Source organism: Eurosta solidaginis, chromosome 5, assembly GCF_040869045.1.
Source record: "Eurosta solidaginis isolate ZX-2024a chromosome 5, ASM4086904v1, whole genome shotgun sequence".
NCBI lineage: Eukaryota > Metazoa > Arthropoda > Insecta > Diptera > Tephritidae > Eurosta > Eurosta solidaginis.
Window position 1 is genome coordinate 153,550,856 of NC_090323.1, and position 72,089 is coordinate 153,622,944.

Below are 72,089 nucleotides of genomic sequence, written 5' to 3' on the forward strand. Positions count from 1 at the left end.
AGAATGAGAAATAATAGGCAATTAAACAAAGATTAAAAACTTGAAAATAAGATAATTAAGAAAACATTTTTAGTTAAACGGTTTTATTGAAAACTATACTTACATGAAGTAATAAAAATACGAAAAGCTAGAAAATAATTAGATAGGTCCTAGGTACCAATAATCACACTCCTTATCAATCTAGGGCGTTGATCAGACAATTAAATAAAAGCGTTGGACGCGTCATATTTCTATTGATAGTCATAAGTAAAACCAACGGAACAGGTTATGCTACGCCTCAAATTTTTAGAAATTTCACGCGCCCAACGCTTTTACTTAATTGTCTGATCAACGCCATAGATTGATAAGGAGTGTGATGACAAGTACCTAGGACCTACCTAATTATTTTCTAGCTTTTCGTATTATTATTACTTCATGTAAGTATTGTTTTCAATAAAACCGTTTAACTAAAAAAATTTGTTTAATTATTTTATTTTTACATCTGTATACGTTTACCCTTAAACTTTATATGGACTGCTAAGCGTTAAACTTTATCCACTCTTCTGAAATTGCTGCGCAGAAAATTAGTACTCATAAATTTCAATATGCATTATACTCAGACGCAAGTGAAATATGTGTCTATATTTAACCTCTACAAATGGTGTTTGCCCACTATTCACCGCAACCGATTCAGTTATAGGTTTATACACTATGACCACCAGAGGTGTGTGCCTCCACTTTTCGGTACAACATTTTATGTAGCTAGTTGCCGTCAGATGGGTTTCCTTTACATTATATAAGTGAGTATAAGCGTTTTTTTTTACCCGCAAACCTAGACGTATATATGTATATATATATATATATGTATATAAACCACTGCTATTGTTGGCCGAAAAATCGTTAAGATCGGTAAAAAACTTGTATAATATATGTTCCTCACAGCTGATTGTTCAGATTTTATGAATTTTCCATTCACGAAAGGTGGTGTTCTTCGGCACAGACAGTCCCGTTCTTACTTGTTTTATTTTTTTATATAGTTTTCTCCATTTTTAAGAAAATTATTACTAAAATTAAGAAAAATTATTTTTAACTTTTAAGAAAATGGCTTTCTCAGATTTAGGGAAGGACTTCAATGGTAAAATGTCATGCACCATTTTTCTTATTGCAACAAATCTTAAGGAATTCTTGATAATTATGACCTTCGTTCGAATCTTTAAACTGTTGAATGAATATCTCAAATAGCTAAATATTCTTTATCCCCAACACTCCTATGGTAGTAGCGCTTCACAATTAAAATACTCGCGTACTTCACTTATAAAGTATGTGTAATATGCACTCTTTATTCCTATGTACATGTACGAGTGGCTGTTTTTTATTTCAACTGCTTGCTTTGCTGTTGTTGTTGGTGTCCATGTTTATTACTAGCGGCAAAGTGACGTATCGAGACTGCTTATATTCGCCAAATTATTTTAATAGCTATTTTTTTTGTTTTTAGGAAATTTTGTTTTTGATTGTGGTAGTAGTCTTAATTTCGTATAAATAGGACTTCAGCAGAATAGAGCATACTTTTCTTCTTCTCTTCGTGCTATTTATTGCACAGAATAAAGCGAATAAAGCGAATTAAACTAATATAGGCTTTAATTGGGCGTTAAAGGCTTGCAGAATTTATTCCTTGAGTCTTCGAAAATAAATCAAAGTTTTGATCATTGTGAGATACCCTTTAATCGTCTTCAATCGGGACTAAAATTTATAAGTGATGTTTTGGACATAAGTATTACCGCCTGAAGGGGCGGAACTAGAAGAAAGCATTTGTTTGATTTATAAGGACCACTCTAATGTATAAAGTAAACTTCCAAAAACTTCGAAGAAAAATACATAATTCCACTCATTTGCTTTAAAAATTATTGAAGTTGATGTTGAAAATTGTAATTTTCAACCGCGAAACTTGTGCAAGTAAATTGACTGTCATATTTTTGTGCTTAAAGGTACAAAACACATACCTAGATATGTATACATATGTCCCAACAAATATATGCATTTTACTTTACTTCAAATTTGCGAATGCATTAATATTTATTTGTGGTTTGCTTGGGGAAAGTTGCACGCCGGGACAGTTTTGAATACAAACGCAACTTTTTTTTTGTAAGTATTTACATGGAGGATGATTGAGAACTCACGCATGAGATATTTAGAATCTCTGTCGCGGCGCTCACAAGACATGTAGGTTTTTTCCCAAGCTCTACGTAGCTTTTGAGGGCACCACTGACTAAAGGCTCGAACACATTCGAATTTTTGATTTGTTTTCATTGAATAACTTTTAAAATAAAACCAAAAAAATTTGTTGTTTGTATGAATGTGGATATATTCTTCACATAAACAAAAGAGAAATAAGAATCAATTGATTTCGTGTACAATATAGGAGATTGGAACACAGGATTGACAGCGCATGGAAAAACCTAAGTTTTTCTTTTGCTGTTGTTTTAGAGTTCCCGTTGCGTTGCCTGAGCTTTATGAACATAGCAGTAAAAACGTGTGTGTTCAAAGTCAGCTGTTGATGCAACGTATACGCCATAACGACGCAAAAGTCTAATGTTTTTGGGCCTTTTTCTTACATTGGAAATGTCAGATTCTTTATTTATTTAAAAAATGGCAATTCGATTTTTGAATCAACGTTCACATTATTAAAAACAAACTAAAACAGCAACAAATAAGGACGAGACTGTCTTTGGCTGTGCAGATGTCCTCATACTTTTGATGAATGGAGCTGAAAGCTAATCTGATAAAATTTTGAACAAATGCGCTATACAGAGATTTTGATATAGAATATAAAAAGAGCAGATAAAGCCGATACCTTCCATATACCTCAAATACATAATTTACTGAAAATACACACCATGACGCATCTCTTGCATGCAAAATCTGTTGTATTGGATATACGTTATACATATATACGACCTATCTTTATGATTTCTCCAGAAAACTGTGTATGACATATATGTATCGATTGTAAGATATTTCGCCATAGATATGCTTCCCTAAATCTGGACAAGTAATTTTGATGTATATTAGAACGATTTTCATGTCAAATTTGGTTTTTGGTGCAAACCGTTTTTAACGTTGAGCTATCTTCAGTGTCATTTTTCATTCTGATCTCGTGAAAAATAACACTGACGATGGCACAACGCAGAAAACGGCTTGTCTCCAAAACTAATTTGACAAGCGAGGACGAAAATTATATCAATATATATACCTACCCTGTCGGAAAATTAACATAACGAAATGAATCACAAGTAATTTTCTCAAAAATTAAGCCTTTTTTCTTGGTTTTAGAAATAATTTTCTCAAAACTGAAGAGAGTTGTAAACAACAGAAATTAAAAATTAATTTTTGTTATTTTCACCGCCGTTGATTTCAGGCCGTAGGGCTCAACTTAACAGTCCAGTGATCTTATTCACTGAGCTAATTCTTGCATATAAATATTATCAGAAAAATTTTATTAAGTAATTTTTTTTAAAAAGTTGAAGAAACATTTTTTCTCATATTGTTGAAAAGTTTTATACAAAAATTTGAAATTCTTAGGCCCATTGGGGACTGAAAGTTATCTTTTAAGCTTAGAGCAAATTTTAAAAATTAGTTCAAAATATATGAGTTTACCCCTCATGTCAGGTTAGATAACTCAGAGTTAGAAAGTAAATTTTTCATTCCTTAATTTAAAGATTTTTTTTTTGAAATTTTTTTCTCATTTTAGGTAGGTATGTTTTCAGAAAAGTTATCTAAAACAAAATAAATAATTTAAAACCATTATTTACCGAAACAAAATTTTCGATATGTTATCGAAAAGATATCAATTATATATCGCAAAGTTGTCGATATATTTTCAAAACATTAAATTATAGATAAATTATCAAAAAATAATTAGCGAGTATTTTTCGGAAAATTAACGGCACGCTTTCAAAAAGATATCGGTTTGTTGTACAAAATTTATCGATTTGCTATCAAAAAGTAATCAGATAAAATGTATCGGTATGTTATCGACAAGTTGTCAATTTACTATCTTTTGGAAAATTATCGATTTGTTAGCAAAAATTAATCGATAAGTTATCGAAACAATTTCAATCAACTATCGAAAAGAGCGATTATCTTTTTAAAAGTTATCGATATGTTGCTACAAAGTTATTGATCTGTTAACGAAAAATGTTCGATTTGTCATTAATAAGTTATCGATTTGATATCAAAAAGTTATCTGTTTCATTTAATTCGTCATCTACGACTCAACAGCTTGTTATGAAACAGAACATAAAATCGATGACTCATCTTCTACCGGTCCTTTAGCTACCCGATAAGAAACCAATAAGCGATAAACTTCTATATACATAAAATCGATGACTCATCTTCTACCGGTCCTTTAACTACCCGATAAGAAACCAATACAAACACGACAACTTTAAGTTCTGATAAAGCCACCTCTTAAAAACATAACATAACTTTTCTAGACGTACACCTGTACGAGTATGTTCATACATTGGACTGCAAGAGTACTTGATACTCGTACCTTTTTTTATTTTATTCAAGGCCTGCCTTATTTTGTAGGACTTAAGCGCAGTTCTAATATAACTTAATCCTTCATAATTGGAAGATATTATTTAAATTATAGCCCTTAAAAGAGCTTACCCAATTTGTGAATAGTCCGTGATGGACTTTTAACTCGATATTTATGCCCTTCGCCAGCAACCTTTCGCTTACGTCTTGAACATTCATGCAATTATTGCTTGCTGTCCTTTTTATTGTGTTGCCCCATAATGCCAATGACAATCTGGAGCCCGTTTCACAGATATATGAAATCAGGTATCATCAGAAGGCACCTTGAAATAAGTTTTCTCCTGTACAATTTATAGCTCTACTTACAATTTTAGTGACAATATCTGCCCTAATTGGAAACTGTTTATGCGGTAAAGTTTAAAGAGTACGTAGAGATAAAAAAAAACAAATTTAAGCAAAGTGGGCTGCCAAATACGGAAAAAAACTGTGCAAAATAATTAGGTCAGGAAAAGATTATTGAAACAAGTAAGGAAGTCTAAGTTCGGGTGAAACCGAATATTACATACCCGTCTGTACACTTGAAATGCTGTTGTTGTTTGTTTTGTGTGCTTAATAGTGTTACAAGGCTGCGCAATAATACATATACATATGGTTCTATTCTGAACTAATTTTTCTCGAGTTATGGCTCCCGAAACAGAAAATTGATTAGTCATAAAAGGGGCGGTCCCACGCCCATTTTTTAAAATTTGAAGTTTTTCCTATTTAATGTTATAAATCCACTTGGGAAATTAAATACAATTGATATAAAGCTCTTTCTTGCAAATATATAGCTTATTTTATTCGTCCACGACCCTTTTAAAAATCTTTTATATAAAAGGCGGATTGGTCCTCAACCGATTTCGCAAATTTTTCTTTAAAGCATTCCTTATAGTAAAGGTAACCTCTCTGCCGAATTTTGTTACGATAGTTGAACGATTTTTTTAATTTATGATTAATAATATTTGTAAAATTGATTTTATCACAAGTGGGCGGTGCCACCTCTATTTAAAAAATTGTTTTCAAATTTTTATCAAGAGTCTAAATATCAGTTCACACGTCAAATTTTAACATTCTAGGTGTATTATATACTAAATAATTAGGTTTTTTGTGTTTTCCAAAATGTTATATATATAAAAAGTTGGCGTGGTTATCATGCGATTTCGCTCATTGTCAATACCAATCTATTCTGGGTCCAGGTAAGCCTGTGTACCAAATTTGGTGAAGATATCTCAATATTTACTAAAGTTATCGTGCTAACGGACAGACGGACGGACGGACGTGGCTCAACCAAATTTTTTTTTCGATGCTGATGATTTTGGTATATGGAAGTCTATATCTATCTCGATTCCCTTATACCTGTACAACCAACCGTTATCCAATCAAAGTTATAATACCCTGTGTACAATTACAGCTGGGTATAAAAATGTAATAATGTTGCAACATTCAGGTGAGCAACAACAGACATACATGCATATATACATAAGGAAAACATGTAATATTTATATGTTTGCAAAATAATTACATGAACATATTTAATATACATACATTCAATGCATATAAACGTGTCAAAGAAAGGCAAAAGTCAAGAGGAAACCTTTTGTTATTGCTATTTGAGAATGTGACGTCAGGCCTCAGTCCGCCCAGGGTTCTTAAAATAAAACTCCCTACCGGTTCTTCAAATGAATAACGCTCTTAATTTCATAAAAATGTTATAATTATTTATTAGAATTAATTCAACTTCCTACCCCTAACTTGTCCCTTGCTTTGTAAGAGGTGACTTAGGTAATAAAACCCCCAGCCCAACCTCTCCAGTCAAATGGAGTAAAAAATCCTCCAGGCGAATATACTTTAAGCACAAATGAAGTCAAAACCTTCAGCTGTGCTCTTGGTCGGTAGTCATAAAACCTACCGACTCGTATGTTTCAATGTAAATTAGTCGCCCTTATATACTAGTTTTGCACGCAGGCAAACGGTTATTTTAAATAACAATTTCCATTTAATAATATTAAAAATATATTACAACAGTTATTCCGGTGAATATTTCTTTCCATAAATTTCCATGCACCATAATACTCCTCGTTGAATACAATGTATTTGCATTTGCCCGAACGCCGTGTTTTCCAGTCATCGCTTTACCTATTGTATTTGACTTTTGTATGTTTGTACGTATAATCGTTGTCACTTGATTCTAATGCTGCGTTGGCTTTACTCAGTGCTTCTGACTTCTGCTTTACTGCGTGTGTTGGTATGTCGTATACTAGTGCGTAAATATGTATACCAAATTTCCAATCAGTAGCGGCGCTTATTTTTGGCGACTTGCTGCTGATCTCCGTTCACTCAAATTATTATGTTGTATTTGTAGCTGGGTGCATTGGATTGCGCGTGCACAAAGGGTTGGTTGACCGATACATTTTTATGTTTTGTGCGTGTCCGCTACTTCTCCAAATGTTCGTGTACATTAGGGTGACCCTATATTTAAAGTTTATGTGAGCGAAAATGTAAATACTTTACTTACGTGTAAAAGTGCGCAAGTCTTATTTGTGATTCAATTCAGCAATTAATAATTCAATATACGGCAGAATATATGTATATATTTTGGCGTAGAATTCATAAAGATATATGTACATTTCGGGTACTTCATAAAAATGTATAAATAATAAATTCAAAGCTATAAATTCAAATATTGCATTACAAAATGTATGTTAAGAAAAATGTATATGTATGTATATGTTGAGAGGGTACAAATCCCCGGTTTTGGGGTCCTCACAAGAAAAAAATTTACACACGACGTGGGTTACTAGGACATGTTTCTGAATTTCACTTCTTCATCAGCAAACTTTTCGGGAGCTGAGTTTTGAATTATGTAAATACATATAAATAATAGTGATATAATAAAAACAACGGAAGTGTTATCAAAAAAAGCTCTTTTAAAAACTACAATGTCACGCATAAAAGTTCTGTTGAACGCTCCGAAATATATTCCCCACAATTAGGATAAAAACAGAGTATATATGTACGTATGTGTGTATAACAAGGATCAGCAACAAAAAGGCAATACTTAGATACTAATTACAAAGCGTACAGCGAGGCATTCATATGGCTGAGTGGATAGAGTCATCTGCCTTTACAGCAGTATGAAGTATGAGTGTTATAGATTTCGAGTTCAAAACTCAGCTCCCGAAAAGCAAGCTGATGAAGAAATTCAGAAATGTTTTAATTTCCGTGTAAAAAATTCAACCCTAGATTTACGGCCTATAAAAGCCGAATGATCCTGGCTATGTCCAAACAACTTTTGTTTTTATGATATTAAACCGATAAATCATACAAATTTTATTTTTAAGTTAAGGCGATTATATTTTTTAAAGAAAGTTCTAGTAACTTTGAAAAAGTCATTTGGATTTCCGGAAAATTTTTAATGTTGTTTAGTATAAAAGAGTTACTTACACACAAATTATATCCTCATAGGATACTCACAAATATCTGATTATTAAGGAACAATGATAGAGAAGAAGGCCATCCTTGGTGCAATAAAATTATCTGAGCTAAAGCACGCAAGTGACAGGTCATATGAAGACAAGTGGCAAATACAAAGATAGTATAACATTGCTTGATGAAATAACCATAAGCTCAGAATATAATGGAACTTTGACGTGTGTTTTATGGACGAAGTGCTTTGGGAACTTGACTCAAAAGTTTGCCATCTGGATGTAACAAAATGTGCTAATGGTACAACTTTAGCTATATCTATTGGTCAAACTTCGAAAAAATGATACCAACCCGATGATATCGCACTATTTTTTGTTCAGATATCTACGCAAAGGAAGTTTGTCGGATAGATTACCTAATAAGAGGTTTATACTCAAGTTTTATGTGCATTATGTTAGACAAACGGGCATCCTTACGAGCTTTGGAATCTTACTCACCAAATGACTACATTCCAGTTTTCTATGATCTAAATAAGAAAAACAAGATTTTGTAAGTTTGAGGTCCCACACATGACAGGCATGAAGATAATTAGCACGACAGGGTGTTAGATAGAAACTGCATGATTCAAAGCGTTGATACGGGCTCGTCAAAGCACTTAAATCCCCTAGGGACTGAGACACTCACCCGATCTCGCAATACTGGATTATCTAAAATATGAAAAGAGTTGTACATGGTCGACCAAGTAGGAAAGGTGTGGAAGATCCAATGCAGGTATTACAATCTAAAACTAACTCTTGCGGGTTGCAGGAGGAATCCATCGCGCACGTACTTGTACCCTGTGCTAGCCAGGCTAAGACTCAGCTGAAAAGAGTGACACAGCAATCTGATCAAGAAGCAGCAAGCATCATACATATGTCCTGGAAGCTTCTAGTATTTGCCAAAATGTAGGAGCTCCTTTATAACAAAGCTACTGGTTTTCGATTGAGTTTTTTCAGTCTATGTGGCTTCAAGGACTTCAACAACATTATTTTTCAAAAAGAGCCGAATATGCCGCTCCCTGGCTTTTGCCACTGACTGCATTTGTTAAAGTAGTTATGCGTGTAAAAGGAAAGCAGTTAGCGCTATTGTAAATGTCATCTTTCGTCAGCATAATCCCAGTGATTAGCATAAAAATTACCTTAAAGTCCGCGAAGCAACCATTGGCACACAAAAGTGGAATTGTCACAGCAATAACAACAAAAGAAACATTGGGCTTATAGGGTTAAGATATGTACATACATACTTACAAATTTCCTTTGTGGCAGGTTGCACAAACATTTGTTGGTAGTTACTGTTTTCTTCAACCTGCCTTTGCTTTTTGCAACCACTTTATTATTACGACATTTGCCTTGCAAATTAGCATAGTGGATTTTGGAATATAATTTTTGTCAATTCTCCCTTTCTCTTAAAATTTATGTCGATATATGTATGTGTATGTGTGTTGAATTCGAATAACGAGTAAGGAGGTTGCACCGTCCACCCTCCTTGCTTCAAGCGTTTTTTGCATATTTAACGCATAAAAACGATGCTACAAAATATGCTAACGCATTACAGTTTTTATGCATTAAGGAAGAACAAAAAAAAAAAAAAATAAACAAGAAAAAATTTAAACATAAAGCTCCCATTATAAGAAATGTTCACACACAAACACACGCACACATTAATTTAGTTGTATAAATTTCCTTTGGCACTTTGCACACGAAACAAATAGATTTAAGTATGAATTTCGTTCACAAAAGGGTAGCGCTTTTATATTAACTCACTTTGTTGTTGTTTGTTATTACTGTATTTTTTGTTGTTGGCATATGAATGTTGCTCAAAAAATCGTCATATAAACTTTGTGAGTTATTGCCTCGAAAATTTAGTGTACCAGCTTAAAATTGATGAAGTTGTTAAGCCTGCAGATGTGTTGTTGTTTTTTAAAGAAATTCCCCGATCGTGCAGTGTGAAATGAAAATATAGTAAAAGTTGAGTGGAGTTTAACCTTGCCACTTTCACTGTAGAATACATAAAACTTTACTGCTTCTCCATTTAAACTCGCACCCAGAAACCGGGCCTAAATTTTTCAAAAAGTATTATGATAAATGAAAAAAATCCTTTCCGATACGGTAAGAGTTAGAATTATTTTTGAACGATTTTTTGTCATCAATTATAGGTTTTGAAACAAAGCGTTTTCGGCCTTGTGCCATCTTCAGCATTTGATTTCGTTCTTTCGTGATCTTGTTTAGTTGCAATCTTTAATAACATTTCATTATACAGAATTGTAATTTTAAATATGTCGTGTGCTTAAGACGCGTAGTCAGTTCGTGTGTATTCGTGGAACGTTCTCATTAAGTGAGTGTTTGTTTTACGGCTGTATGCGATTTGTTGGCTGGTAGAAGTCATTGATTCTAATTTATTTGCCTTTTCAGGGTTTATTTCGTGTTTTTGTACTCGTGTCAACTTCCTGTGTTTGCTTTAGCTTAAATTTTTATTTTCGCACTTAAATCTGGTATAAATTCCCGGAATTAAGTTCTAATTTTGCGACTCGTTTTCCTATGTAGCTCTGCTGGCATTCACATTTTAATATATATATCCTATGTTTGTCAAATAGGTTCTCCACATTTGTGCCATTATTTAATAAATTATCCCTACGTTGTTAGTTTTTCTGTATTTCAGCCGACACTGCAGTGTGGACGTAGAGGAAGCAGGAGACCTCCACTGAGTTGGGTGAGGAAGGTGGGGGAATACTTGACCTTTCTGAAGCCCTCAATTGGCATCAGTTATTGCGTAACAAGGATAGCTGGTGTGACTTGTTACGAAACGGCCAAAATAGCTAAGGCGCCAATTCATGATGATAATGTTTCTCGCTCTGAATGCAGTGCGGATTTTATGATTTTTATTTATCTTAGCTAAATTATATGTTACTTTCTCGGTATATGTTAACACTTTTTCTTCTTTTTTTGACTTTCTATAACTTATTTTTTTACATTCCTTCTAATTTTATCCACCACTTGTTTTCCGTATTATAGAAAATAATAATTTTCTATTTAATTTTGATTAATATATTTAAATTTTTTTTTAAATATTTTTGATGACTTCAAATATTTTTATTTTTTGATAATAAAAAATAAATAATATAATAAGAATAAATTTAAAATATAACAAGTATATTTGTTACAAGTAAATAACTCTACACAAACTCCCCCTCCAGTGAAACGAAAAATTTTTTAACGGTTTCATTTTTTTAATGTCAATTTACAGTGTATATTGATTACTGTGAGAATTTTGTGTTGTAGTTTGAAAAATGTTTGAATTTTGTGTTGTAAATATATTGTAATTTTGTTGTTTTTAATTGTCAGAAAGTGTTTATATAATTGTGTGAAGTTTATGTTGGTATTGATGTAAGTACTCAATCTTTTGATGATTCGATATACTTAATAGCTCATTTTATTTTTTAAATTTTTGGTAAGTGTTGTTATTATTTATTTATTGTATTGATATGTATATGTATATTAATATTTGGTTGTATTATTGCAATATTGTTAAAGGTTTAAAATATCTTAATAGCTGTTATTGAAATATTGTCAATTATAATGATACGTTTGAAGAACCTAGAATGAGGTTGAATGATAGTAGATGGCAAATTTGTGTGCACAATCATTCAAAATTAAAAACTTGTATTATGCAGAGTATATGTTCAATATATAATTCTACTCTGCATAATGTATGTCCAAGTTGTTGGTAAGGAATGAAAAGTTGACTCCTTTATTTGTTTGAGGGTGATATGAAATTGTTATTGATTCCTGTCATGTTAATAAGTATATTCTTGAGTGTTGCTGTTAAAATTTATCTTAAGAAATATTTAGAGATTTTTTAAAATTGTAGGAATATGTTTGATTTCTAAAGTTTAAAATTATTTGTTTGTTCTGTAGTGGTTTGTGGTTATTGTTTTAATATATATTTTTTCCGGCTCGAGGTCAATTAAAAAATAAACACAAGTTTTCTTTAAAAATCCGATATATTTCGGTTACTCCGCGGTAACCGTCCTCAGGGATATAAACTGCAAAATCTATACAAATAAATAACATTATATAAACAAAATATTGATGAAACAGTAACAACAAATGACATACATTAATTTACACGTCCTCTTGCTTATGCGTGGAGTTTGTTACTACTTTATTTGTAATTAAATGTCTGTAAATATGCGCGACGTTGTCCGTGTCAGTCTTGTAGTTCAGTCGTATATTTGGCGGAGTGTTTATAATGTGTAACATTTCAAGTGAGAAACGCTTGGAATAATTTGCTTCTTGCTGTAAGATTGATGCTTTAGCGAAATTGGGAGAGTGTCCGCTCGATGCACAGTGTGCCATTAGCGCAGTTTTATGTGTAAAAGAATTTTGGCATTGTTTGGTGTCTGATTTGTGCTGTGCCAATCGCGTTTTTAATTTTGACCTTGTTGCACAGCTCTTTCTGGTTTCCATTACATAGGATTTTATAAATGACATTACTTTTATCCATTTCCGGTATTTTTGACTTAGTTCTGTTAAATATGTTTTTAAGGGTACTTGTAGGCTTGTGAGATATTTTTATTTTCTCTTTGTCGTAGCAATCTGACATCATTAAGCGTTCAGATAAATGGGGTACGTAAGTTACCGATTTGAATAGTTTGGGTTTGTCTTGAATTTGATGCTGAATATTGTATTTTGATCTTTTAATTAGGGAGTTTATAATGTTGTGTGGGAAGTCATTTTGTTTTAATAAATATTTTATTTCGTCCGTAATCTCCTTGTGGTAAGTTTTGTCAGATATTTTAACATGCGTCGTATACAGCCCATTTCTGTATTCATGATCATCGTTTTAGGATGTTTAGAGTTAAAATTGATGATTCGTCCAGACGCTGTTTGTTTCTCATACCACCGTAATTTTAGCTGGTTACCTTCTTTTATTATAATGGAGTCCAGATAAGGTAATTTGCCCCCGTCTTCTAAATCTACAGTAAACTTGATATTCTTGTGAAAGGAATTAAGCGTATTCAGCGTATTTTGAATCTCGTTTTCTTGTATGATTGCAAAAAAGTCATCAACATATTTTGTAAGTACTCTCGGTTTCTGTTTTAGTTTTGTCATTGTTTTTTCCAAAAGTTCTTCCATAATTATGTCAGCAATGACTGGCGATGCAGGTGATCCCATGGGCATTCCTTTTAATTGTGTGTAGATTGTGTCGTTAAATTTGAAGTACCTATTTTCTTCGATGCAAAATTTAAGTATATCCATAAACGTTTTCTTTGGTATCCTGGTGTGTTCTTTTATAATCGTCCATTTATCTTGTATAATGTCAAGTGCTAATTGTGTAGGTATGCTAGGAAACAAACAAACCACGTCGAAGGAGATAAGTTTTTCATCATCACAAATCAAGGTATTATTAATCCTCTCTTTAAATTCAAGTGCGTTCTTTATGTTATATGGAGAGTTGGCTGTTATGTTCCTTAAAATATTAATTATGAACTTACACAGACCGTAAGATGGGGAATTAATCGCTGAGCAAATTGGTCTGAGTGGTACTCCTTCTTTGTGTATTTTTGGAAGTCCATATATTCTAGGGGGAAGGGCGGTGGTTGTGGTGAGTTTATGTTTTTTAGACTTCGAAATATATCCCATTTTAAATAGTTTATCGACTATAGTATTATTTTTGTTTTGTAATTTGGAGGTTGGGTCAAGTCTCAAAATTCTATATGTAGTCAAGTCATTTAAAATATCACTCATTCTGTTATTATAGTCATCTATCTCCATTGCGACGGTTTTGTTTCCCTTGTCCGAAGTTAAAATTCTAATATTTTCATTTTTTCTTAGAAAATCCCGCGTCCGAAATAATGTGTCTAATATTGCACGGTCTATTGCACTTTGTTTATTAGTTGTCGTGTGATGTTTCACAAGTAATGAGAACTTTGTGCGCGCTTGCTCTTGTTCCTCTTTCACGCTGAGAGTTTGTATGAGATCCTCTCCGTTATTGTTTTATTTCGAATTTGTGTGCCCGATTTTTAATTTTTTTGAATTTCTTATATGTATAAACTATAGATATTCAAAACTGAAGAAGGGGTGTACAAAATTAAAATATATTTAATGTTATTATAATTAAGAATAATTAGTAAGTAAACTATTTTAATCTATTTACTCTTATAACGATTTCACGAAAGATTTAGGAATTTTTTAGGATTCATAGGATTTTTTTTTTACAATTAAATTTCCTTTTTATTTTTATCAAATACATAGATCTCTTTGTTTTTGTAAAGAAATAAATTGTTTAAAGAATAAAAATATTTTTGAAAATTAAATCTTTAAAAATAAATTATTTAATTTGAAATTATAAAAGATATAATCTGAAAAATCAATGAATATAAATAAATAAACAATTTAATAATTTGGGAAAAATTTAAACAACGTGGCATCAGGACGGACAAGGCGACCAGCTGTTTCGATTATACTTGTAAATCTCTTCAAAGCCTTTTCTCCCGGGAGTGGGAGTCGAACCCGCACTCCTACGATAGTTGAAATTATTAAATAAATTATAAAATTAAAAATTGCTTGAAATAAATATTTTCATACATTTAAAGCGATACGGGCAATCCCTGGTTAACTCATATAAGTAGACAACATTTGGCTAATTCGTTGTGTTTCTATAAATAGAACAAAAACAACAACAAATTCCAAGTTTCTCTGAAAGCCGCCTTACAAACAGGCATAACTTCAACACATAACTACATACGAAATATGTAATGTGTGGAAGATAATATATGCGAAGAAGGCAATTGGGAAAAACTTTAAAACAACTAAGGCATGACGTAGCTGAATGCGTTTATAACCATTTCAACTATCGTAGGAGTGCGGGTTCGACTCCCACTCCAGGGAGAAAAGGCTTGGAAGAGATTTACAAGGTATAATCGAAACAGCTGGTCGCCTTGTCCGTCCTGATGTCACGTTGTTTAAATTTTTCCCAAATTATTAAATAAATTATAAATTTAAAAATTGCTTGAAATAAATGTTTTCATACATTTAAAGCGATACGGGCAATCCCCGGTTAACTCATATAAATAAACAATGTTTAACACTTGCTGCGAACTCCAAATTTTGAAAAATTGATTATTGTAAATGTGTCAACAAAAATTTGATGTTTTTAATAACAATAGTTGTATTGTATGATGTTCCAAATTCCTGCTGTTGTAGTAAAAGAAATGTTGATTGTTGTTATTTAAATATATTTGTTGTAGATACTCAATTCTTAATAGTTCTTAATTTTTAAGTAATTAGTTTAATTTTAAGTTTTTAAATATCGATAATAAAGTTTTTGAATGTTTGTATTTACGTAGAAAATTTATTTATATTTGTATATATGTAGTTGATAGTTTATATCTTTGTATAATAAATTTTTAAATTTGGACGCTTGTTTTAGTATAATAACTTATTTAGTTCACTTCATATAAATATTTCATGATATTTGTGCACAATTACAGAGTTATTTTAGATAAATTTCGATTTAGAATTCACAATTTATTCTTCACTAATTCTTGTAGATATGATTTTTCTTTAAACCAAAATTGGTTAAAAGTAACGGCAAATCGTTCCAGAATAAATCGAAAAAAAAAAGATTTATTGAAGTACAAGCAACTGCAAAGCTCTCTATGAAAGTGAGTTCCTGCCAAATATCTTTATTTATCTTTGCTAAATTTAAGTATCATGCTGCATTTCGAACGATAGCTCAGACTAACGAATAGTCTCTTTTGAGAGTTCGTTTGCAATAGAGGATCAGGCCCTTACTTTCGAAATTACTTTATGAAATATAAGAAAGGTTTCTCAAAGTACTTTTCAATTGTATTTTCTTTAGTCAAGAGGAAATACAATTTATTAGTTTGGTCATGTGTAATTGCACCTTAACATAGATACCGGTAAAATTTCGTACCTTCATATTTTTTGCTTAAGAAGCCTGCTCGCAAGAATTCCGATTTTCTGCGATACATTGGTACGCAGTTTTAATAAGTAAAAAACCGCGCTTGACCTTACACATAAATCACTAACTTTTTGGCGGTTAAAAATTACGTCTACGCCCTTTCAGTTCAATCGAAAATTGCATTGAAAAGTATGCCAGCATTTATAAATACTTTTTTGAACATTTGTCAGTAAAAACATATATGCGTGCTAATCTCTGAGATATATATCAAATCGAAAATTTTTAACACACCCTTGATGGATATTGTTTGATATCTGCTTCAATTTGGATATTACAATAACAACCAGCTAACGAATGTTTATCGCTTACCTCGATAGGTATATACAAATATCTGCAGGCCCTGAAATTGTGCCTCACAGATAAAGGGATATTTAACCAGAAACTCACTGCTATTAAAATGTCTTTTAAGAAAAGAAGAATTCAATTTTAGGACTTGTTCGACTTAATAGCGTTACCCATATGCTAGGTCCGGGTCGCCAACAAAAAGGATTAGGACAATACCAAAATATTTCATTATAAAATAACCACGGAAGCTTGAATATTTGCAACTTTCATCCGCCTAACATATCTGCTTCAAAGATTGCTCACCATAAGCGGCACTGCATAAGTGTTCCATAAGTCAAATGAAATCCTTGATGAAGAACCATCTAAATATTGCACAGATGTAACTGAAGATTAACTCTAAGCGCTTAGTACTGCAGATGCGAATGCTGATAGAAAATCCGTGGAGAGAAACTCAAGAGGACCTTTTGTTTAATAGGCATTGCATTTCGTTAACGCAAGAGAAATGTAGATAAATAATTCTCCGAGCTTAGGACTCCATTCTTCCATAAAGAGCTACTCAGTTAAACCTAATCGGTGCGATTCCCCATACTTGGGACCGCCTTTAGCATTTACTCGGTTACGGGTGCGCATTACGTAAGCCCTATGGCTACTCTCACTCTAATGGGCCAAGCATCCAACTTCCCGTTTTCTGAGAAGTATATGCCTCATATATGTGCTGACCGTATCCCATCTGTCGCTAAGGCAGGTCATACTATTGATGACACTACCCGGGTACAGGTCGTCAAGGATATTTTGTACCCTCCTTCGCTGTTCCTAAGAAGGTGTGATGTACATCGTCTAACTTTCCACAGTGCAGACAGTTCGGGTCTCTATCCTTGGCAATTTTGTGCTGATATTTTCGCATGTTACCGTGTCCGGTTAGAAACTGAGCCGGGTAAAAGCCGTCCTCTCCGTGTGGTTGCCTCAACCATTCGTTCAGCTAGTTCCCTGGTCCAATTTCCTACGGCGCTGTTGTTCCACTATTTTTGCCAGCATAGAATCGTTTTTTCTCGCGCCTGTATGGCATCAGTAACTCTACTCGCTTCCGATCTGCTGTCGCTTATTGCTTTTCTTTTTTCAGCGAGAAGATATATCGATATGACTCCCGTAACGACCAGAACAGTTTCAGCCGAGAACGTGCAGTAATCGGAAGTTATTCGCAGTGCTGCTCTGGGCTGCTCTGCGAGGAAAATTCCCTTGTCTAGGTGCTTTGTGTTTAATTTAGTTACTAGCTTAATTCATAATCAGTACCTTATGGAAATTCGTTGGAAAATACTCCCTCGTATTTTTCGTTGTAACGAAGTATTTCTTGTAAGTTTAGTTAGTACTGTTTTTTCGATGAACGTTCTCCTAAGGAGGAGGACAACTTTCTAAATTTAATGTCTTTTCTTCTTTTGTGGGGTTTGATACATTTTGCACTATGTTAACTTTTACTGAGCATTTTGTAATAAATTTAAGGTCACTTCATGCCATTTTCATGTTACATATCAAAGTGCTAGAAGTTTAACTAATACTTGACCACATTCCCCACAATATCAGTGATTTCAAAATTTTGTGCAGGAGATTGAATAATACTTATGAATTTGAAGCACATCAATCGAGTTATTACATTAAGATAATAGTAATGAATTGAAAATAAATAATTCACTATAGTAAAATCACGTAGAAATATTTGCATGTATGTATATATCAGTGGCGTTGTTTTCTTGTACCCGGGGTAAATTTTTTTTTTTCGTGTTACAAAATTCACCCAAGTTCTTACAATTTCTTTCTAAGTAGTTATTATCCTTGTTTAACAAACTTCCTACGTCTAAGAAAAATCCAAATATAAAATTAAGTAAATGACCTGTGTAAATCTTGTACGTATTTCTTTTTGGTGACGATCGAGAACACTTTTCATAACGTTAGAGATTTCACACTCTGCGGAAAGACCAACATTTCTAGCCGATTCTCCAGGCATTTTGCGGCGCTTTATTACACGTTTTGCTTTATCTATATCCAATTTTTCCAAAGAGACTTCGCTTTTTCTATTGCTTCTTCACAGATAGTGTCTCGAATTTCGGATAGTTCAGTGCTAATGATTTAAGATCATGATACGCTTCTCTAAAATTCATCCCCGGATCTTGTAATCTGAGCTGCACACGATCAATCCTCCTTAAGATTTCATACCATAAATGAACTAGTGGTACGAAACTAAAATTTAATATATTTTGCATCAGTAGCTTCGCTTCTGGTGTTGCTGTGTTGTTGTAGCAGTGCTTCACCCCATCCAATAGGTGTGACCGATCACAAATTTTCATCAATATCCTCTAACGGGTGTTCAAAGAAACTTGCTGTTACAAAAGGGTGGACCATAATGAGAGGGGTGTTAGAGGCGTTGGTTCCACATTACAATGGAAGATATGGTTGGTGTTATGTGGGGACACATTGCAAGCAGGGCATACATTTTGTATGTTGGGGTTGATTTTGGATAGGTAAGAGTTTAACCTGTTACAGTATACAGATCGAAGTTGAGCTAGAGTGACTCGCGTTTCCCTAGGGAGTATGCGTTCGTCTTCTACAAGTTTAGGGTATTGTTCTTTGAGTAAAGCATTCACCGGGCAATTCCTGACATAGAGGTCCGAGACCTGTTTGTGGAGCTCACTGAGGACCTGCTTGTGTTTTTGGCTTCATACGGCTGTTTTCTCAGGTGCCGTATTTCCTCATAATGCTTACGGAGATGACTCCTTAAGCCCCTGGGCGATGTTGGCTCATCCATGAGATGTCTGTGGTGTTCTGGGGACATAAGAAGACAACCCGTGACAGTACTTTGGCAGGCCTGTAGCTTTTTCCAGTGAGTAGTCATTAGACTTGGCGACCATATCGGGGACGCGTAGCATGAAATCGGCTGGCCAATTGCTTTGTAAGTGGTAATGAGCGTTTCTTTATCTTTTCCCCAAGTACTGCCAGCAAGAGATTTGAGGATTTTATTACGGCTATGGATTTTCGGTACAATTGCGGCTGCATGCTCATCAAAGTGTAGATCCTGATCGAAAGTTACACCCAAGATTTTGGAGTGTAAGACAGTCGGTAGCGTAGTGTCATTGACGTGGGTCTTCAAAATGGTCGACATTCGGTGATAATGTCGGGTTTCGCGAGGTGAAAAAACCGGAGAGATCAGGGAGGTAGCCGTTTATTTTGTTGCAAAGCTCATCGATCTGTGGGCCTGGGCCTGTGGCCATAATTGTGCAGTCATCGGCGTAGGAAACGATAGTAACTCCTTCTGGTGGCGAAGGTAGCTTTGATATGTAGAAGTTAAACAAAAGTGAGATAGGACACCACCCTGCGGCACCCCTTGTTTTCTTCTTGGTTTCGAAGTTGCGTTTTTAATTGCACTGATGCCTGCCGGCCACCCAGATAATTTGCGGTCCACCTTTTAAGACTTGAGGGAAGGGTAGACCCTTCCAGGTCTTGCAGTAATGTGCCATGGTTGACAGCATCAAAAGATTTTTGTAGGTCTAGCGCAACGAGTACTGTTCTATGGTGGGGGTTTTGATTTAAACCGCAATTTATCTCGGTGCTAATGGCATTTATCGTGGTGGTTGTGCTATGACATTTTCTAAAGCCATGATGATGACAGGCTAGTTACAAATTTGCTTCGAAATAGGGGAGCAATATGGATTAAAGCGTTTTGGCTACTGGCGATAGGAGAGATTTCGGGCGATATGACTCTCCTGTGTTAGCTGGTTTCCCAGGCTTTAGTAGCGGGAGCACCTTGGCCATTTTCCATTTTTCGGGAGTGACAAAGGTGGAAAGAGACAGGTTGAAGACAAGTGCTAAATATTTGAAAACCTTTTTCCTAGGCTTTTAAGCATCGGCATGGCTATGCCGTCTGGACCGAATGCTTTAGATGGTTTAAATTGACCGATGGCGTCCTCAACCTCTTTGGCGGTGATGGTAATTGGTGACGCGCTGAATTTATGTTTATATACGTGCTGTTGGGCCTCCGTCTAACTTTGTCAACCGTAGAATGCATTATATATTGTCGGCAAAAAACGCTCGCTCCTTTTGCGCATCCGACAGCAGTTTATCGCCAAAGGCGATGGATATTTTGTCGTTGTACTTGGACGGATTCGATAGGGACTTTACGCGGGACCAAAGCTTACCCACACCGGCAGAGAGGTTACAACTACTTAGATGCTCCTCCCATTTCGCCCGCTTGTGTTCATCCAAAAGTAATCTGATGCGTTAGTTTATATCCCTTATTTGGGGGTCGCCGGGATCGGGCTGTCTTATAAGGTCACGTTCTCCCGCTAAATTTGCGGCCTCCGCCGGAAAATGAATTCTTCCGTTGGAAATTAAGCGAGCAGGGCGGATTCAATGACCTTCCGGAAAGCACGTTCCACTTGGCGCGCGTCAGTCGAGATATTCTGGGCAGTCCTGTTGCGAGGAGCTGCTGAGAGGATGGCAATTTGTGGGAGGGACACAACAAATTAAATGGGGTTACACTGAAATGACAGTCCTTGGTCGGGAAAAATCCCGAGTCGCTCCTATACATAGAACCGACTGCCTTGGGAAGCGCGCTTCTAGTGTCCCTTGTAGCGTTAGTTCATCTGCTAATTGTTCTAACTGTACTACTACATTCTCTAGCCCATCGACGATAACGCTAAAGCTTGTATTCTCTAGCCCATCAACGACAACGCTAAGGCTTGCATTGTGGAGCTCCATCGTGTTTCATATTCAGGCCGACAGTTTTTTTAAAGCATTTTTTAATAATTCTCATCGTAACGTTGAACGTGAGAAGAATAAAAATATGCTTTCAATTATTCCACAACCTGTCGCAAGTGTTCCGGATATATGCATGCATTTTTTACTATAGATATTTTTTCCAGAAATCAGTTATAATATAAAGACAAATTATCGAGGAAGTTCTGCTTTGCCCCCTGTGAGTAGCGCTCGGGGCAACATGCCCCCATTTTCACAACTCCCCCCTCACTACGCCACTGGTATATATGTAAATACAACAAAAAAGTTACTTGCCAAACTACTTTTGCCACTCAATCAAAACTTGCAACACTTGAGAAGAAAAATTTTTAAATCTAAGAGAAATTTCAATCGATTGATGCTTTGAATGGAAGAGTGCGACTTTTATTGAGGGGAACATACCGCAATTGCAATCTTATGGCATGCATATATTTCAGCGTGTAATCGATAAATTTTGTGCTTATAAACCTGTTTTACAACAAAATAAATACCCTTCACATATATGGACGAATAGGCATAACTATCATACTTACAGATGTGTGTACTAGTGCTGCAAAAGTATCGATATAAATATCGATACTTCGAGTACTAGGTTCATGGTGCGATTATCGATGTTTTTTTCTAAATATCGAGTACTGTATTCCCATTAGAATAATAATTCCTTTTTCTAGAGGCAGAATTACCAGCGTCTAAAACTTTGGTAAGACAAATAAAACATGAATAAATAAAATTACATACATTATGTCAGATTTGTGTTTATTTTAGATAAATACCTAACAAGTTGGTGGCTCTGAATATTGGAAAATTCTTACAAAAGTTCAATGTGAAAAGTACGTTATTTTTTTCATATTATGTACACATATATACATGTATTCCTATATGTATCCATTTTGACAAAATCAGTAATACTATTGCAAAAAATGTTATACAACTAGTGGTAATACGTCCAATTTGTTTCACCATATAGAACGATCGCATAGAACTACAAATTTAGATTCACATAGCTCGCCAAATAAGACTGATTTTTATATGAAACAAGTAAGGAAGGCTAAGTTCGGGTGTAACCGAACATTACATACTCAGTTGAGAGCTATGGAGACAAAATAAGGAAAATCACCATGTAGGAAAATGAACCTAGGGTAACCCTGGAATGTGGTTGTATGACATGTGTATCAAATTGATGGTATTAAAGATTATTTTAAGAGAGAGTAGGCGATAGTTATATGGATGGACGCCATTTAGGGATATCGCCATAAAGGTGGACCAGGGCTGACTCTAGAATTGGTTTGTACGATATGGGTATCAAATGAAAGGTGTTACTGAGCATCTTAAGAGGGAGCGAGCTTTAGGTCTATCGGTGGACACCTTTTCGAGATATCGCCATTAAGGTGGCCCAGGGGTGACTCTAGAATGTGTTTGTACGATATGGGTATCAAATGAAAGGTGGTAATGAGTATTTTAAAAGGGAATGGGCTTTAGTTCTATAGGTGAACGCCTTTTCGAGAAATCGCCATAAAGGTGGACCAGGGGTGACTCTAGAATATGTTTGTACGATATGGGTATCAAATGAAAGGTGTTAATGAGTATTTTCAAAGGAAGTGATCCTTAGTTCCATAGGTGGACGCCGTTTCGAGATATCGCCATAAAGGTGGACCAGGAGTGACTCTAGAATGTGTTTGTACGATATGGGTATCAAATGAAAGGTGTTAATGAGTATTTTCAAAGGAAGTGATCCTTAGTTCCATAGGTGGACGCCGTTTCGAGATATCGCCACAAAGGTGGACCAGGAGTGACTCTAGAATGTGTTTGTACGATATGGGTATCAAACGAAAGGTGTTACTGAGCATTTAAAGAGGGAGTGGGCATTAGGTGTATAGGTGGACGCCTTTTCGAGATATCGCCATTAGGGTGGGCCAGGGGTGACTCTAGAATGTTTGTACGATATGGGTATCAAACGAAAGGTGTTAATGAGTATTTTCAAAGGAAGTGATCCTTAGTTCCATAGGTGGACGCCTTTTCGAGATATCGCCATTAGGGTGGGCAGGGGTGACTCTAGTATGTGTTTGTACGATATGGGTATCAAATGAAAGGTGGTAATGAGTATTTTAAGAGGGAGTGGGCATTAGGTCTATAGGTGAACGCCTTTTCGAGATATCGCCATTAGGGTGGGCCAGGGGTGACTCTAGAATGTTTGTACGATATGGGTATCAAACGAAAGGTGTTACTGAGCATTTTAAGAGGGAGTGCGCATTAGGTCTATAGGTGGACGCCTTTTCGAGATATCACCATTAGGGTGGGCAGGGGTGACTCTAGTATATGTTTGTACGATATGGGTATCAAATGAAAGGTGGTAATGAGTATTTTAAAAGGGAGTAATCCTTAGTTCTATAGGTGGGCGCCTTTTCGAGATATCGCCATATAGGTGGACCAAGGGTGACTCTAGAATGTTTGTACGATATGGGTATCAAACGAAAGGTGTTACTGAGCATTTTAAGAGGGAGTGGGCATTAGGTCTATAGGTGGGCGCCTTTTCGAGATATCGCCATTAGGGTGGGCCAGGGTTACTCTAAAATGTGTTTGTACGATATGGGTATCAAATGAAAGGTGGTAATGAGTATTTTAAAAGGGAGTAATCCTTAGTTCTATAGGTGGACACCTTTTCGAGATATCGCCATAAAGGTGGACCAAGGGTGACTGTAGAATGTTTGTACGATATGGGTATCAAACGAAAGGTGTTACTGAGCGTTTTAGGAGGGAGTTGGCATTAGGTCTATAGGTGGATGCCTTTTCGAGATATCGCCATTAGGGTGGGCCAGGGGTGACTCTAGAATGTTTGTACGATATGGGTATCAAACGAAAGGTGTTACTGAGCATTTTAAGAGGGAGTGGGCATTAGGTCTATAGGTGGACGCCTTTTTGAGATATCACCATTAGGGTGGGCCAAGGGTGACTCTAGAATGTTTGTACGATATGGGTATCAAACGAAAGGTGTTACTGAGCATTTTAGGAGGGGGTGGGCATTAGGTATATAGGTGGATACCTTTTCGAGATATCGCCATTAGGGTGGGCCAGGGGTGACTCTAGAATGTGTTTGTACGATATGGATATCAAATTAAAGCTATTAATGAGCGTTTTAAAAGCGAATGGCCCTTAGATGTATATGTGAAGGCGTTTTCGCGATATCGACCAAAATGTGGACCAGGTGATCCAGAAAATCATCTGTCGGGTACTTCTAATTAGTTATATATGTAATACCACTAACAGTATTCCTGCCAAGATTCCAAACGCTGTTGATTTCGCCTTGTAGAACTTTTTCATTTTCTTCTACTTAATATGGTAGGTGTCACACGCATTTTACAAAGTTTTTTCCAAAGTTATATTTTGCGTCAATAAACCAATCCAATTACCATGTTTCATCCTTTTTTTCGTATTTGGTATAGAATTATGGCATTTTTTTCATTTTTCGTAATTTTCGATATCGATAAAGTGGGCGTGGTTATGGTCGGATTTTGGCCATTTTTTATACCAAGATAAGGTGAGTTCAGATAAGTACGTGGACTAAGTTTAGTAAAGATATATCGGTTTTTGCTCAAGTTATTGTGTTAACGGCCGAGCGGAAGGCCAGACGGTGGACTGTGTATAAAAACTAGGCGTGGCTTCTACCGATTTCGCCCATTTTCACAGAAAACAGTTACCGTCATAGAATCTATGCCCCTACCAAATTTAAGAAGGATAGGTAAATTTTTGTTCGACTTATGGCATTAAAAGTATTCTATACAAACTAAATGAAAATTTTTTTTTTTAAAAGTGGGCGTGTTCTTCATCCAATTTTGCTAATTTTTATTTAGCACATATATAGTAATAGTAGTAACGTTCATGCGAAATTTCTTTTTCTTTTAAATTACCTTCTTGTAAAAGTGGGCGGTTCCACGCCCATTGTCCAAAATCTTACTAATTTTCTATTCTGCGTCAAAACATCAACCCATCTACCAAATTTCATTGCTTTATCCACCTTTGGCAATGAATTATCGCATTTGTTCCGTTTTTCGAATTCGTATTTGGTATAGAATTATGGCATTTTTTTCATTTTTCGTAATTTTCGATATCGATAAAGTGGGCGTGGTTATGGTCGGATTTTGGCCATTTTTTATACCAAGATAAGGTGAGTTCAGATAAGTACGTGGACTAAGTTTAGTAAAGATATATCGGTTTTTGCTCAAGTTATTGTGTTAACGGCCGAGCGGAAGGCCAGACGGTGGACTGTGTATAAAAACTAGGCGTGGCTTCTACCGATTTCGCCCATTTTCACAGAAAACAGTTACCGTCATAGAATCTATGCCCCTACCAAATTTAAGAAGGATAGGTAAATTTTTGTTCGACTTATGGCATTAAAAGTATTCTAGACAAACTAAATGAAACATTTTTTTTTTAAAAGTGGGCGTGTTCTTCATCCAATTTTGCTAATTTTTATTTAGCACATATATAGTAATAGTAGTAACGTTCATGCGAAATTTCTTTTTCTTTTAAATTACCTTCTTGTAAAAGTGGGCGGTTCCACGCCCATTGTCCAAAATCTTACTAATTTTCTATTCTGCGTCAAAACATCAACCCATCTACCAAATTTCATTGCTTTATCCACCTTTGGCAATGAATTATCGCATTTGTTCCGTTTTTCGAAATTTTCGATATCGAAAAAATGGGCGTGGTTATAGTCCGATATCGTTCATTTTAAATAGCGATCTGAGGTGAGTGCCCAGAAATCTACATACCAAATTTCATCAAGATACCTCAAAATTTACTCAAGTTATCGTGTTAACGGACAGACGGACGGACGGATGGACGGACGGACATGGCTCAATCAAATTTTTTTCGATACTGATGATTTTGATATATGGAAGTCTATATCTATCTCGATTCATTTATACCTGTACAACCAACCGTTATCCAATCAAAGTTAATATACTCTGTGAGCTCTGCTCAACAGAGTATAAAAAACATATGAAGATCCATCATCACGTAAAAAGGCTTTTGACAGCACGCTACTAGAGTTTAGTCACCGCAGACGTTCGACCTCGACTCGTTTCGCTGTATAAGCTACCATCGCGGACAAATTTGCAGAATGTGTTTTATAATAGTTTCGAAGTTATGAAGACAATATTACTCATATATACATATATACATGTACATATTGATTTATATAAATGTCTGATATATACCTGATATTGCTTTTAAATTGAGTAAGCGCTTTTTACTATAAAAAAAAAAATCGATATATATCGCGATATATAGATACCCTCCCTCTTAAATATCGAAAATGTCGAGTAAGCCGAATATCGATACTTTTGCAGATCTAATAGGCATAACTATCATACTTACAGATGTATGTACCCAGCTGTGAAACTGCAAGTTAGATACAATTTTACCTTATATGTTCTACTTAAATAGAAACAGTCTGAAAAATACCAAACGTGGCTTAGTGCATCGGTACAGATTGGCGCGGAAAATACGGTATAGTGGTAAAGCGTCTTCAATTACTTGATGAATCGACTACTTACCTCAATACCTGCGCTTCGAAGTGGTGCTCTGTCCAAATGGCAGACTATGATTTACACGTGAACTTCGATGGTTCCAAAGTAATGGAAGCATTAGAGTCTGTGGAATACCGTGCTACCAGATCACTTTAGTGTATAAATCAAATAGTAGCCGTAACGAAAGCAATAGAAACACTGGAAGAAAATAACGTAAACTTCCTATAATGCATCCCAGGGTATATGAAAATAAATGGGAATTAAAAAGTGGATGAGCTAGTTAAAAAGGGAAAATCCCTCAAAGCTTGCTCCGTTGAAGCCCCTAGCAAATAAAGCGAGACTAAGCTAAAAAAGGTCTGGAAATGAGTGGGGCCATGCGCGGTTCTGTAAAGTATCAACGATCAACCTTAGACTAACAAAGTTACTTCTATTAGTAAAAATTAAGTACTCTAGGCTCTGACTGAACTCTGCCTTCTGGCGTCACAAGCTTTAAAGTTATGTATAGTCAATGATAGTAGATGAAGAAAGTGTGTTTTGGAGCAAGAAACGCTTGAGCACGTTCTATGCTACCTACGCTTGCCATGCGAAAACTTCAGCTTTTATAAGTGATACAGCCATCAAGAAATTTTCTAGTATTTGTGGGACGAAGTTATTTGTAACATTTGTCCGGGTTTCCGATAGAGTTTTTAAGTTTGGTTGTTAGACAAACTCGTGGTAAAGCTATGGACTGATTTAGTAAATGTGAGGTCCTCACGGACCGGCCAGTTCAACCTAACCTAACCTGATTTTCATTTTTTAACAATTTCGAGATTCTATAGTAAAAACAACTAGGGACCGAACTGTTTTCCGCTCTGCCGAAGGCCTCATACCTTTCATGAATGAAATCGAAAATTAAGTGTTGAAGTTTCAAAAATGTATAATTTAAGTGACTTTTCAGGCAGCAATATTTGCCTTATATGTAAGCATCCTGTGAGAATCTTCAAGCCATTAAAATGAGGAACAAATTACGTTAAGCCTTTTATTTGAACAATTGATTGCATGAGATATACATATATTATATACATAGATATATGTATGACCTAGTTTGACGATTTTTCCAGGAAATAATAGATATCGTACTTGTGAGCATCTGGAAAAATTTCTAGCGATTGTAATGAGAACGAAATTACGTTAAACCTCTTATCTGAGCAATCGGTTGTGTGGATATATATTGTATATATGACCGATCTCGACAATTTTTCCAGGCAAAATTTATGTTTTATATATTACCTTGTGAAATTTTAAACTTCTAGCAGCTAAAATGAGGAATAAATAATAAAAACACAATTTTTCGTAAAATCGGTTGTATGGAAGATATATTTTATGTGGGTCGATACAGTTGGTTTCTAAAATGATGAGTCGGGTACTCAAATATAACAACTCACCAAATTTCGTCATGATATTTTAAAAATTTGGGACTTGTTTGCGTTCAAACAGACAGACAGACGAACGGACGGACATGGCTAAATCAACTCAGCTCGTCATCCTGATCCTTTCGGTATACTTATTGGCGGATATATCACTTATTTTTTAAGGGCTTACAATTTTGAGACTCGTGACAAACTTAATGGATCATTTCATTTTCATGAAAGATATGACAAAAAGCTTTTATTACAGTAGTTAAAAAAAGCATTTGACTTACAAGGCAATGTTCCTGATGGTTATATCAAAAAATAAATTGTCAAAAAGTAGTTAAAAATGAGTCGATTTCACTGCATGGTTGGGCTATGCATTAATTTTGTTGCGTTTAATGTTTGTATGCCTAGAAGCTTTTGTGGTATTACTTGCAGCTTAATGTGTAGTTTACTGTCTGTCTGTATCTTTGTCTATCTCAGATTGCTTGTTTGTCAGTCAGTATGTCTGTCTGTCTGTCCATATGTCTGGGTTCAGCGTGATTTCCTTCACTACCTAATTGAGTGATTAGCATTTAACTTTTGCACTTATGGTGAACATTGTATTATTCAAATCATCATTTATTATTATGTAGGTTTAATTTATGTTGTTGTTGTCGTTGTTTTTGTTGCAAACTTAAATATGTTATGTGTTGTTAAAATCATTGCCTGTTGTTGAATTTTCTTGGTTTGGCATCAATTGTGTTGTATGTTAAGTTGAGTTGAGATGAGTTAAGTTGAATGCATGCAAAAGATTGATATGCCAATTATATTTTGTATACCATTATGGTCAGTCTCACTAATAGGCTTGTCAAAACATTGTTGTTGATGTTTTTGTGGGGTTGCAATGAAACTTAAGTTGACGTCGATGGAATGCATTGATGAATACTGAGGTGTGTCCAAGTTTGACACAAACTATGCTTCAGTTGCCTGGAACGTGTTTTGTCTGTGCGGAAAACTTGATATAATTGATCTCTCTTTTATAATAATTGAAGCTTTGACCGCGTATCCAAGAGATGGCACACTGACAATTCTGATTAGCTCACTTTATTCGTCAGGTTTATGAGTTACTATTTTTACAATAATGCCTGGCGGTATCGAAAAAAGCGCATCGATGCTGAACTCACTCAAGAGTACTTGATTAAACATTTCTCATAATATTTACGTGTACGAGTTAGTTCAGTGAATAAGAGCACTCGATTGCAAAGTTGAGCCCATCGACTAGAAATCCATTTTTCAATATTTTTTATACAATTATTGCTATAAACAATTATAAAAATGTCCAATCACCATCGCTGCTATGTTGCCGATGTTAGGTGGAAAGATTGTCAATCTTGGAGAAGGACTCGAGTAGTTTGTATACTGAAATCGAGAAGAACCAGTCGTCTCCAGCCAAAAGACTACAGGTCTATTAGTTTGCCTTTTTTCTGCTCAAAACATCAGCAATATACCCTAGGTGCTTTTCTGTACATTTCTGGGGCTCTCAACACAGTCTCGAGATGAGCAACCAACGACAGTCTCAACTCGATTGAAGTACATCTGGCCTTAACAAACTCTATCGGCTCCATGTTTAGCTGCAGAATACCACGTCGCAATGGGGTCTGTTCTAGGCAACGAAAGCTGTAAGCAGATGACGCTAGCCTTCAACCAATTACATAGGCGGTTTGACAGAGGACCAGTCAAACTGGCAGATGACTTTTCAGTCATCATAAACGGTAGATGTCTACCGACAATCAGTTCACTGATGAATCAGGCGCTAGGATCAGGGTTGAGCCATTTGAAATGAAACAAATCAAAATAAAAAATAAAAAATTATTCATCATTTAAAATTTTCTAATTGATGAATAAAAAGTTATTTTTTATTCAAGCATTTCTTGAATAATGAATAACATTTTCTCGTTATTCAAAATATTCTGATTGATGATAACCGCTCATTCTTATTTTTGCAAAATTTGAATAAAGAGTTGAGTTATTATTCCTTATTTACAAAATATGGAATAACAATAAAATTTTAGTCTTTATCCAGTTATCCAAAAATAAAAAAATAAACCATCGAGATGCCCTGAAAATATACTCATATGCGTAACCAGTTCGTGTGTAGTTCTGAAGCTTCTTAGGGTAATATTGAGATGATTTTGGGGAGTATTCGTGGGGTTTTTTGGGGGCGGTTGAGGGGTAATTTCTGTGACACCCTGCGGATCCTCGCGGGGCCTATTTGGGTCCATTCCAGGGGATCCCTCGAGATCCTTCTAGGGTTTTGGGGTCATTTCGGGATGACTTTTGCGACTCCCTTGAGGTCTTTTGGAGGTCATTTGGGCATGGTTTAGGGGAGTACCACGGGGTCCTCCCGGGGTCATTCCGTGATCTTTTTGGGACTCCCTCGGGGCCATTTGGGGGTCATTTCGGGATGGTTTTGGAGACTCCATTCGTAGGTCATTTGGGGTGGTTTTGGGGACTCCCTCGGGGTAATTCCGGGATGATTTTGGGGACTCCCTCGGGGTCATTCGTAGGTCATTTCGGGATGGTTTTGGGGACTCCCCCGGGGTCATTTCGGGATGATTTTGGGGACTCCCTCGGGGTCATTTGGGGGTCATTCGTAGGTCATTTTGGGATGGTTTAGGGGACTCCATCGGGGTCATTTCGGGGTCATTCCGGGATGATTTTGGGGACTCCCTCGGGGTCATTTGGGGGTCATTTAGGGATGGTTTTGGGGACTCACTCGCGGTCATTTCGGGATGATTTTGGGGACTCCCTCGGGGTCATTTGGGGGTCATTCGTAGGTCATTTTGGGATGGTTTTGGGGACTCCCTCGGGGTCATTTCGGGGTCATTCCGGGATGATTTTGGGGACTCCCTCGGGGTCATTTGGGGGTCATTCGTAGGTCATTTCAGGGTGATTTTGGGGACTCCCTCGGGGTCATTCGTAGGTCATTTCGGGATGGTTTTGGGGACTCCCTCGGGGTCATTTCGGGGTCATTCCGGGATGATTTTGGCGACTCCCTCGGGGTCATTTGGGGGTCATTTAGGGATGGTTTTTGGGACTCCCCAAAACCACCCGAAATGACCCCGAGGGAGTTCCCAAAACCATCCTGAAATTACCTACGAATGACCCCCAAATGACCCCGAAGGAATCCCCAAAATCATCCCGGAATGACCTACGAATGACCCCAAAATGACCCCGAGGGAGTCCCCAAAATCATCCCGGAAAGACCTACGAATGACCCCCAAATGACCCCGAGGGAGTCCCCAAAATCATCCCGGAATGACCCCGAAATGACCCCGAGGGAGTCCCCAAAACCATCCCGAAATGACCCCGAGGAAGTCCCCAAAATCATCCCGGAATGACCCCCAAATGACCCCGAGGGAGTCCCAAAAAGATCACGGAATAACCCAGGGAGGACCTCCAAAAAACCTCAAGGGAGTCGCAAAAGTCATCCCGAAATGACCCCAAAACCCTAGAAGGATCTCGAGGGAGCCCCTGGAATGGACCCCAATAGGCCCCGGGAGGATCCGCAGGGTGTCCCAGAAATTACCCCTCAACCGCCCCCAAAAAACCCCACGAATACTCCCCAAAATCATCTCAATATAACCCTAAGAAGCTTCGGAACTACACACGAACTGGTTACGCATATGGGTATATTTTCAGTGCATCTCGATAGTTTATTTTTTTATTTTTGGATAACTGAATAAAAACAAAAATTTTATTGTTATTCCATATTTTGTAAATAAGGAATAATAACTCAACTCTTTATTCAAATTTTGTAAAAATAAGAATGAGCGGTTATCATCAATCAGAATATTTTGAATAACGAGAAAATGTTATTCATTATTCAAGAAATGCTTGAATAAAAAATAACGTGTTATTCATCACTCAAGTTTTCTTGAATAATGAATAAAAATTTATTTTTTATTTTTTCGTCAATGGTTATTCAAATTTGTTGATAACGCCCATCCCTGGCTAGGATGCACGTGGTGCCTATCGCACAAACTCTATCATTGAGTATTTACGGCAATTGTTAAGCGAATTTTTTACTATGGAATACTTGTTTGGTTAAAAGCCACAAAAAAAAATACGTATACCAAAAAACTAGAGTGGGTATGCAAATTATCAATGATTAACATAACGGGAACCCTTAAAACTACTCCGTTGCAGCTGCATTGCATGCCATTCTGCACATCCTACCTACAGACACAATGGCCAAAAATATTGCGCTAGCAACCGCAACGAGATCTCGGGGCAACTTGAGTGGAGCCCGTATGGCCGCAGCAGTACAGCGCCGAATATAGGCCAAACTGACTACTTGGTGCCGCGCCTGAGTTTTGAAAGAGACCTTGGGCTACAATAGAGCCCGAGGGTTGCCGCAAGGGCACAGAAATGGCAGAACATATTATACACGTTTATACCGACCGTTCCCAATTAAAGAAAGGGGTTGGATCTACTGTTTGCTGTGTCGATCCAGAAAGAAGTAGATCCCACAGGTTGCAAAATCACTTCAGAGTCTTTCATGCGAAAATTGTAGCCGTTAGAAAAGCAGCAGAAATTCAGTAGCAAGCGTGCTTAAACTGTAGTCGCGTCAATATATAAATTGATATTCAGGCGGCTAACAAGGCAATATTCTCACACAGCACTTCATCAGTAAATGTCCTGGAATGCAAAAAGGAATTGGAGAGACTTCGCTCAGCCCGGAACTTACGTTTATGCTGGGTTTCTCAGTAATACGATAAAAAAAGGCCGATGAGTTGGCAAAGTAGTGTGTAGCTGGGAAGGTGTGTACAGAAACTCGAGCCTGCAAAATGTTTACGGTCATGTGCAAATTCTACGACCTAAGCTTCACAAAGTTGCTCATATCTCCAAAGAGGCAAGGCTTAAGGCTCACGATAGGACACTGCCTTCTGTCGTCATATACTTATGAGTTAGCCTCGTCCGTAATAGCAGATATAGGAATTGTGAGCTGCAGCAAGAAACAGTTGAACACATTCTGCGTTCGTGTCCCGTGCTCGCGACGTCTAGGCTCCAACTACTAGAGGCGGCAGAGTTGCCAAGTCTCGAGGTAGCAATTAATTTAGGTCTTTGTTAACTTCTAGTATTTGCCAAGAGAACGGTGTTATTCTACATATATCAAAAGTCCTGGTGCCTACTTGGCGGTTATTCGTTTGGCCGCGAAACGAATTCTGGTAACGCTTTGGACGCATACTGGCTATGCGAGGTTCGATCTAATCTGTACGGTTGGCAAGTTGAAAATCTTTCAGCAAATTCGTCAGTCCGGCTGATCAAGAATATTCTCGCGGTACATACGGATACCTGACGTATGATACGGTTGAGGTGCTCGAAAAATTCCAAATCCTTCTAGTACAGTACGAGGGGAAAGAAAATCAGATTATTCTATTGTGTTTTATCGGACCCGTAAAATATCTCGGAATTTAATGTTTCGGTGCAAGGTTCTGTTCGCTTACTTTGGGACGTTATTAGAAACTCAAACGAATTGAAATCTCCGCCATAACCGAAACACCAGGGGAGTTCAAGCCATTCTTCATGCGTGGTTACCGTACGTTGGGGAGCGTGCTTTAAACCAGGGCTGAAAACCGCCTCGAAAATCGAACCGGTTCGGTTCAGTGGTTCGAAACACGTTAACCGGTTCGCGGATACCTCTGAACCGCCGAACCGGTTCGGTTCAAGTGGTCAAACATTTAATACTAAGTTTTGATAGTATAAAAAATTTGCAATTCGTCACTTGGGATCTGTGTGCAACAAACCATCGATATGTACCTACTAAGCATACAAATAAAATAAAGTTATTGAGATCAAATCTATGTATTTATTTATTTATAAAACTTATCAGAACTGTTTGTTGATTATTATAAAATGTAAGGAGCGAAAATGGTAGAATGCATGACTATACCTATAGGGAATATTTATAACGCATATATTCTGTACATAAGAAAGTAGTCGTATTTTTAAGAGAAGCTGCTTTCAATATACATATAAAGCATGCCTACTAAATTTCAGATAGGGGATTACTACACAAACTATGCAAATGTAAGTGTCTTCTTTGCCTTTCTTATGCATTAAGCTTATAAATGTTGATATACTGTTATGTAAAAAATAATATGGTCTCCCTTTAAAACGGTATTGTTCCCAAATTACGTTTATTTATTAGCTTTTAATAATTCCAATTTAAAATATCGTTCTAACTATAACACAAACTATATACATATATATACATTTCAAAGCTTACACAAAGCTCCCAAAGATTAATCAAATTTTCAGCAGTTTTCCAGATTTATTAAAAACTTTCTGAGTGTGCAGTTTTGTAGCTCATCTAACTGTAGCGTAATAATGTGCAAGTTTCAAGAGGGTGTTCGCAATATGAGCCAAATCGGACTACAAATAAGATTTTTGGGAATATGTCGATCCCTGCGCCACCTAGCGCCGATTATTTTTCATAGCTCGCTTTCTATTCTTGTATCTATTAAGTGTTCCAAATATGAGCCAAATCGGACCACAAATACGATTTTTTTCAGCATCTCGATCCGTGTGCTATATAGCGGCGATTTGTTTTCATAGGTCGCTTTTTATTCTTGTATGTATTACGTTTTCCAAAAATGAGCCAAATCGGACCACAAATACGATTTTTTTGATAATCTCGATCCATGCGCCACCTAACGGCGATTTTTTTTCATAGGTCGCTTTCTATTCTTGTCTGTATTATGTGTTCCAAATATGAGCGAAATTGGACCACAAATACGATTTTTGTGAATATCTCGATCCTTGCGCCACCTAGCGGCGATTTTTTCATAGGTCGTTTTCTATTCTTGTATGTATTATGTGTTCCAATTATGAGCGAAATCGGACCACAAATACGATTTTTGTGAATATCTCGATCCATGCGCCACCTAGCGGCGATTTTTTTCATAGGTCGCTTTCTATTCTTGTATGTATTATGTGTTCCAAATATGAGCCAAATCGAACCACAAATACGATTTTTGTGAATATCTCGATCCATGCGCTACCTAGCGCCGATTATTTTCCATAGGTCGCTTTCTATTCTTTTATGAATTATGTGTTCCAAATATGAAACAAATCGGACACAGACGTGATTTTTGTGAATACCTCGGTCCTTGCGCCACTTAGCGCCGATTATTTTTCATAGGTCGCTTCCTTTGTTGTACGTATTATGTTTTTCAAATATGAGCCAAATCGGACCACAAATACGATTTTTGTGAATATCTCGATCCTTGCGCCACCCAGCGGCGATGTTTTTTATAGGTCGCTTTCTACTCTTGTATGTATTATGTGTTCTAAATATGAGCGAAATCGGACCACAAATACGATTTTTGTGAATATCTCGATCCTTGCGCCACCTTGCGGCGATTTTTTCTTATTATTTCATTGTCATCGGGTTCTGAACTATATTCCAAATTTCAAGCTTGTAGCTTTTCGGGAAGTTACTTAAATTTTAATTACAAAATTCGCGCTGGCCGTGCAGCCTGTCAAGTCAACCTAAATAAAACCGTTTAAAAATGAAAAAGATCTTTCGTATACAAAGTTGTTATGCACGAGGTTTGAACTCATTTTGTAAATTTGTTTATTTTTTCACAAGCTTGTGACGACAGGCGCAAACAGTAGACGGTATTAGCTATTACTATCAAAAGTGACCACTCACGATGTTGCCATCGAGAAAAAATGTATGCAATTTTATCTTAGAGTTATATTTTCAAGCAAAGTGGTGAATTAAATAAGTTAAGTGATTTATGTTGAAACTTTATTTTGAACCGAACCGAACCATTTTTTGGGTGGTTTTCGGTTCAGTTTTTGGTGTTAAGAAAAAACAAGTAAGGAAGGTTAAGTTCGGGTGTAACCGAACATTACATACTCAGTTGAGAGCTATGGTGACAACATAAGGGAAAATAACCATGTAGGAAAATGAACCGAGGGAAACCCTGGAATGTGTTTGTATGACATGTGTATCAAATGAAAGGCATTAAAGAGTATTTTATGAGGGAGTGGGCCATAGTTCTATAGGTGGACGCCATTTAGGGATATAGCCATAAAGGTGGATCAGGGTTGACTCTAGAATGCGTTTGTACGATATGGGTATCAAATGAAAGGTATTAATGAGTATTTTAAAAGGGAGTGGACCTAAGTTCTATAGATGGACGCCTTTTCGAGATATCGCCGTAAAGATGGACCAGGGGTAACTCTAGAATGCGTTTGTACGATATGGGTATCAAATGAAAGGTGTTAATGAGTATTTTTAAAAGGGAGTGGGCCTTCGTTTTATAGGTGTTCGCCTTTTCGAGATATTGCCATAAACGTGCACCAGGGGTGACTTTAGAATTTGTTTGTATGATATGGGTATCAAATGAAAGGTGTTAATGATTATTTTAAAAGGGCGTGGGGCTTAGTTCTATAGGTGGACCCCTTTTCGAGATATCTCCATAAAGGTGGACCAGGGGTGACTCTAGAATTCGTTTGTGCAATATGGGTATCAAACGAAAGGAGTTAATGAGTATTTTAAGAGGGAGTGGGCCTTTCTGGACCAGGGGTGACTCTAGACTTTGTTTGTACGATATGGGTATCAAATGAAAGGTGTTAATGAGTATTTTTAAAAGGGAGTGTGCCTTCGTTCTAAAGGTGTTCGCCTTTTCGAAATATCGCCATAAAGGTGGACCAGGGGTGACTCTAGAATGAATTTGTACGATATGGGTATCAAATTAAAGGTATTAATGAGAGTTTTAAAAGGGAGTGGTGGTAGTTGTATATGTGAAGGCGTTTTCCAGATATCGACCAAAATGTTGACCAGGGTGCCCCAGAACATCATCTGTTGTATACCGCTAATTTATTTATATATGTAATACCTGCCAAGATTTTAAGGGTTTTTTATTTCTCCCTGCAGAACTTTTTCATTTTCTTCTACTTAATATGGTAGGTGTCACAACCATTTTATAAAGTTTTTTCTAAAGTTATATTTCGCGTCAATAAAACAATCCAATTACCTCACCATATTTCATCCCTTTTTTCGTATTTGGTATAGAATTATGGCATTTTTTAATTTTTCGTAATTTTCGATATCGAAAAAGTGGGCGTGGTCATAGTCGGATTTCGTTCATTTTTCATACTAAGATAAAGTGAGTTCAGATAAGTACGTGAACTGAGTTTAGTAAATATATGTCGATTTTTGCTCAAGTTATCGTATTAACGGCCATGCGGAAGGGCAGACGGACGACTGTGTATAAAAACTGGGCGTGACATCAACCGATTTCGCCCATTTTCACAGAAAACAGTTAACGCCATAAAATATATGCCCCTACCAAATTTCAAAAGGATTGGTTAATTTTTGTTTGACTTATGGCGTTAAAAGTATCCTAGACAAATTAAATGAAAAAGGGCGGAGCCACGCCCATTTTTAAATTTTCTTTTGTTTTTGTATTTTATTGCACCATATCATTACTGGAGTTGAATCTTGACATAATTTACATATATACTGTAAAGATATTAAATTTTTTGTTAAAATTTTACTTTAAAAAAATTTTTTTTTTAAAAGTGGGCGTGGTCCTTCTCCGATTTTGCTAATTTTTATTAAGCGTATTTATAGTAATAAGAGTAACGTTCGTGCCAAATTTCATCATCATATCTTCAACGACTGCCAAATTACAGCTTGTAAAAGTTTTAAATTACCTTCTTTTAAAAGTGGGCGGTGCCACGCCCGTTGTCCAAAATTTTACTACTTTTCTATTTTGCGTTATAAGTTCAACTCATCTACCAAGTTTCGTCGCTTTATCGGTCTTTTGTAATGAATTATCGCACTTTTTCGGTTTTTCGAATATCATATAGTCCGATATCGTTCATTTTAAATAGCGATCTGAGATGAGTGCTCAGGAATCTACATACCAAATTTCATCAAGATACCTCAAAATTTACTCAAGTTATCGTGTTAACGGACGGACGGACGGACGGACGGACATGGCTCAATCAAATTTTTTTTCGATCCTGATTATTTTGATATATGGAAGTCTATATCTGTCTCGAATCCTTTATATATGTACAACCAACCGTTATCCAATCAAACTTAATATACTCTGTGAGCTCTGCTCAACTGAGTATAAAAAACGGTTCGGTTCGTGGTTCGGTTCAAAGCCCCAAAATAGCGGGTGGTTCGGTCCCAAACCGGTTTGCAGCCCTGCTTTAAACACGACTTGTGCCGAGTGCCCAAGAGAACTACTTTCTCATTATAATGAAGTTACAGATCCTAAGCGTCATTTAAACACCAGTAAAAGGAAAACATGGCAGACCATCAATATCTTGTCAACAAGTGATATGTGATTAGGTGGCTCAAGCTCAAAGATACCGTCAGTTCTTTGACTCTGGGATTCACTTCTTGGCATAACACTTTCGATCATAGGTAGTTAGCTAGTGTAATAATTATTCGCGCTCACTTGACATATATTATTATGGGGAAAATTAGCGGTTTTATACATCACTATGCTTCTAATAAATAAATGCACAACAACAATAAAGCAAGCAGTCACACTTATGTACATGTACTGTGAAGCGCTTTGGGTTTTCTTTGATTTTCAAATAAACAAATAATTTTTTTTTGGTTCAATATAATAAGTTTTACAACACTGGGTGGGAACAGTTTCTAATTCCGAAAGCGGGGAGTTGTAATGTCAAATGAGACAACGATCAGCTGACGGATATCACGAAAAAAGTCGGTAATGACTTGCGCAAAAGGAGAGTGTCTGGTTTTTCTATTTGGATCTCCAAGGTGTCAACATCATAAATGTCAAAGTGTGTAATGGTGTCGGTAGCTAAAATCGGTATCGCGGAAAAAAATAACAAAGTATAATTAAAGTAAAACGAAATAAGCAGTCCATTTCATAAGTATATTCGATCGAAAGCGTAAACTATAATTTTCATCGCATGCGAGTGCCGACACCTACCTGAAGCCACATCTTCTGAAGACAAAACCGATTCAAGGAAGGAAGCGGAGCTGCATCTCTCATAATGGAACTTTTTCTTGGAACCAAGCGAGTGGTGATATCACGCAAGCCACAGCAAGATTCTCGCGCAGTCCGGAGTTAGAAATACATACATATGTATTTTCTGCAGGGAGCTTTGCATGGCATTAATATATTTTTAATAGGAAGACGGCCAGCTAGCTTGCCCACGTGCCAGATTATAAATCCATAAGTTTCATAGTGATCAGCTAGAATTCACAGTTTTATATAGCGAATAAAAATTCCTCACGAAAATTAATATCTTTTCGAAACAGAATCTTTTGAAGGTCGAGAAGTGAATTTTTAATACTAGCTGTTCTCATAAAAAAAATCTAGAGAATTCTGTTTGTAAAGCGAATCAATATATTTAAATATACAAATAGAAAAAAAGAACACGTATGCAAAGCTAGAAAGAAGATATTTTTTTTTTCAAATTTGTGAATTTTTTCAGATACGTAATTCATGTGTGCCGAGGGATGATTAAGGAGAGTACCTAATCCAAAAGAAACTAAATGGTACTTTAATAAACTAGAAGTTATCAGGCTTCTTATATATAATTAGGTAGGAATATAAACAGAAAAATCATATACCCACAAACTACGCAAGTATGTATATTTCATATACGTGTATTTTACATTTTTTCCAATTTTGTCTTTTGTATAAAATATTGATTTTTGTATAAAATATTAACAATTCACTATATTGCATTTTTATACTCAGTTGAGCAGAGCTCACAGAGTATACTAACTTTGATTGGATAACGGTTGGTTGTACAGGTATAAAGGAATCGAGATAGATATAGACTTCCATATATCAAAATCATCAGTATAGAAAAAAAATTTGATTGAGCCATGTCCGTCCGTCCGTCCGTTAACACGATAACTTGAGTAAATTTTGAGGTATCTTGACCAAATTTGGTATGTACGTGCCTGGGCACTCATCTCAGATCGCTATTTAAAATGAACGATATCGGACTATAACCACTTTTTCGATATCGAAAATTTCGAAAAATCGAAAAAGTGCGATAATTCATTACCAAAGACGGATAAAGCGATGAAACTTATGACGCAGAATAGAAAATAAGTAAAGTTTTGGAGAATGGGCGTGGCACCGATCACTTTTAAAAGAAGGTAATTTAGAAGTTTTGCAAGCTGTAATTTGGCAGTTACGTTACTTGTATTACTGTATGTACGCTTAATAAAAATTAGCAAAATCAGAGAACGAACACGCCCACTTTAAACAAAAAATTTTTTTAAAGTGAAATTTTTACAAAAAATTTAATATCTTTACAGTATACAAGTAAATTATGTCAACATTCAACTCCAGTAATGATATGGTGCAACAAAATACAAAAACAAAGGAAAATTTCAAAATAGGCGTGGCTCCGCCCTTTTTCATTTGATTTGTCTAGGATACATTTAATGCCATAAGCCGAACAAATATTTACCAATCCTTGTGAAATTTGGTAGGCGCTTAGTTTCTAGGACGATAACTGTTTTCTGTGAAAAAGGACAAAATCGGTTGAAGCCACGCCCAGTTTTTATACACAGTAGATCGTCTGTCCTTCCGCTCGGCCGTTAACACGATAACTTGAGCAAAAATCGATATATCTTTACTAAACTCAGTTCACATAATTATCTGAACACACTTTGTATTGGTATAAAAAAAGGCCGAAATACGACTATGACCACGCCCACTTTTTCGATTTCGAAAATTACGAAAAAAGGGATGAAACATGGTAATTGCATTGGTTTATTGACGCAAAATATTACTTTAGAAAAAAACTTTGTAAAATGGGTGTGACACCTACCATATGAAGTAGAAGAAAATGAAAAAGTTCTGCAGGGCGAAATCGAAAGCCCTTGGAATCATGGCAGGAATACTGTTCGTGGTATTACATATACAAATAAATTAGCGGTACCCGACAGATGATGTTCTGGGTCACCCTGGTCCACATTTTGGTCGAAATCTCGAAAACGCCTTCACATATTCAACTACCTCAACTCCCTTTTAAAATTCTTATTAATACCTTTAATTGGACACCCATATTGTACAAACACATTATAGTCACCCCTGGTCCACCTTTATGGCGATATCTCGAAAATGCGTCCACCTATAGAACTAAGGCCCACTCCCCTTTTAAAATACTCATTAACACCTTTCATGTGATACCCATATCGTACAAACAAATTCTAGGGTCACCCCTGGTCCACCCTTATATCGATATTTCGAAAAGGCGTCCACCCATAGAACTAAGGCCCACTCCCTTTTAAAATACTCATTAACACCTTATAAACTCAATGCTTATAGGTTATGTTGAGTTTTTCCCACCTATTAAATCCTCTATAGCATTGAGCGTCTTGGAGGGCGCCACCTCCAAATCTTCGCCATCTTGGCTGCTTTAAACAGGGTTAACGTGTCGGACGTTTTCGTTCCGTCTAAATTAAAATCGAAAGACACAACTTGATTTAATTTTAAAGAACTGTCTTTATTACCACAGTCTTAACAATTAGCAAAAACACAACCGAAATTAAAGCATGCGAATATTGGAATGTCCATAATTTTTTTTATCTCAGTGACGTGAGCCGTAGCTGCATTTGAAATTCGCGTTGCCAACTGCCCGCGCCTGTCAAATGCAACTAAAGCTGCATGCACATAGCTTAAATTATTTTAACGGATGTGAAGGTTAGTTTATCCTTACATCATCCTTCCTTAAAAAAAAAGAGTGAATTTGGCAAATGGATCGATCACATTTCATTTGTCAAATTCATCTTTTTATGTTATCAATTGTTTCGAACGAACGAATATTAGGGTGCACTTTCCTTTTTTTGTAATTCGTTAGTTCGGACCAATTTTATGGCTAAGTAAACTTACTTTTATTATCTAACATTACATTGTTGTTTGTGTTTTTTTTTTTTTTTTTGTTTTATATCTGTTTTTTTTTATATATAATACAGTTTGTTTATGAATTTTCATTTTCTTCAATTTATATTGAAAAATAAAGTACATGTTAAAAATTTGTTTTAAATATAGATTTTTGTTCTGCCTTATTGGCTGTATGCATGTTTCTTTTTTTTTTTTTGTACATAAATCAATTTACTGGAATGCATAGACATTATTCTATACATTTATTGTCGTTAACGTTACATTGCATTAGTGTTTGTTGTTTTTTTTGTTTTAATAATTTTTATGCCTTCTTGGCTATTTAACAATTCTTGCTATTTATGTTAGCAATAAAAATATTAGAAAATTTTGGATTTTTCTACGTTGGTATAAAATGTTACTCTACTTTTATAAGTCGATTTTTGTGTACTTCTTTTTCTTTTTTTGTAACTTCATCGAAAATAGTTACGTTAGGTTCGTTAATTTTCGTTATAATAAACGGACCTAGATAAATATTTTCGTGTTTATGATGTGGTTCTTTCTGTAGAAGTACTTTATCTCCGGTTTTTACAATTAAAGGTCGTGCCGTTTTATCGTACAGATTTTTACTTTGTAACTTATTTTTATTTATTAGATTTTGTGCCATTTTGTGCGTTTTCTGCATCCTAAACTTAACTTCTTTGGCATAGTTTTCGATATTATAGATTGGGTCAATTTTTTGATTTGTTAATTCATTAGGCAAAGTTGCCTTTTTCTCAAAGACTAACTCGTAAGGCGAAAATTGGTTGTCAGAAACTGTGCTACTCGTAGTATTGTGTAGGAAAGTAAAGTATTTTAAATAAACATCCCAATCAGAAAAAGTATCTTGTAAATATGCACATAAGTATTCATTAAAAACTTTATGATTACGTTCAATCGTGCAAACAGTTTCATGATGGTATGCAGTTGAAAAATTATGTTGAACATTTAAAAGTTTAGTTAATTCTTCGAATAATTCATTTTTAAATTCAGTACACAAATCTGCCCAGTGGGAAAAATGGTAATGAATTATTCCAGTATATCATTTTATAATGCATTCAAAAGGTTAATTTTCAAATGAATAACAAAAGCATACATTATGAATTCCATTTTAAGTAATTATAGATGCATTTGCTGATTATATCTTAATCAAAACTCAAATGTTTTTAAAATATTTCTAAGTTTATACATTATTTTTTCTTAGTATGTAGTAATCTGAAATATAATCTATTTAAAACGCATTCAAATCTGCATTACAAAGTAAACGAGAATTTAATGCATAACTACAACGGGATACCTTAGCAGTTATCGATATGCTACTACGGGTATCTGTAATAGCAAATACACATCTTTTTGCGCATTTCAATTTGTGTTTTATCAATTTGTGGTCGCAGCTCAAGTGCTATTAAATTTATAATAAATTATTTGAGACAAAAACTTTGTTAAAGTGATTTAAATTATTCGGTAAGTAAACATAATTAAAATTAAATATGTTTAGTAAGCGTCATATGCGTAGACTAGTGAAAATAGAACGTGATAGCGTTTGCAACTTGCGGCAAGATGAAGGGAGCGCTTGCGCTCCAGCTGATTTTTCAAGTATTAGGGATGAGGTACCGGTAGGTATAATCGATGAGATGCCGGAGTGTAGTAATCAAATACCGATAGCACAAAAAATAGGAAATTGGGCTACAGTTTTCAATATTTGTAGAGAAGCGGTTGATGGATTGCTAGAAATACTTCGCGATGAAAATATTAATGTACCAAAATCATCTAAATCTTTGAGTGTTTCCAAAATGCACATAATAAGAACGGTATATCCTGGTTCGTATACACATATCGGTCTTCAAAACCAAATAAATAAAGCGGAGCACCTTTTACAAAACTTAAGCACCATCATTTTAGATATCGGAATCGATGGACTCCCTTTGTACAAAAGTTCAAATTTAAGCTTGTGGCCTATATTAGCAAATGTTGTGACCGCTCCACAATTAAAAGTATTATTGGTAGGTGTATACTTGGGAAAAAAGAAACCTAATGAAATAAATTCGTATTTACATGATTTGCGCTCCGAAATTTCTAAACTTAAAAATGAGAGTCTCTCCATTGGTGACAAAAAAGTAAATTTTGAACTCCGCTGTTTTGTTTGTGATGCTCCGGCTCGTGCTTTTTTATGTAAAACTGTTGGTCACAATTCTTTCAATGGATGCAGTAAGTGCATACAAGTGGGTAGAAAAATAAATAATACGACGACTTATAGTACATCTTGCGTACGCCTTCCTACGGACGATGAATTTTCAAGACGGTCTTATAATGGATACCATAAAGATTTAGATAGCATTAGTAATGTCTTGGAAGATGTGGGGGTGAAAATGGTTAGTCAATTTCCACTGGATCGGTATCTAGTGGATCTGGGAGTAGTCAAAAAAATTATTTTACGAATCTTTAATAATAAAACAAACAGACCCAGACTATCTTTAGAAACTAAAGCCAATTTATCAAGTCATATACTATCTTTAGGTCCCCATATTCCCCGAGAATTTGTTCGCAAGCCAAGAGGTTTCGAGGAGGTTTTGCGCTGGAAAGCAGTTGAGTTTCGTCAATTCGTACTTTACACGGGCATATTAGTTTTAAAATACAAAGTATATAGCGAAACATATTACCATTTTTGCTTTCTCCACTGTGCCTACAGATTTCTATCAGATGAAAAAAAGCTTTATGTCTAATCTCAATGCATGTAAAGGTCTCTTAAAGGATTTTGTTGAACTATTTCCCACTGTCTAAGCTTTGGGCAATTGAGGGCGAGCAGTTTAATAAGAGTTATAAATGAGTAATTTTATGTGCTTGTAAGCGTATGAGTCGTGGCACAGTGGCTGACGTACCCGACCAAACGCCCGGGGTTGCGGGTTCAACTCCCACCAAGCATTTCTTTTTTTTTAATTTATAAATTATTATTATTAATGGACTGTATTGAGTTTATGGGGTTTTTGATTTAATGTATTCCATTTATTGAGTTGGGTAGTTTTAGTGTTATTGGTGTATTTAAGTCATGGGAGGATGCATAGCATCAGTACACCTTTATTTATTTATTTGTTTTTATTTTAAGGGATTCAGTTTATTAAGTTGGGTAGTTTTAGTGTTATTGGTGTGTTTAAGTCCTGGGAGGATGCATAGCATCAGTACACCTTTTATTTATTTAATTTGGGGGCGAGCACTGGGGGCTCTGAGGCTTCGCTCTACTGAGCCACCTCATCCTCTATTTGAAGAACCCTTTAAAATGTGATATGGAGGCGAGCACGGGACGGCTCTGAGGTATTGGCGCCCCATTTTCTACAAGAAAAACCTCTATTTATTTAATTTGGGGCGAGCGTTGGGCACTCTGAGGTTTCGCTCTAATGAGCCACCTCATCTTCTATTTGAAGAACCCCTTCAAAGTGTGATATGGAGGCGAGCACTGGGCTCTGATGTATTAGCACCCCATCCGAAGAACCTCGCTTTTAATTAAAAAACTCAAACTATGTCTTTAGAATATTTCACTAACCAGTTGAGAATTACAAGCACACTCAATGGCTACTGAAACAAATGAACGAAAAATGTTCATAGTTTAAGTCGCTTAAACACCCACTATTTACTCTGGGGAACAAGTTTCTTACAACGTTCATTCTCTTCTGCATTTAACTGATTGCGTAGAATAAATTTGTTATTTAAATACTTTCTCAGCGCACAAGTTTGAAAACTACATGCAGCATCTAAAGCGATTAGTCAAAAAGCCAAGTAAAATACTCGAACAAATTCAAAATAAAATCGAGAACGAAGATGTTCCCGAACATGGTACCAAATTTGGAATACGAATGAATAAAGATGGAACAATTGTTTCTTTCAGTACAACAAACTTTTTTTAAGCACGAAAATACCCGACAATTATTGTTATCTTAAGTCGGGGGAGGCTATTAAGATTACAGCATTTTCAATGCAAAATGGTAAAGTTATCTTAAGTGGCAAAAAATTAGAAGATCGTCGCAGTTTCTTTGAAGAACCATTGAACTCTATGGAAGATTTACGCATTTTTGTTTCCCAAAGTATGGAATCGAACAGTCGAAATATATATTTTGACGCTGATTCGATACAGTATAAATTAATGTGCTTGCCATATGGAAATTCACTATTATTTATACCTATTTTGCATTCCAATAATTAATTGAAATTAAATTAAATAAAAAATTAATAATATCTACTACTTTTTATTATAGAAATTTAAGATATAAAAAAAAATCCAGCGAAAATATGAGCAAATCTTTGAAGAATGATTCAAGAGGTTAGTTATTGCAGTAATAACACTTCTGTAATAACTTAAATAATTTATTATTATTTTTATTTGTTTAGGTTGTTTGGATGACAAAAATAAACAATTGGAAAACTGTTATATAAATGATATAAAATCAGAAGTTTCTGCGCTGAAAGAGGAAATCAAAAAAACATTTTAAAATCATAATTAATTATATGTTAAATGAATTCATTTAAATACCCATTTTAATTCTACTTTTGTTTTCATACATCCAAAAATGAATACTTGTGTAATGAATGTAAAAATTAAAGCCTTGTTTATGCATAATAAACTGCATAAGTCGGTATACATTAATAAATCAATATAAAAATTAAATAAAAATAATGCATTCTTCTTTCGTTTACATATAAATGCAAAATTGAATGCCACACTTTTCTAGGACATCGCCGTGGGGAAAAAATGCATTTTGGAATGTGTAAATTGCCCTTTTAATGATTATTTTTTCGATTACTATGCATTACTTTTTCCCACTGGGTGGCTTTATGGCATTCATTGTGCCGTAAGTTAAAATGAATCCTTCAAAAATTGCTGGATCGATTGTTTTTGTCGATTTGTCTGGTACAGCGACTGTTACCAGATATTTAGTCATGTCGCAAATCATGGCAAGTGCGAACTTGTTACCATATTTGGACTCAGGTAGGGGTCCTATGGTGTCAATTACTAGTATATCGAATGGTTTACAAGGAGTTGGTGTTAAAACAAGTTTTTCTTTTGTTTTAGTTTTAACCTTGTTTAAGAGACAATCTTTACAATTTTTGATATATTTCGATATATCACGAGTCATGTTCTTCCAATAAAATTTTGTTCGCAGTTTTGCGTAAAGTCTTTTCATTCCGCAATGTCCACCAGAAATGGGATCATTATGGTAAATTTTCATAAGTTTTAATTTTGTATCTTCATCTGTTACTGTCTCCACTGGATCTGTTAATATAATTTCTAATGATTTTAAAATTTTATTTACAATATTTTTGAAATTTGTAATAGTATAATGTTCGAACATAATATCGTTTTTAAGCCATTCAATTTTCTTAATCTTGTGTTTGCCGGCTTCTGATTCAAGCCTCGAAAATAATTTCTCTAAAGTCATTATTTCGTTAACAAGCTCAAAACTAAGTAACTCGAGTTTCTTATGTTTAATATGCGCAAAAATTCTAAAATTTGTTGTTTTATTATTTTTATCGTACGTAATTGCAGATCTTATTCGTGGAACTTTTTTCGAAAAATTAAATGAAAATTTGTCGTAGACATGTAAAGTAAATTGTTTTTCATCGTTTTTGTCTGTTTTCCTATGTAAATTTTTGTCGTTTGCCTTTTTTGTCATGGCTCTTGTCTGTACTGCCAAAATTTGTTTGTTAGCTTCTTTAATCTCATCGATTGTTATACGCGATAGTGCATCAGCACAAACGTTTGATTTACCTTTTATATATACAATAGTAAAGTTATATTCAGATAGTTCCAGTCTTATTCTTGAAAGTTTTGAAGATGGGTCTTTCATGTTGAATAAGTATACTAAAGGTCTATGATCTGACTTTACAATAAAATGGGTACCATACACATATGGTCGAAATTGCTTTATTGCGAAGTATATAGCTAAAAGTTCTAATTCTATAATGGGTTTTTTCTGTTCGGCTTTATTAAATGCTTTAGAAGCGAAACAAATCGGTAAATCACTACCTTGTTGTTCTTGACTCAAAATAGCGCCACATCCAGTTGTGGAAGCATCAACTGTAATAATGAACTGTTTAGTAAAATATGGATATTGAAGTAATTTTGGTGAAAGTAACGCTGCTTTCAAAGATAACAAGTAAGGAAGGTTAAGTTCGGGTGTAACGGAACATTACATACTCAGTTGAGGGGTATGGTGCCAGCATAAGGGAAAATAACCATGTAGGAAAATGAACCGAGGGAAACCCTGGAATGTGCTTGTATGACATGTGTATCAAATGAAAGGCATTAAAGAGTATTTTATGAGGGAGTGGGCCATAGTTCTATAGGTGGACGCCATTTAGGGATATAGCCATAAAGGTGGATCAGGGTTGACTCTAGAATGCGTTTGTACGATATGGGTATCAAATGAAAGGTGTTAATGAGTATTTTAAAAGGGAGTAATCCTTAGTTCCATAGGTGGACGCCGTTTCGAGATATCGCCATAAAGGTGGACCTTAGAATTTGTTTGTACAATATGGGTATCAAAAGAAAGGTGTTAATGAGCATTTTAAAAGGGAGTAATCCTTAGTTCCATAGGTGGACGCCGTTTCGAGATATCGCCATAAAGGTGGACCAGGGGTGACCCTAGAATTTGTTTGCACAATATGGGAATCAAACGAAAGGTGTTAATGAGTATTTTAAAAGGGAGTGGGCTTTAGTTCTATAAGTGGACGCCGTTTCGAAATATCGCCATAAAGGTGGACCAGGGGTGACTCTAGAATGTGTTTGTACGATATGGGTATCAAATGAAAGGTGTTAATGAACTTTTCATTTTCTTCTACTTAATACGGTAGGTGTCACAACCATTTTATAAAGTTTTTTCTAAAGTTATATTTCGCGTCAATAAAACAATCCAATTACCTTACCATGTTTCATCCCTTTTTTCGTATTTGGTATAGAATTATGGCATTTTTTCATTTCTCGTAATTTTCGATATCGAAAAAGTGGGCGTGGTCATAGTCGGATTTCGTTCATTTTTCATACCAAGATAAAGTGAGTTCAAGTAAGCACGTGAACTAAGTTTATTAAAGATATGTAGATTTTTGCTCAAGTTATCGGGTTAACGGCCATGCGGAAGGACAGACGGACGACTGTGTATAAAAACTGGGCGTGGCATCAACCGATTTCGCCCATTTTCACAGAAAACATTTAACGTCATAAAATCTATGCCCCTACCAAATTTCAAAAGGATTGGTTCATTTTTGTTCGACTTATGGCGTTAAAAGTATCCTAGACAAATTAAATGAAAAAGGGCGGAGCCACGCCCATTTTGAAATTTTCTTTTATTTTTGTATTTTGTTGCACCATATCATTACTGGAGTTGAATGTTGACATAATTTACTTATATACTGTAAAGATATTAAATTTTTTGTTAAAATTTTACTTAAAAAAAATTTTTTTTTTAAAAGTGGGCGTGGTCCTTCTCCGATTTTGCTAATTTTTATTAAGCGTACATATAGTAATAGAGGTAACGTTCCTGCCAAATTTCATAATGATATCTTCAACGACTACCAAATTACAGCTTGCAAAAGTTTTAAATTACCTTCTTTTAAAAGTGGGCGGTGCCACGCCCATTGTCCAAAATTTTAGTAATTTTCCATTCTGCGTCATAAGTTCAACTCATCTACCAAGTTTCGTCGCTGTATCGGTCTTTTGTAATGAATTATCGAACTTTTTCGGTTTTTCGAAATTTTCGATATCGAAAAAGTGGGCGTGGTTATAGTCCGATATCGTTCATTTTAAATAGCGATCTGAGATGAGTGCTCAGGAACCTACATACCAAATTTTATCAAGATACCTTAAAATTTACTCAAGTTATCGTGTTAACGGACGGACGGACGGACGGACGGACGGACGGACGGACATGGCTCAATCAATTTTTTTTTCGATCCTGATTATTTTGATATATGGAAGTCTATATCTATCTCGATTCCTTTATATATGTACAACCAACCGTTATCCAATCAAACTTAATATACTCTGTGAGCTCTGCTCAACTGAGTATAAAAATGCTCTTTCGCACTCTACATCCCATACAAATTCAACTCTTTTTCTGCTTAATCGTTTTAGAGGCGCTGCCAGAGACGCAAAATTAGGTATAAACCGTCTGTAATAGATTGCAAACGCGGCAAATCGTCGTACCGCGTCTTTGTCAGTCGGTTTTGTATACTTTTTAATTGCGTTTATTTTAGAGTCGTCTGGCAACAAACCTTTGGCTGAACATTTGTGACCTAAAAATGTAACTTTTGGTCGTAAAAAGTTTCATTTATGTGGGTCAAGTTTGAGATTAAAAGACCTACAAGTATCGAAAACTTTTGAAAGATTTTTAATATGGTGTGCTTCACTACAACCTATGACGATGATGTCGTCGACGTACAAAAATGCGACATTGGGTGGTATACCCGAAAAAGCTATGGTCATCATTCGTGAGAATGAATTTGGTGCTATATTTAAGCCGAATGGAAGCACTTTCCATCTAAATGCGCCACGGTCGGTGCTGAAAGACGTAATGTCACGAGAGTCAGGATGCAAGGGGATTTGATGAAATCCTGAAAAAAGATCTAATGTGGAAAAATACTTTGCTCTACCGAGATTTTCTAAAATATCGTCAACTCTAGCTAGTGGGAATTTATCCGCAATGAGTTTTTTGTTTACTGCGCGAAAATCTACGCATATACGATATGCTTTTTGACCATTTGTATCTTTCTTTGGGACTACAATCAAAGGACTATTGTAATTCGAATAACTGGGTTCAATCAAATCGTTGTCTAACAATTTATTTACTTGGCGATTTATTTCTTCGCGTTGAGAGTATGGCAATCTATAGTTTTTAACATATACCGGTTCATTGTCTGTCAGTCTTAATTTTTGCTCGTAAAAATTGTTTAAAGTCATTTTTTCCGTGTCAAGAGCGAAAATGTCGGCATAATCTATGCAAAGGTCAAGTAATTTGCTTGGAGCATGTTGAGGTATTTGATTTTTTAAAATCGAAATTAGTTTTTTCGTACGTTTGTCTTCTGTTTCTGTCTTGTTAATTGTATAAACATTATAATTTGAAAGTTTTTCTGTCCGAATACTTTTTCTCTTCACATACTTTGCATCATCCGTGGTGTTAATGACTTTAATTATTGGGTTACTGGAATTAACAATGCACCTAGCTGTGAAAACGCCTTTTTCAATTTCCACGAAAGTGGTTCGGGTGAATCTCCTAAATCAAAAAGTCCGAATATTTCGCATCTTGGTGGAATGATACAACTGTCGCTTTCTGTTCCGTGTAGGATTGGTATCGCAACTTTTTCATTACCTACCCAAAAGGAGATACTGTTTCTTTCATAATTAATAATGCATTTATTAATTTTCAGAAAATCTTTACCCAGTATGCCATCGGATGGAATATTAAAGTCTTCATTTACTACATGTAAAGTATGTTTAATAGAAAAGTTTGAAAAATTTAAATTTACGGTAATTTTACCTAAAGTGGAAACTGAATTGGAAGTGACACCGGAAATGTTAGTAATGTCATTCGTATTAAAGGAAATATTTCTGTCTAAACATGATATCTTTATTAAAGAAATGTCCGCTTGATTGTCTACTAGAAAAGAACAAAATTTTGTTGTAATTCAATGAAATCTGAGTAATTTAAATTTAAACAATAGATGGCTATTGGTGAGGGAAGTTTGCTTACTGGCTTAGTTCGTCCTCCCTCAGTGTTCGCTTCTGAGGGGCACTGGCGTTTAAAGCGCGGACGTTTGCGTTTATACCTCTACCGTTGGGTGATCTAGAATTGTTACCTCTATTGTTACTGCTGTTTGTATTTGAATTGGAATTTGGACGTATATTATTATTGTTGTTATTTTGGTATCTATTTCTGTTGTCATAGCGATATCTCTGATTATTGTTACCGTTATAGTTACTATTATATGAAAATGAACTATTATTTCTATAACCAGTATAGCCGCGGTTTGGGTAAAAACCTCGATAACTACCACGTGGGTTTCTGAATTTACTGTTACCACGTGATCGAAAAGCTAGAACCTGACGTTCAGTTACTTCGTTGTTTTGTTCTACAATTAATTTTGCTACCACGTCTTTCGGATCAGTAAATGCCGTTGAGGCTAAAATGGTTTTTACTAAATTGGATTTTGCATTTAATCGACACACGTTAACAGTTTGTTCGGCTGCCATTTCATGAGCTTTTGCTTGAGTGATCCCTTCAATAATAAGAGACCGCTCAAGTGAGTCAGCTAAATCTTCAACTTTTTTGGCAAAATCTGTATAATTGTTACCGTTAACGTGCAACACTGCAATTCTTCCTGCCACAACTATCGAGTTGTCTGGTTTTATCCTATTACGTAGAGCTGTTTTAATTTCATTAACTGAAGTTACTTGTGTTGGTATTGCTTCACGGACTTTACCCTCTAATTTTGATTTTAAGAACGCTATAAAAGTATCGGTTAAATCTGCAGTAGCGAATTGTTCAAGTAATGCAATTTTGTCTATAAAAGAATCAAGTGCTAGAGGATCACCACTGTAGTTTTCTCTAATAGAATTAGCACATTTGCTAATAAAAATTCTCTTTTCCTCAAGTGTTGCCATGATTTGATCGTTAAGGTCTAAAGCTGGATTAGAAGGTGAGGCAACGTTTGTACTAATTGGATCGTTAAGATCTGATTCTAAATTAGAAGAAGTTGAAGTTAATTTTTCACTATTTGAATCGTTAAATTTTTAATGGAAGAATTTTCTAAGCCTGGAAAATCTGTTGACAAAGAAAATCTATTTTCCTGTTTGGTGTAGCTTGAGGCTGATTTATCGGAATCGGATTCTGAATCTGAAGTTTTTTGCACTTGCTTACCACTTTTAAGGTTGTACATATGAAAATATCAGAATAGCACAGATAATTCAGTTCAAACTATGAAATTAATGAAGTATTTATTTGAATGTCTGAATTTATATTTAAGCTGAAATATTGAGGAAAAAGAAAAAAAATTGTAAAATTGAACTTATTTATAGGTGAATAGTCGCTAAAGAAATATTTAACAATTTATTTGAAGAATTAGTCAAAACTTCATTATACTTGTATAGAAAAATCTTTAAGAAGTAATTGAGTTTAAACTGTACAAAAGTATATAGGTATTAGTTGGTAAAAATCTCAAAATTGTTGTAACTTGTTCAAAAGATCCATTTATATTCACGCTTTGTTAAAAAAAGTTGTATGTTTTCACGGACGCACCGCTTTATAAAAAAAATCTCACTTGGCTTTTCACGGAACCACCGTTTATATCAAAAAAATTTTTAATTGGTTTTTAACGGAACCACCGCATATTTCAAAAAAAAATTTTTTAATTGGTTTTTCGCAAACCACCGTTTATATCAAAAAAATCCAATAGGTTTTGCGCCACCAATTCATAAAATTTATAGCGTACCTGGAGACTGCTTATCTAGTTCACTCAGTCTTATATGGTGATATTTTGTTGGAAAATGTACGTATTAAAAAAACTGAAGTAGAATGAAAATTTGAAAAACGGAAATTTAGGCATGTGCAACTTTATATAGAAGATTTGTGAAATGCTTGAAATTTTCAAAAAATGGAAGCTTGAAAGTATGATAATTTGTAAAATGAGTTGAGGAGTTTTAAATTAGGATTTTGAAAATATGAAAAATTTGAAGAAAATGTAAATTTGTAAAATGCGTTGGAACTTGAGAAAAAATTAAATGTAGATCTGAAAATGGTGGAATTTATAAAATGGTTCGGAAATTTTAAAATTTTTGAAAACTGAGGTATTTAAATTTAGACGCACGCACTGTTTTAGTAAAAATCCAAGTCTTTTATATAAACGGACGCACCGTTGTTATCAAAAAATCCAAAATGTTTTACATAAACGGACGCACCGTTGTAATCAAAAAATGTATTATATTTAATGTGAACGCACCGCACTTAATAAAAATTTTAAATTTTTGTATACATATATGTAAAAAATCTTAGGAAAAATTTTATTAATACATATATATGTACATATATCATATACTTATTTTTCTGCTTCCTGTTGCTATGATGATGGCTGCCGCTGATGTTGCTGCTGACGTTCGCTGCCGCTGGCGGTGGTACAGTTTATGGATCCGTTAGCTGAGTGGCGTGGGTTTTTGCATTCCGTTATTATGTATGCTAAATAATTGAAAATTTTGTAGAAAGTAGAATTTACTTATTTTTATTAACAACGTAGTTTTAGTTTTTAGAAAATTGTTGTATTGTTGTATTAACTTTTAGTGAAATCTAGTATCTCCGCTTTTTATTAGAAGGTTTTATTTGGTAGATCTGGCTATGTTAATTTTGTAGAAAATTGTAATTGTATTTAACTCCGTTGCATTTAGTTTTTATTATTAAAATTATCTTTACTAAGTTATTTTGACACCACACGCACTCAACTCACTTGTACCAACACCAAAGACCATCACGGTCGCCATATAAACTCAATGCTTATAGGTTATGTTGAGTTTTTCCCACCTGTTAAATCCTCTATAGCATTGAGCGTCTTGGAGGGCGCCGCCTCCAAATCTTCGCCAACTTGGCTGCTTTAAACAGGGTTAACGTGTCGGACGTTTTCGTTCCGTATAAATTAAAATCGAAAGACACAACTTAATTTAATTTTAAATAACTCTCTTTATTACCACAGTCTTAACGATTAGCAAAAACACAACCGAAGTTAAAGTATGCGAATATTGGAATGTCTATAATTTTTTTTATCTCAGCGACGTGAGCCGTAGCTGCATTTGACATTCGCGTTGCCAAATGCCCGCGCCTGTCAAATGCAACTAAAACTGCATGCACATAGCTTACATTATTTTAACGGATGTGAAGGTTAGTTTATCCTTACAACCTTTCGTTTGATACCCATATTGTATAAACGCATTCTAGAGTCATCCCTGGTCCACCTTTATGGCGATATCTCGAAAAGGCGTCCACCTAAAAAACTAAGGCCCACTCTCTTTTAAAATACTCATTAATGCCTTTCATTTGATACCCATATCGTACAAATTCTAGAGTCACCCCTGGTCCACCTTTATGGCGATATCTCGAAAAGGCGTCCACTTATAGAGCTAAGGTCCACTCCCTTTTAAAATACTCTTTAACACCTTTCATTTGATACCCATGTCGTACAAACAAATTCTAGAGTCACCCCTGGTCCACCTTTATGGCGATATCTCGAAAATGCGTCCACCTATAGAACTAAGGCCCACTCCCTTTTAAAATACTCATTAACACCTTTCATTTGATACCCATATCGTACAAACAAATTCTAGTGTGACCCCTGGTCCACCTTTATGGCGATATCTCGAAAAGGCGTCCACCTATAGAACTAAGGCCCACTCCCTTTTAAAATACTCATTAACACCTTTCATTTGATACCCATATCGTACAAACAAATTCTAGAGTCACCCCTGGTCCACCTTTATGGCGATATTTCGAAAAGCCGTCCGCCTATAGAACTAAGGCCCACTCCCTTTTAAAATACTCATTAACACCTTTCATTTGATACCCATATCATACAAACAAATTCTAGAGTCACCCCTGGTCCACCTTTATGGCGGTATCTCGAAAAGGCGTTCACCTATAGAACTGAGGCCAACGCCCTTTTAAAAACTCATTAACACCTTTCTTTTGAAACTCATATCGTAGAAACAAATTCTAGAGTCACCCCTGGTACACCTTTATGGCGATATCTCGAAAAGGCGGCCACCTATAGAACTAAGGCCCACGCCCTTTTAAAATATTCATTAACACCTTTCATTTTATACCCATATCGTACAAACAACACATTCCAGGGTTACCCTAGGTTCATTTTCCTACATGGTGATTTTCCCTTATTTTGTCTCCATAGCTCTCAACTGAGTATGTAATGTTCGGTTACACCCGAACTTAGCCTTCCTTACTTGTTTTATCTACTGATGGTCAGCTGAGTGAATTGTAAGCAACTAGCCAATGTAGAATAGACTTTTGTTAACCATTAATGTGTTTCTTTAAATTCAAATTATATACCATATTACGTTAATTTTGGCTTGAAAGAAGATTTCATTCAATATTTATGCATATAGGAATATAGGCGAATTATATATCCACAACTGGGCATACTGATACATGCAAGTATGCATATTTTTTTTAATTTTCACATACTATCTTTGAGCACTTAAGAAAGGGCAGCGCCTTTCTTACATTTTATTTACGAAGCACTGGCGTGCGTAAATTCCTAGCGGTAGTAGTCATATAGAAGTAAAGTTTGTAAAATAATATATAAGAAGCAAAGAATAAGAAGAAATATTCTTGTTTATATCTCCACGCATATATGTAAATATGTATGTACACTAGGGTGGCCCTTCGTTGTATGGAGGGAAAAAAAGTGTTTGGATTCTTGATATTACCCCCTAAAAATAAGCTAAATAGATAAATTGCGGCACTTTGCATTGGGATGGAAAACTACTTGCAGAAATAACCGGTCATGAAAAGATGGAACGACTTCCACTTGTTGTTACTTAAAGAATGACGAACAGTTATTAGGAGATCCAAAATGGAGGTAGATCCACTATACTGGGGGATACAGAAACCTATACAAAAGCTAAGGATACTGTTATAGAATACTTACAAATGACGAACAAGAAAAACAATATTTATTACATGTTGTAACTGATTATAAAAAACAATTCGAATCACATAATAAATCATCATTAATTAGATCCTAGGAAATAATATCATATTATATATGTACGTGTCAGCTAAAGTTTCACAAGATATATGTATATGTTTTAAAAATGTATCTTAACAAAAGTTTATAATAAAAAAAATTTGAAACAAACTCATTTACGTATACTCATTATATGCACATTCTTGAAGTAATGACACCGTGTTTAAGGCATAATTTATTTTATAACTTTATTAATTTTTGACCAATTTTTGTTGTTTTATATTTATTTGAAAGTCAAATATCTCTAGAACTTACTAATAACACGATAAATTACGTTTCGCTCATTACAAATGAAGTAGGGTTAACCAAATTTAAGGAATTGTAAAAATTCGTAATTTTTCCGGATTTCAAGTTCTTTGCGCCACCTCTAACCCTTTTTAGATTGACCTAAAACTTTGTATATTCTAGTTTTTAGGCTATTCGCATATTTCTAGGGGGTGAGATCGAGAATCGGCACACTTTGGAAAATAAGGGCCACCCTAATGTACTCATATTGTAGAGTAGGAGAAACCTTTTTTTTTGTTTGAAGTTTCCAGCTCTTCGACGCAGCTCAGCAGGCGCCTGCTGACATCGTTCGAGACAATGTAAGTGCTCTTCATTTTTATACTCTTTACGTGATATCAAGAGAAAGGCAATGCGATGGCTAAAAAGTGCATAACATGTCATCGTGTTGTTTTTCTTCTCGATTTCCTCTTTAACACGAATATGCATATATACATATATAATTAATTTACTTTCAAAAAAGAAACTATTAGATGTAACTCTGAATGAGATAACATATGGTATATTAGGGTGTCCTAAAATGATATGAGCCAAATTACTGCGGAATATACTTATGTTGGTTAAAAGAAAATTGTAGAATAGGGCTGATAGGCGTAATTAAAATTTGAAAAATGTATAAAAATTTAAATTTAATTAATAAATGAAATATTGTTAGCGTTTAATATGAGAAGATAGAGTTGCTCTTTAGTGGGATGATTGCGCCGTAAATCTGTGAATATGGTTGGCATTGGTGATACGGAGAGTATCTGTATGGTTGGGTCGGGGAGATTGAAGAAGCGGCTATATTGCTTCTCGGATATGAGCTTGGAGTTTTCCTCACTATGGAGCCCGTCTGTTGAATAGAAAAAGGGTTGTTTTTTTTTTTTTTGGAAATTCATTTAATTTTTTTTGTTTAGCTTTTACCCCGGCTAAAGCCAGCATGCACAGCTCGACTACTAGCAAACTGGGTGATTGCATTGAAGCTAAAAATGGTTCCCAGAAACGACTTCATGACAGTACACATTAAAGCAAGGAAACACACTTATGTACTTGAAAACATCAAACCTAGCAGCCATACATACACATAACCAGCAGCTTGATGCAAAGAGATTATTTCACATACACATCGCGTTATCATCAGCTAAGAGCAGAAGTTGTTACTCACACATACACACGAATATAGCTAAATAACCAACTGTTCCAGAAGGCATGTTCGTGAAAAGTCTGGACCTTGTGAGAGGTAGGTGAGCGAGGCTAACGGGAAGTATAACGGCAGCGCAATGCAAGCGATGATGAATCAGTTTAATTTTAACACGCTTTGGTGAAGTACGTGGAAATTGTGAAGTACAACACCCAAAGTAGTCTAAATAAAGACCATTTTGCAAAACTTAATATTGGAGTTCCCGCCAATTTGTAGGGAAAATCAAGGGGAGGACGACGCAAATTAGAAGAGAAGCTCGGCCTTAGATCTCTTCGGAGGTTATCGCGCCTTACATTTATATACATTTTTTAATTTTGGAGTTATTTATTCGACAGTTCAGCAATTTGAACGTTAGCAGAAGGTGCATAATTATCAAGAACTCCCTAAAATTCGTTACATTATTATTCTCTTTGGTTTAGTAGTCGTTGAACAAACAGAGTAGCAACATTGAGAGAAACTTTTGGTTATTTGCGCATTTCAGTAAACATATTTCAGTAACAAACGCTCAACTGCAGAAGGAATATTTTAATTGTTAAATGTTGGCAATATATTTTGTAAAATTTCTTTATAGCATATTTACGATTTATAAATTGCATGCATCTTTCATCGTTGCCCGCTCGTCAACGACTACTACGAAGATATTACTCTTACCAACACAACTATAATTTCAACTTCGTTGAGATTTAAGGCGAGCTTCTTTTCAAATTTGCGTCGTGCTTCCTTTAATTTTTCCTGCAAATTAGCGAGACGGGACCTACATGTTTTACGCCGCCTCGGAACGTCATCTGCAAGGCAGAGGGGTTTTAAATGAGAAGGTTATCATGCCAGAAATACACTCTGAGTGTTTGCCAAATCACTGGCAAGAAGCGACCACCCTTGTTTAAACTTTTTTCTTATTGAAAAAACTTTTTATGAATTTTTTATGTAGCTTCGTCCTGGATGTGGTAGGCGTGGCACGCTTCCTGAATACCACGGCGGCCGCGGGGAGGGCGAGAATATGGCAACGGTAAATTTAGGTAACTATAATGCACAGAACTATTGACTTCTATCTCAGAGCAGGTATAAAATATGCGAAAATTTTTTCAGTTTGTATTAACTTTAGCACTATTAACACTTTCTCTCCCCCTCCTTCCATCTAATGGTCAACTATAAATCAAAGTTATCACTTAAATTTATTACATGTAAACGCCAAGAGGAAACTAAGTTCTCTCTCTTTAGTTTCCGTGCTTTGTGTCCGCGCCATATATCATGACATGTGTATGTGTATTTAAAAATCAACACATTTATTTCCCAAAAACTTATAAAACAGTTTTCAATAAAAATTACAAAAAAAAAAGAAAACAACAATAAAAAATGTAACATACTCTCAACACTGCACCACCATCATGGAATATCCAATAAAGCTCAGGTGAAAAGGAAATACCTGCATTTCCTTTGGAAAACATTTATTAAATGCATATGCTTGGGAGTTGAAATGTACGCATTTGTGCCGGTGTATACCCCTGATTGTGTGTCGAAAAACCAATTTCGTTTGATTTACGACAAAACGGGTTAATAAGTATGGGTAAATAGTGGCAACTACGCGGCTACATGCTTCGATTTTCAATATATGTACGAGTTTTTGAAGGGTGCTCCAAACGTAGGTTTTTTCTTGGTGCGACAAATTCAGAATAGTAACAACCAAATCAAAAAACAACAAGGCGCGGATGCGCATGCATCAGCTTCTCTGCAAAATATTGTCGAGTGTCGGATGATTAAAGTCTAAGTGATATTTTCCCAGTCCACAAGAAAGGGGATCCTGCAAACTGCGCCAACTATCGTGGAACAGCCTTCTAAGTATCGCATAGCTTGTGAAAGATTGTAACCCATGGTGAATCAGCTAATTGAACCTAATCAGTGCGGTTTAAGACCTGCTTAATATACTATGAACCACATTAAATATTGAAAAAAAAACCGCATTTTACAATACGTCAAATATTGAAAAAAGCGCATAAATAGAATTCATATACACCTCTTCGTTGCTTTTAAAACCGCCTTGGACAGCACAAAAAGGAGATGCCTGTATGCCGCTATGTCTGAATTTGGTTTCCCCGTAAAGCTTATACGGCTGTGGAAAATGTTTTGACTGACACCATCAGTTCAATCAGAATTGAAGAGGAACTCTCCGAGCTGTTCGAAGCTAAATGAGGTTTCAGGGTCATCTTCTATAAGGCGATTTCTCTAATTTGATGTTGGAGAAAATAATAAAAGCTGCGGAACTTATCCGCTCTAGAACACAATGATATAAACGGGTGGAACTACTGGCCTATGCTGACGACATCGATATCATCGACCTAAACACCCGCGCCGTAAGTTCTGCTTACTCCAGACTGAAAAAATAAGTGGAAAAGATGGGCTTGATGATGAAGGAGGACAAAACGAAGTGCCAGTGCTGTCACCGAGCAGGCAGCCATAATTTCGAAAAAGTAAGCGACTTCGTTTATTTGGGAATCAGTATTAACACAAATAACAACATCAGCTCTGAAATCCAGCGAAGGATCGCCCTAATAAATGCTTCCTCGGAGGTAGGCAATTGAAAAGTGAGTCATCTCTCGGCAAAGGAAAATAATGATATAAAAGTCACTTATCGTACCAGTCCTTCTATATGGTGTAGATATACGGACTACATGAAAAACATCAGACGACATTAACATCAGCGGCTCTGGGGGTGCTCGAGAGAAAAGTTCTACCAAACCTTTACGGACCTCTACGCGTTGAGTATCGAAGAAGATTTAATGATAAGCTATACGAGCTTCACGCAGACATCAACATAATCCAGCGAATTAACACGCAGCGCCTAAGATGGCTTGGCCATGTTATGAGAATGAAAAATGACGCTTCGGCCAAAAAAGTATTTTTAACTGAACTAGCCTATCGAACCAGGGCTCCAACTCTGCTTCAAGGACCAGGTGCACTCAGAGAAAAACACCGTTTTAAATCCAGCATCACCGGCTCAATTCAAACTTTTCATGTTCTTACTTTTCTGTTCTTGAAAAGCGAACGATCTTTTCTTAAAACAACAACCTTGTTCTTAAACTGACACTATTTTCTGGAAATGGAACGGATGGTCTTAAAATAGGAACAAATGATCTATTAATGAGAACGATGTTCTTAAATTAAGTACAAGCAAAAAGACACAGTGCAATTTGTGTGCACTACAATGTTAAATACAACATTTGGCACAAGCTATCAAGAAGTAGTAGTAGCCCAGCGGCTATGATGTTGCGGTTGCGATCGTGTGGCGGGAGTTCGGTCACCGTTAAACGCTGACGTTTTTTAAAACAATTTTTTTATCTTATATTTTTTTAACCAAAGATCAAGCACAAACCGTTCTTGAATTGAGACCGAAAACTGTTAAATGGACCACAAACCGTTCTCGAAGCGTTAGAACGAGAAAGCTTAAATCAAGCCCAATTAGTGCTTGAAATAAGCACAGAAAGTTCACACATCAATACCAAAGTGGTCATAAAATACGAACAGTGTGCTTGGAAAAACTATTCTTAAAACAAGCCCATCGAAAGAAAAAAACGTACTTAAGATACTTTTGTCAACGAATGTTCTTACATTGAATTTGTTTCGTTCGTTCTAAAATGCAGCACTACCGGACTCAATTCAAGCTTTTCGTGTTCTTACTTTTTTGTTCTTGAAAAACGAACAACCTGTTCTCAAAACAATAACCTCGTTCCTGAAATCACAACCATGTTCTTGAAAAGAGGACGGCTGGTCTTAAAATATGAACAAATGTTCTATTAATAAGAACGATGTACTTAAATTAAGCACAATGTTCTTAAATTAAGTTCAGGAAAAAGAAACGGTACAATTCATGTGTACTACAATGTTAAATACAACATTTGGCACAAGCTATTAAGCAGTTGTAGTGGCGCAGCGGCTATGATGTTGCGATTGCGATCGTGTGGCGCGAGTTCGATCGCCGTCAAACTCTGAAGTTTTTTAAAACACTTTTTATACTCAGTTGAGCAGAGCTCACAGAGTATATTAAGTTTGATTGGATAACGGTTGGTTGTACATATATAAAGGAATCGAGATAGATATAGACTTCCATATATCAAAATAATCAGGATCGAAAAAAAATTTGATTGAGCCATGTCCGTCCGTCCGTCCGTCCGTCCGTCCGTCCGTCCGTCCGTCCGTCCGTCCGTCCGTCCGTTAACACGATAACTTGAGTAAATTTTGAGGTATCTTGATGAAATTTGGTATGTAGGTTCCTGAGCACTCATCTCAGATCGCTATTTAAAATGAACGATATCGGACTATAACCACACCCACTTTTTCGATATCGAAAATTTCGAAAAACTGAAAAAGTGCGATAACTCATTACAAAAGACAGATAAAGCGACGAAACTTGGTAGATGGGTTGACGTTATGACGCAGAATAGAAAATTAGTAAGATTTTGGACAATGGGCGTGGCACCGCCCACTTTTACAAGAAGGTAATTTAAAAGTTTTGCAAGCTGTAATTTGGCAGTCGTTGAAGATATCATGATGAAATTTGGCAGGAACGTTACTACTATTACTCTATATGTGCTAAATGAAAATTAGCAAAATTGGATGAAGAACACGCCCACTTTTTAAAAAAAAATTTTTTAAATTCAAATTTTAACATAAAATTTAATATCTTTACTGTATATAAGTAAATTAAGTCAAAATTCAACTCCAGTAATGATATGATGCAACAAAATACAAAAATAAAATAAAATTTCAAAATGGGCGTGGCTCCGCCCATTTTCATTTAGTTTGCCTAGAATACTTTTATTGCCATAAGTCGAACAAAAATTTACCAATCCTTCTCAAATTTGGTAGGAGCATAGATTCTATGACGGTAACTGTTCTCTGTGAAAATGGGCGAAATCGGTGGAAGCCACGCCCAGTTTTTATACACAGTCCACAGTCTGTCCTTCCGCTCGGCCATTAACACAATAACTTGAGCAAAATCCGATATATCTTTACTAAACTTAGCCCACGTACTTACCTGAGCTCACTTTTTCTTGGTGTAAAAAATGGGCGAAATCTGACCATAACCACGCCCACTTTATCGATATCGAAAATTACGAAAAATGAAAAAAATGCCATAATTCTATACCAAATACGAAAAAAGTGATGAAACATGGTAACTGGATTGGTTTATTGACGCAAAATATAACTTTGGAAAAAACTTTGTAAAATGGGTGTGACACCTACCATATTAAGTAGAAGAAAATGAAAAAGTTCTACAAGGCGAAATCAACAGCCCTTGGAATCTTGGCAGGAATACTGTTAGTGGTATTGCATATATAAATAAATTAGCAGTACCCGACAGATGATTTTCTGGATCACCTGGTCCACATTTTGGTCGATATCGCGAGAACGCCTTCACATATACATCTAAGGGCTACTCGCTTTTAAAACCCTCATTAATACCTTTAATTTGATATCCATATCGTACAAAAACATATCAGAGTCACCCCTGTCCCACCCTAATGGCGATATCTCGAAAAGGCGTCCACCTATAGACCTAATGCCCCCTCCCTCTTAAAATGCTCAGTAACACCTTTCGTTTGATACCCATATCGTACAAACATTCTAGTCACCCCTGGCCCACCCTAATGGCGATATCTCGAAAAGGCGTCCACCTATAGACCTAGTGTCCACTCCCTCTTAAAATGCTCAGTAACACCTTTCGTTTGATACCCATATCGTACAAACATTCTAGAGTCACCCCTGGCCCACCCTAATGGCGATATCTCGAAAAGGCGTCCACCTATAGACCTAATGCCCACTCCCTCTTAAAATGCTCAGTAACAGCTTTCGTTTGATACCCATATCGTACAAACATTCTAGAGTCACACCTGGCCCACCCTAATGGCGATATTTCGAAAAGGCGTCCACCTATAGAACTAAGGATTACTCCCTTTTAAAATACTCATTACCACCTTTCATTTGATACCCATATCGTACAAACACATTCTAGAGTCACCCTGGCCCACCCTAATGGCGATATCTCGAAAAGGCGTCCACCTATAGACCTAATGTCCACTCCCTCTTAAAATGCTCAGTAACACCTTTCGTTTGATACCCATATCGTACAATCATTCTAGAGTCACCCCTGGCCCACCCTAATGGCGATATCTCGAAAAGGCGTCCACCTATAGACCTAATGTCCACTTCCTCTTAAAATGCTCAGTAACACCTTTCGTTTGATACCCATATCGTACAAACATTCTAGAGTCACCCCTGTCCCACCCTAATGGCGATATCTCGAAAAGGCGTCCACCTATAGACCTAATGCCCACTCCCTATAGAACTATGGATTACTCCCTTTTAAAATACTCATTACCACCTTTCATTTGATACCCATATCGTACAAACACATTCTAGAGTCACCCTGGCCCACCCTAATGGCGATATCTCGAAAAGGCGTCCACCTATAGACCTAATGCCCACTCCCTCTTAAAATGCTCAGTAACACCTTTCGTTTGATACCCATACCGTACAAACATTCTAGAGTCACCCTTGGTCCAGCTTTATGGCGATATCTCGAAAAGGCGTCCACCTATAGAACTAAGGATTACTCCCTTTTAAAATACACATTACCACCTTTCATTTGATACCCATATCGTACAAACACATTCTAGAGTCACCCTGGCCCACCCTAATGGCGATATCTCGAAAAGGCGTCCACCTATAGACCTAATGCCCACTCCCTCTTAAAATGCTCAGTAACACCTTTCGTTTGATACCCATATCGTACAAACATTCTAGAGTCACCCCTGGCCCACCCTAATGGCGATATCTCGAAAGGGCGTCCACCTATAGACCTAATGCCCACTCCCTCTTAAAATGCTCAGTAACACCTTTCGTTTGATGCACATATCGTACCAACACATTCTAGAGTCACCCCTGGCCCACCCTAATGACGATATCTCGAAAGGGCGTCCACCTATAGAACTAAGGATTACTCCCTTTTAAAATACTCATTACCACCTTTCATTTGATACCCATATCGTACAAACACATTCTAGAGTCACCCCTGGCCCACCCTAATGGCGATATCTCTAAAAGGCGTCCACCTATAGACCTAATGCCCACTCCCTCTTAAAATGCTCAGTAACACCTTTCGTTTGATACCCATATCGTACAAACATTCTAGAGTCACCCCTGGCCCACCCTAATGGCGATATCTCGATAGGGCGTCCACCTATAGACCTAATGCCCACTCCCTCTTAAAATGCTCAGTAACACCTTTCGTTTGATGCACATATCGTACAAACACATTCTAGAGTCACCCTGGCCCACCCTAATGGCGATATCTCGAAAAGGCGTCCACCTATAGAACTAAGGATTACTCCCTTTTAAAATACTCATTACCACCTTTCATTTGATACCCATATCGTACAAACACATTCTAGAGTCACCCCTGGCCTACCCTAATGGCGATATCTCGAAAAGGCGTCCACCTATAGACCTAATGCCCACTCCCTCTTAAAATGCTCAGTAACACCTTACGTTTGATGCACATATCGTACAAACACATTCTAGAGTCACCCCTGGCCCACCCTAATGACGATATCTCGAAAAGGCGTCCACCTATAGACCTCATGCCCACTCCCTCTTAAAATGCTCAGTAACACCTTTCGTTTGATACCCATACCGTACAAACATTCTAGAGTCACCCCTGGCCCACCCTAATGGCGATATCTCGAAAAGGCGTCCACCTATAGACCTAATGCACACTCCCTCTTAAAATGCTCAGTAACACCTTTCATTTGATTCCCATATCGTACAAACACATTCTAGAGACACCCCTGGTCCACCTTTATGGCGATATCTCGAAACGGCGTCCACCTATGGAACTAAGGATCACTCCTTTTCAAAATACTCATTAACAGCTTTCATTTGATACCCATATCGTACAAACACATTATAGAATCACCCCTGGTCCACCTTAATGGGGACATCTCGAAAAGGCGTCCACCGATAGACCTAAGGCCCACTCCCTCTTAAAATGCTCAGTAACACCTTTCATTTGATACCCATATCGTACAAACAAATTCTAGAGTCAGCCCTGGTCTACCTTTATGGCGATATCCCTAAATGGCGTTCATCCATAGAACTATGGCCTACTCTCTCTTAAAATACTCTTTAATACCTTTCATTTGATACACATGTTATACAACCACATTCCAGGGTTACCCCAGATTGATTTTCCTTATTTTGTCTCCATAGCTCTCAACTGAGTATGTTATGTTCGGTTACACCCGAACTTAGCCTTCCTTACTTGTTTATATTATATTTTTTTAACTCTTATTTTTCGTTCAGTTCCATTCAGGTAATTCTCAAACTTGTTATGAAACGTTTTAAATAAATATTCAGATTCCATCATCAAATAAGAAAAATTTCTCGAGAGAAATATATGAAAAAATGAATATTATGCGTTTTTTTTCAAACCATTTGGCTTTTATTAATATTTCCTTGTAATTAATATTTATTAATAACAAAAAATTTATTTATTAATAAAAAATAAATAAATAAATTGGTAATAATTAAAAAATGTCCTTCCTCCCACCAATGATCAAGCACAAACCGGTCTTGAATTAAGACCGAAACTGTTAAATCGACCACAATACGTTCTCGAAGCGTTAGAACGAGAAATCTTAAATCAAGCCCAAGTAGTGCTTGAAATGAGCACAGAAAGTTCACACATCAATACCAAAGTGGTCATAAAATACGAAGAGTGTGCTTGGAAAAACTGTTCTTAAAACAAGCCCATCGGTCACGAGTTAAGAAAAAACATACTTAACAGACTTTTGTCAACGAATGTTCTTAATTTTGAAATTGTTTCGTTCGTTTTAGAACGATTTTTTCTCTGAGTGTAGTTGGCAAGATTTATTCTCCTTTAAATTCTAAGCTGACATTGTTTTTGCTGTTAATGCTGGCTCCCAAATAAACGAAATACTTCCACAGTTTCCAATTAATTTGTCTCAACAATGACGCAGCTGCCAAGGTGCGAATGCGCAGATTCTTTCTTGGACGACAGCAAGGAGTGTGTCTTGTCCTCATTTACTGTAAGACCCACTTTTTGTAGCTCTTTATCTTATCCAGGGATGGCATAACCCAAAGCGCGTTTGTTGAAGCCAATAGTGTCAATATCATCAGCATGCGACAGTAATTTTACGCTTTTATAATAAATTATACCATCATGGTTTAGTTCTGCTGCTGAATTTATATTCTATAGCATTATGTTAAAGAAATTGTACGAAAGCGACTCACCTAGGTTGAAACCTCGTTTCGATTTGAATGGCTCGGAGAGATGCTTCCCTAATCTTTATGGAGCTGGTGGTGTTTCTTAGCGTTATTCAGCAGAGCATTATTAACTTTGCAGTGAACTTTCATACATTCCGACATATGTACATATACTCAGTTTTTTTCTGTAAATAAAGTGTTATATGAACAATAGGGCGAGTCGATTTAAAAATCGCTCATTGCTCTGTGAAAATCGTATTCTAGGGATCAAAATAAGAAACCTTGCCGAAGGAACCATACCTCTAAAACGAATTCTGATGTCCCCCCTCCCCCCAGGTAGGGGCAAATTTTTAAAAATGGTTCCTTCGGTAAAGTTTCTTATTTTGATCCCTAGAATATGATGTTCACAGAGCAATGGGCGATTTTTTTGCCTCCCCACAAATCGAACCGGCCTAATGAACAACCCTGTATACATGTAAGTAGGGAACGTTTTAAACGTGGGCTAATATCAAGAAATGAATGACTGCACATCAATATCGCCGCGAATAAACGCCAACATTCCCAACCATACAAACATACAACATTAGACTATGTCTTCAATCAGCCTTGTCGTGTTTAAAATGGCTACATAGCACATACAAAGAAATCGGCCATAAAACGTGGGACACATTTGGGCTAACCAATCGGATGCAACATTCCACACAATCCGCCATGCATTTCAGCTGCTCCAAAATGTCCAGTTTATCGTTTTTCATATGGCAAGAATATTGGCAGTTTTTCGTCGCGCTCGTAAAAGTAAAAGCTCTGCCTGACTGCAAATCATAGTCTTCCCTGGTTTTTATGACATTTAAAAAAAATTTTTTATTTCTCTTATGCAAAATAATTCATAAAACTTTTGACGCTGTACTGCACGCAGACTGGATGGACGTTAGTGTGGCCGAACTACAAGTAAATAAAGTCCCTCTTGTCGTTACTACTGTTACTTTCTTTTTGTTTTATTTTCAGTTTATAAGAAAAAAAAAATATATTATTGTGTAAGATGCAGTTAGTTATAAAATGTGAGTTATTGCACAGAAGAAGGAGAAGTACGATGAGGTGAACAATTTATTCTGTGAATGCTTAGAATGCACATACGATATCGATTCCCGCCATGAAATAGAAGTCATAGTTGACAAATTTAACACCAGGTTAGGCAAATAAGGTGTTTTTTGGCCCCACGCTTGGAAAGTTCAGCTCCCACAATGAACCCGCTCCCTATGGACTGAGTCTGATCGATTTAGATGGTGCTCGAAACATGGTCACATCCAGCACGAGTTGTTCGTACAACAATTTGTGTTGCTTACATGGCTGTTCCCCTATCAAATTTCTCGCAATCAGCAGCCTAGGTTCAACACAAGGAAAGCAAGACGTCGAAAGGCTGCAATTGCAAGATACAGCCAATGATTTCGCAATACGACTCTCACACCTCATTAAAAACCAAGTCAAACCTACGGAAATCAGGAGCAGTGGGAGCATATGTTTAAAGCAACTCCTACCGCCGCCATGGAAAAAACTTGTTAACGGCGACGAAGAAAAAATCAATGGTACGATGAAGAATATTGCATTGCAATCGAAAGAAAATACGCTGTCTATAGGGCTACATTGAAAGCGAACACAACTGGAAGAGTGTGTGAACGGTACCGCGAGCTATAAAGGGAAGCGAGACACCTATACAGCAAAATAAAGCCGAGGCAGAGTGGCCTGAGTGTTAGGAGCTTGAGCTGCTAGCAAAGTCCAAAAACTTCGACGGAAAGTTTAAAGCCAGGGGAAACTCCTGTAAGGACGGCGACTTTGTAATTGGTGTACAGAGAGTACTAAAATTATGGAGGAAATACTTTTATGCTCTCCTAAATAGACACAATCATGTACCGCCCAGGCATGATGATCCCGGGACGGCAATCGATTTTGATGGAATTAATACCCCCCACCGGACTATTACGAAGTAAGAATAGCAATAACCAGATTAAAAACAACACTACTCCAGGCGTTGATGGACTGCCTGCGGTGCTAAGCAAAATACGGCGGCGAGGAGTTGGTAAGGTGCGTGTATCAGTTTTATCTTGCAAAATATGGTCGAATGAGTGCATGCCTGACAGTAAGATTTTAAACAACAAGATTCTAAAACACAAGAGAGGGGACACTACAAGCTGCGCCAACCTCTTTTCTTATCTAGCGCTTAAGTAACTTAAATGTAGTCTACTCAAATCCCTAGGATAAACATATCACAAATTATCAGATATATAATCTTCTTAAATCTCTTCGGAGTTCATCGCGTCTAGCATTGGTATATATATTAAGTTGGGTTGATTTGCATGGACGAAGGTCATGAAAAAAACCTTAAAAATTAAAAGAAAAAAAAGTCAAAAAACTCAAATTTTGCAGGCTCCAAAATTATTTTTTTTGGGTATTCTTAGTGGAACTTTTTTTTCCTGAGCCAAAAATCTATCGAAAAATCGATGGCGCGAAACCCACATCGCGTTGAGTTTTTTGACTTTTTTTTCTTTGATTTTTAAGGTCTTTTTCATGACCTACTTAAAAAATTTTCATTTGAATTTAAAATTTTCATGTATACCCTGTCCGACTCAAAATTGTCCGCTAAAAACTTTGGCGATAACAGTTAAAAAAAAAATATTTTTTGGGTTTTGAGGAGTGTTTTGGTGAAAAAATTTATTTTTCGCCATTTTTTTTAAGGGTTTCTGCAGAAACGTGCAAAAGTGTTGCCGATGAAAACGAATTTGTCTCATAGTTTCTATCTCACTTAAACTTATGTAATAAAAACGTTGGCATTAACAGTTTAAAAAAAAAAAAAAAACAAATTCGTTTTCATCAGCAACACTTTTGCATGTTTCAGAAGAAACCCTTAAAAAAAATGGCGAAAAAATTAATTTTTTCACCAAAACAATCCTCAGAACCCAAAAAATATTTTTTTTTTTTTCAAAAACTGTTATCGGCACAGTTTTTAGCGGACAATTTTGAGTCGGACAGGGTATACATGAAAATTTTAAACTCAAATGAAAATTTTTTAAGTAGGTCATGAAAAAAACCTTAAAAATCAAAGAAAAAAAGTCAAAAAACTCATATTTTGCAGGCTTTTTTGGGTATGCTTAGTGAAACTTTTTTTTTTCCTGGGCCGAAAACCTATCGATGGCGCGATATAGGTTAATAAATCGACCCAGCTTAATATATAAATTTCTTTTTTGATCGCCTTTTGGTGCCTACAATTACTTCTGAAGTTTTTTCAAACTAAAGCTAAAATATGTGAATGTTTGTATATAAAATTAAAGAAAAAAAAACTTTTTTTTATTATGTTAGACAAATTAGGACTGTGATATCAACTGTAAGATTTAATAATTTAGGTGTAAAGTTTTAATGTTAAAAATATATAATTATGTACAATATGGCATTTCTTTGTCGCAGAAGAAGAAGCCTAATTATCGTTAAAGGTTACAATGAACTTATAAGGTGTTATATTTCTTTACAGTCAATTTATTTTTTACTTTTTAGTTAATTATGAACCAATAATAAAAGCTTATTTTTAAAAAAGGTTTTTTTCTTTAATTTTATTTTTCACTTTTTAGTTAATTTTATTAACCAATAATAAAAGCTTATTTTAAAAAAGTTTTTTTTTTTTTTCTTTATTTGTATTTATGTCATGATCCGAATATATTGGGGCATATTCATATCGAAATAAAATGTGACTAAGTTAGTTGAAGTTTTGCATTGTCATCGGAGTTATACATGCGTGCAAAATTTCAGTTCAATCGGACGCCGGGAAGTATATCAAATTTAACTTGCAAGATTTGATTACAGACAACAGCCAAGTGAAACTAAATAAAAGCTTATAATAAAAGAATACGAGTATCACTTCACGCAATGCAAACTTTTATCGTCAGCGATCAGAAAAGCGATAGTGTTTCTATTTAAGTTAAATGTGTGTTTGTGTGTGTGTCATTACTAACAGTTGAATATTTTTCTTGGCATAGCGCAGACACACCATTGTCATTTGTTATCACCACATTATTTTGAATAGATGGTGGTCTCATGGTTTATAGTAAAAGGCCGAGATTAAAATTCATTGCCCATTGGCAGCAAATCGACAATGTTGCCATCGATTGTTGTCAAACATTCATATAACAAAAGCAACAACATAACCAAAAGCCAGAAGAAAATGGAGGCAAACAATCACCGCCGATATTTCCCGCTTTTGTGGCCTTTTATTGTTATTATAAGGCTTACAGGCAATTCTATGTATTACATTTGATATAAGTATGTATGCTTGTATGTGTGTGTGTGTATTTCTGTAAATCCTAAAAAGTATTTTCCTGCCGCTTTAGAATATTTTAAAGCAAATCTCAGCAAGTTAGCATATCGGGTATGTAATTCAAGTTTTGCTGTTGCTGCAAATAAATGAGTTTGTGTATTTGTGCGTGTTGGCAATGTGGTATGCAAGGTAATGGAGAGCACTGCTTTTGGGTATCGCCTTCGCTATTGTAATTCACTGAAGCCGCTTCTTTTGCTTTAACGCCTGTCGGCTGTAACCACAGCCATGCAAAGTCGGCATACAGATGCAAACTAACTCAACGGAGTGTCT